Raw genomic sequence first — 62,944 nt, 5'->3', positions numbered from 1 at the left:
GACCCCCAAACCAAACGGAACCGAAATTTGAATCACGAATTTTCGGTTTGGTTCGGTTCCGCCAATTTTGCCACCCCTTACTCATAATCATTGGAAATATTCAGTTTCGGTTCAGTTTGATCCCCAAACCAAACCAAACCAAAATTTGAATCGGAATCGGTTTGTTTTAACCAAACCGAAACCGAATTTTCGGCTCGGTTCCGGTTCGGTTTGGCCAATTTTGCCACCCCTACTTATAGTCCCTTATTTTTCAAAAAGTATTGTATGGACCACATCATAACATGATCCAAACCGTCCATGTGATGGAACACTAGGTTTGTGCCCCAAAAATCGTTTCCATAGGATGATCCTAGTCCTTCGATATATGAGGACTTGCATAGTATGGAAACATCTATAGATTGGAGGGCTAGGACCATCATATTGAAATGATTTTTGCGGCACAACCTATTTACGTTGCCGTACATCACATGGATTGTTTGATCATTCTATGTTGTAGTCTGTACCAAGGTTTTAAATTTCTGTTTCGGTACCAATTTCGGACCCCGTCGAAATCCAAAATTTCAGCGAAATCAGAAATTTGGTATTTCAGTTAGAAATTTCGAACCGAAATTCCGAAATTTGGTAAACGTCGAAATCCAAAATTTCACCAAATTTCTGTTTCGGTCCCCACCGAAATCCGAAATTTAAAACCATGGTCAGTACAATACTTTTTGAAAATAAGGGGGAAATGATATATCCGCCCCTTTTGATTACCATGAACACCCCTGTCAGTGTTTCAATGACTAAAGAGGGGCTGTTGTACTTATGTCAGAAGACAATGCCCCTGATTGCCACAAACACTGACCAGGGGTGTTCCTGGTGATCAAAAGGGGCGGATATATCACTTCCCAAATAAGGGACCATAAGGGCCTACACCATATAAAGGGAAATGTTATCAGCACTATTGTATATTGATGAGGGCACTCCTCACATTATTAAAAGTACGGTATGGCCCGCACCGATGATCCAAACCGTCCATTAGATGGGCCACAGCCTAAATAGGTTGTGCCCCAAAAATCATTTCCATAGGGTGGTCCTAACCCTCCGATCTATAGAGGGTTCAACCCTCTGTAGCAAGCCCAGCTCATCCACCCAGCACATTCGCACCACCCGTTGACACTCCATGTATACTGTATAGATATTTCTCCTTCCCATGTATAGTCACAAGATATTCTTTGTATACGTCAAAGGCATCGAATACAAAAACTCATTATTCTCTCAATGCTCTGTTCTGTTCTTCACATTTATTCACAAGTTATCAAAGCCATTAGGCTCGATCCATCTTGCAACTTCTGCTACTACTTCATCTTTGTCACTCGATCCATCTTTCATTAAACAGCCAATGGGCTTCTGATCATCAGCATTATACTCTTCACTACTTTGTAGCTGCTCTCATTTGGATTCTCTGAAATCTCTTCTCTCGCTGGAAGTCTCTGTCGGATCTATTTCAAACACTCATAGAACTGTTCACCAAGCATCCCAAGTGTCTCTTTGCCGTCGCAATCCGATCGATCCGCCGGAATCCAATACTTGTTTGAAGTCGCCGTTCTCTCTGTTTTTTGCCCGTCTTGACTAGTGATTCTTCTCCCTGGCATTCTTCTCAAAGGCGTGATTGCTGCCGTCCGCTTGTCTCAGATTCTCCACAGGATTCTTCAAGCGTGCTTGCTACAGTAGGTGATCATAGCCGTTTACACTCGGACGAACCAGTTTTTTCAAATTTTCCCTTGGTATAATAAGGGGCCATTTGTATATAATAAGGGGCCAATTGGATACGCGGATTTTAGAACCCGAGATTTCTTCAAAATTGTAGCTAAGAGACAAGAGAAGAGGACCGGCAGTCGATTTTGACATGTTTTTTAATTTCTCGCTCGTTTTTCCGTCAGCAAGAGAGTAGTAGATCCTCCTATATTTCCAGGTTTTAGAAATCATAAGATGCAAGAGAGATTTTTAAAACCTAAATTTCTCACTCAAAATCCAAGAACTTGATCATGAACCCTCTTTTACAATGTTTTCAAACTAAAAACCTAGATTCTAAAATCTCGTTTTTTGACTTCTTGCCCTTCTTTCCATCAGCAAGAGAGTGGTAGATCTTCCCATAATTTCAGGTTTTAGAAATCACAGGATGCGGAAGAGATTATTAGAACCTGAATTTCTCACTTAAAATCCAAGAAACGTTGCCAGGGCAGCATCTTGATCACGAACCCTCTTTTACACTGTTTTCAAACTAAAAACCTGGATTCTAAAATCCACGTATCCAGATGGCCCTAAGTGCTTTTGCTTACCTTTATTTAAGGAGGGAGAGAGAGAGAGAGAGAGATCACACTCCTGAGCATTGTTAACGGCGGATGAGATCATACTCCTGAGCATTGTTAACGGCGGATGATTACATTGTGGCTCAACAAATGAGCGATTTGGATCATCGTATGAAATTGGGTCTAACTGTACCTTTTTGAGAAATACTAGACTTTACACCCATATACCATAAAATCTCTTATTAGGCTACCATGTTTAATTTTGGGAGCTGATAATTCCCCCCCCCCCCCCCGGATGGCTATAGGGCTGCACATTTAACCGCCTAAACCGAACCGAACCGGGCCTTTCGGTTTGGTTCGGTTCGGTTTTTAGTGGCATTGGTTCGGTCACGGTTTCGGTTTTCCATAAACCGTCTGGACCGGTTCGGTCACGGTCTAGGAAAAATTTTAACCGGAAAAACCGAACCGAACCGATGGACCAATGGTAGTTTTGCCATTTTTTTATTTTTTGTTATAAATCATATATATATATATATATATATATACTTGGTACACCCAAATCTAATGTATTTAACTGGAAAGAGAAGAGACCGACCAAAATGGGTGGTTCCAAGTAAATAAATGGGCGGAAATATAACACCAAAGACCAAAAGAATAAAAGTAGCAGCAATCCAACTCAAGGAAATCGGATAAACCGTGAACCGAACCGATCAAGATCGGTTTGACCCCCAAACGGTTCGGTTACGGTTTGGAAATTTTCCAAACCGATGGCATCGGTTCGGTTCAAGAAATCCCCCAAAACCGAACCGGACTGAACCATGTGCAGCCCTAGCTGGCTAACGTTAAACGTTAGGATATGTCACTCTCTCTCTCTCTCTCTCTCTCTCTCCACACAACAGGAACAGTTGGTGGGCCCAACAGAAACCGTTGGTGAAATGGTGGGCCCATCTTTAAACAACGTAGGCCCCGCCCATACCACCGTAGGATAATCCAAACCGTCCATTTGATGGGCCATAAACGTAAATAGGTTGCGTCCCAAAATATCATTTCCATAGGCTGATCCTAGCCCTCCGATCTAAATAGAAACTACATCTTATGCAACCTCTATAGATTGTAGGGTTGTGATCATCCTATGGAAATGATTTTTGGGGCACAACATATTTACATTGTGGCCCATCAAATGAATGGTTTGGATCATTCTATGGAGTTGGTCGTAAAGTAACATTAAGGCCTGTCCACAACATAGGACGATCCAAGCTGTCCATGGTTTGGATAATCCTATGGAGTTGGTCGTACAGTAACATTAAGGCCACATCGTAGGCCCCACCGATTTTTTTCAAATTGAAGCGTACCGTCCACAACATAGGATGATCCAAGCCGTCCATGGTTTGGATCCTCCTATGGTGTGGTTCGTACAGTAACATTAAGGCCCAATTTAGGCCCCACCCATATTTTTGAAAATGAAGTGTACCGTCCAGACTATAGGATGATCCGAGCCGTCCATTTGATGGGCCATAACGTAAATGGGTTGTGCCCCCAAAAGGGTTGGCCCATCAAATGAATGGTTTGGATCATCTTGTGGTCTTACAGTAACATTAAGGCCCGTCCACAACATAGGATGATCCAAGCCGTCCATGGTTTGGATAATCCTATGGAGTTGGTCGTACACTAACATTAAGGCCCAATCGTAGGCCTCACCGATATTTTTCAAATTGAAGCATACTGTCCACAACATAGGATGATCCAAGCCGTCCATGGTTTGGATCATCCTATGGTGTGTTCGTACCAATTTAGGCCCCACCCATATTTTTGAAAATGAAGTGTACCGTCCATACCATAGGATGATCCGAGCCGTCCATTTGATGGGCCACAATGTAAATAGGTTGTGCCCCAAAAATAATTTCCGTAGGATGATCACAACCCTACAATCTATAGAGGTTGCATAAGATGTAGTTTCTATTTAGATCGGAGGGCTAGGATCCGCCTATGGAAAAATATTTTGGGACGCAACCTATTTACGTTTATGGCCCATCAAATGGACGGTTTGGATTATCCTATGGTGTGGTATGGGCGGGGCCTACGTTGTTCAAAGATGGGCCCACCATTCCACCAATGGTTTCTGTTGGGCCCACCAACTGTTCCTGTTGTGTGTGGAGAGAGAGAGAGAGAGAGAGAGAGAGAGAGAGAGAGAGAGAGTGACATATCCTAACGTTTAACGTTAGCCAGCTAGGGCTGCACATGGTTCGGTCCGGTTCGGTTCGGTTTTGGGGGATTTCTTGAACCGAACCGATGCCATCGGTTTGGAAAATTAAGGTGGCAAGGAAAGAGAAAGATCGAGGAAGAGGGAAGTAACAAACCTGTGCCATGAACATTGTTCTTGGAGGAATCTTCATGTAATGACCGAGCTTGAAGTCTGCTAGGAATGTGAGGGCCTGTTCCATGCTAATATACCCATACACCTTGAAGCATATGTTGGCAACGGGGCGCCCCGGGTATAAATACCCTATGATGTACTCAGTAATTATGTTCAATCCCGGTGCCTGTATAATGACAAAATTAATCGGTTTTTGGTTTGTATTATAAATATATAAAAAGGGAAATAATATTTCCACCCCCTTTTGTTTGTTTTCCTCAAAACTAATAAAATGACATGTGAGCTGCCGCAAGATAGCAAAACAATTTCTTTTCCCCAAAGTTCTCAAACCATGTTACATACACATGAAGTTGCAAAGGCATGAGAGAGAGAGAGAGAGTGAGTGAGTGCCGTGGGGGGGGGGGGATAGCCTTAATTTTTTTAGAAGAGTGATAAATTGTTCCAAAGAATCAGCCGGAGGGTGCCCCATTGGACCTACATCATTAAGGTGCATTTATAACAACGCTAAAAACTTTAAAGTAAAAAAACACATTGGATCCAATGGGAAGCCCTTTTTATTATCTCTTTTATTAGAAATCGAAAGCAAGGTAATTTAAATTTAGGGAAATGATATCACCGCTACCGTATTTTGATGATCACACTCCTCACTTTAACAAAAATTACGATATAGCCCGCACCATAGGACGATCCAAACCGTCCATTAGACAGGCGTATCTCTTTTATTAGAAATTGAAAGCAAGGCAATTTAAATTTAGGGAAATGATATCACCACTACCGTATTTTGATGATCACAGTCATCACTTTATTAAAAAGTGCGATATGACCCGCACCATAGGACGATCCAAACCGTCCATTACACAGCCTGTCTAAAGGATGGTTTGGATCGTCCTAGTGCGGGCCATATCGTACTTTTTAATAAAGCAAGGAGTGCAATCATCAAAATACGGTAGTGGTGATATCATTTCCCTAAATTTAAATGGACGAACAATTAAATGTAGAACGCACTTTTATGTAGTGAGTGCCTCATTAGTTGGGACCCAAGTCAGATGTCACGATGTCAACAGGGGTGTATTTTTTTTTTTTTTTTGCTTTTGATCTCTAAAATCTAAAAAATTCGCATTATTGGCTCTTAGGATTGTATGACTGGTAGGATTTGTTCGGTCTAAAATTGCTCGAGCACAGTCACTCAGTGCACCGAGTGTGAGGTGTGTGTGCCACTCTTCTGGGGGGTGAAATCGGAAACTCAAATCAAGGGGCCGATGGCTGAAATGTTTCTGTCCCTTGGGATTGGATTTCGGGAATTGAGAAGAAGAGGTGAACATCACTTCTTTCTTGGGCTCCTCTGCCTTTACATAGATGGAAATGACTTTCTCAGTACAAACGCAACGCCAATTGGGGGATGTCGATATTTTCAGAATGTGAGCAACACATCACAATGCGTAGAATGCGAACAACTCGCGAATGTTCAAAGAATCGATGCACGTAGAACCCAAACGCCGCTGTTGATGCACCCATAATGCAAACGACCCTCAGGGTCAACAGACCGTTCTATGTAAACTAAATGACAGAAAGGCAAAACACCAATGTGAGGAATAGTTGAATTAAGAAGAAAGACTCAACTGGAAGATGAATTCGTTGATTCCTTGATCCGGATAACAGCTAAAGGTATATGGAAAGTAAAGGTACAATACTAGAAAAGCAAAGGATGTGCTAAAACATGAAAAGTTTGGTTCTGTGGCCTCTTTCTAAGGGACAAACGTTTTGTCATATAGCTTCATTCGGGTAACTGTTCATCATTACCTCACATTCTCTTGGAGGGAACTTTTTGGTAACTACCCAGGCTCCCTCATTTGCACGTCGTCCATTCTTTCAGGTGGATATCACCAAACTTCCCTCAAGTGGCAACTAAAGTGTCACTCCATTGACCTAGTTAAACTAGGTAAATATCGAACTGTTCGTTCCTATTTGACTGATCGAATTTTAATTTGATGCGGAAATAAGCCGGGGAGAATCCCTAGTAACTGTCCAGTCTTCTAGGTTCCAATATTTGCATGTTTCCCCACTCTTATCAAGTGTCAGTCTGGCAAGTAACTTCATTAACTCGGTTCACATGAGTCACCACTTGGTAATTCGGTCTCTCATGACTGATCATGCGGTGTAAACAGAGATCCAAAGCAAGGCATACTAGATGGCTGGTTCGGATGAATTGAAGGTGTGCCCACTGCGCCATAGTGGCTGCTTCGTATTGCAATTTCATTACTTTCGTATGTTGAATTTACATGAGAGAATTTTCAAAAAGTCCACTAACAACAGTCCAGTACCGTTTAGGAAAGCATACAAGAAAGCGAACAGATGAAACAACGGTCCGAAAGATAGGTACTAAGAGGACCCATCTAGCTTTTTAAAGAATAAAAATTACTTGACCATTTCGCGGCTGACTTTTGCACGAGAGAACAGCCACACAGACTCACTTTCCCACAGATTTTGCCTTATTCAGCTGAGTGGCTGTTATCTCATGCAAAAGAGAGTAGGCCAACGTATTAAATTGCTAAAACGTTGAATGCATAATTTTAAAAGAAGAGGAAGTCTAAACTGAAGGGAGCCCTTGCAAAAAAGAGGTGAAAGGGCTCCCCCATTGGCTGCACATCACCAATACCATCATGTCTGGAATTCCTCTTAAAAGAATATCATCCTAAGTGACAACTTAATAATATTAAAAATGATAGTTATTCGTTTGTCTTAAAAATACTAAAGCATTTTAAAGAGTTAAATACAATCAAATTAGCTATAGAATATTGGAAAGGGAAGCGATATATTCTCCCCCTTTTCTTCCCCCTGGCCATCCCACTATGACTACTCTTTTCACACTACAACGAGGTGGCCCAGTGAAGAAAGGGGGGTTGAATATATCATTTCCAATGGAAAATTGGAAAGGGAAAAGATATCACCACAACCATATTTTGATATTTTTACAAATCACCTTGTCTTCTAGTATTTAAAGAGCTGTCAAAAGGTTATTGCCCAAAAAGCTCCCAGGAGACAATTAAAGAAGAAAAGACAGGCTGGGTTTGTGCAAATATCAAAATATGGTTGTGCTGATAACATTTCCAAATTGGAAATTGGGGTCAAATTTCAAAGTACTTCCAAGTTCTTTTTTTTTTTTATGGGCAAGCTGGGGTTAGGCAGACCCCTACCAGATATATTAAGAATAAAGCATATTACAATCTTTCATAGAGGGACCCCAAAGAGTCCGAGGACAAGATCTCAACAAGGGAGGGGGACAGAGAATTAGGGGGGAGATTATCACCCTTATAAAAATAATCCTGTTTAGAAAGGATGTTTGCTGCTGCATTTCCTTCTCTCCAAATATGGGAAATTTTCCAAGAGTTTAGATTTCTGAGCTTACTGTGGATCATGGTTAGAGTTTGGAACTTCCTCTAAGGGCAAGCTTGGGTGCCTTCGATCACTTTGACGGCATGGATTGAGTCAGATTCAATCCATAAGCTGCGGATGCTGAGATTCTCTGCTAGATTTAGACCGTGAAGGATGGCTTCGATCTCCGGGTGATGAATAGCTTCAGGGGGGACGATTTCCGAGAACAGGCCAATGAGACAGCTGAGATGGTCTCTAATAAGGCCCCCAACAGATCCAGAGTTGTCCATGAGGGATACTTCCAAGTTCCGACAACTTAATTCCGACCCAGATGAAAAATCAAGAAACGTGACGTTTGACCAAGAAAATCTCTTGCTAAAACTAGAAAGCTGGGACCACAACCTTTTGCTTTCCAGAGAATAGTCTTGCCTCTATTAGTCTATTTTCCATTTTCTAATGTTCTCTTTCACGACTGGGGGGTTAGTTTTTCAAAGTGAAGAAATTGTTTCTTTTGGATGTGACGAACCTTCGAGGAAGCTTACAAAAGATTTTTGATATTTGCAAAAGTCGCAACAGGGAAAGGCTCAAACAGGGGCCGAAGAAATTGGACTTGAAAGAGTAAAGCATCCTCGCATTTTTTTTTGTGTGTAATCAAGCAAAAGAAACTAAGCACAAAAAGGAATGGTCCACTTGTACTCATGACTTGACTTATTGTATTTGTGCGCATTGAGCACTCCAACAACTAATGAGCATTGTGCACTTGTGCCCAAGATGAATAAATTGTCTTTGTAAAAGAATCTAAACCCAATGGACAGAGATTTTTTTGTTTGCCCTTCTTTCTTTCGTTTTAGGAAGTGATATATACGCCCCTTTTGATTATGTTGAGTTCCACGCAAAAGCAAAGAGTCCCACATTGGATAAGTGAAATGGATGGGGATTGGTTATAAGGGAATGGACAGCCTCCCTCTAACGGCTAGCTTTTATGGGTGAGTTCTACCTTGTTAGATTCCCTAAAGATTACTTGGGACACACAGCAGCAGTGTATAAGAAATCAAAAGAGGCCGATATATCACTTCCCTTTTTTGTGTATAAATAGGGAAGAAAAGTATACAACTTCTCAGATATAATAGAATTATATGGTGGTTGTGAGTGCATCTCCTTAGAAACACATTTTCAAAAAAGAGTAGAGTAGGGCTAGGGCCCATCTATTTTACATGAGTGAAATATTCGCTCCCTTTCCTTCCCTCGGCCAGCCCCCTCTAGTGTATTTATGACTCCACTTTTACACATCAAGGTGGGCGTCCCAAAGGAAAGAAAAAGAAGTGAATATATCATTTTCCCTATTTTAATGATCTAAATCATTCCTGTATTGGTCCCCATCATAGACAGGCCAGCCTAGAGTAATCTTCTTTTTCGAATAAATGCCTACCTTTCAATATATTTGGAGTAAAATAGGAGTTTTTTTTATTATAAAAACGACAATGTAGAGACCTCTACTCATCAAAGGGTTATAATCATTCTGAGGAGAATATTTTTATGGCATGATTTATCTACAATGGGGACCAACAGATGAATAGTTCATGGGGAAGTAACATATTTGCCGCCCTTTTTTTTGTTCTCGGGACAGACCCCCTCTGGTGTGTTTATGCCTACAGTTTTACACTAGAGAGGGTTGTCCTAAGTATAAAAAAGGGGGCGAATATATCACTTCCCTAGTTCATATCAACTACATAGGTGGCCCCTAATATACTTGCTTCTATTCATGTATTTTACGTGAAAATACATGACTTAGACTACAAATGAGAAATGTTTAACAAAGAAGCAATGTTTTAAAAATAAGACCAAAGTAACCTGGTTCAACTTAAATTGGTCACTTTTTCAGTTTGATTTTGTTGAAGCTGTAATAGTTTATAAAAAAAAATCAATATAAGTGGTTGATTTATAATTGAAACTTTGTGAACTTGTCCGATCTGGTTTATTATGTACTTAAAATTAGAAGTTAATTAAGATTATCTTTCAAAAAAGCATATATCAATACTAACCTTTACAAAATTACCTTGTTTTGCTTATAAAATAATATGTTAGATGTTAATTAGGATTATCATAATAAAACCTAGTTTCATTAGAGTAAAAGACTTAGAATGAATTTAAACTCAAAATAAATGTGCATAGGAAATTAGGCAAGTCTCTCTCTCTCTCTCTCTCTCTCTCTCTCTCTGCGCGTGCGTTTACGTGTGTGTGGCTTCTAACGGCCGTAAGGTAACAGCTTGGGTCAGGCTTTTCAGGACCCTACCTTGCCTGAAAAATTATCTCATGTTGGGCGTGGTATTTGTTTTTACGTGAAAACCAAGATTCATAAACCCAACCCTATGAAGACAGTTTCTCAAATCAATCAAGCTGGGTTGTGCTTGTAATGTTTTGCTCACTATAGCAATTAATTTCAAAGACTGTAGAAAACAGCAAATCTTCACACCAAAAATCCCTAAGGGCACATTTGTCTACCACTTTTTTTTTCATGACAAATTGGTGTCTCCGAGTGGTGAGAGATGGGTTGGCTGGTGAAGTGGCTAAAAATCAGGAAACAGAAACTAGTCTCCGAAGTGAGTGAGGTGTGGCGGAAACAAGAAACTCTACTCAAAATCAGATCGACTTTTTCCTGCCACTTCTCAGCCTCATCTCAATCACCCCTCTCAAATACCTCTCCTTCACCCGCCCACCCTTCTCCTCTTCCACCACACGCAGACACTAATTTATCATGAAAAGAAATTCCTAGCGGCCAGACATGGCCTAAAATGTAAGTGATCAGGTGGATAAATTTACGAAAGAAACTACTTTTTTACGTCAAAAATGTCACCACCTCAATGAAAACAGTTGTATCAAAATATTGGAAAATAACTTTTCATGTTATTCAATATATAAAACTCATAGTACAACTATAACAGTCGGTTTCGGTTTGAGGTCGAGTTTTTCAACATGAAACTCGACCCAACCGGAGGCCCATGATTTCTAAACCCGACCCATGTTATTTTCAGGTCGTTTCTAACCGGGTTGTGTAAAACCCAACCTTAGTTGCAACCTTAATTACCCTTTTTTTTTTCTTTGTTATGTCCTTATTTATATTTCTCTAATTTCATTGGACAAACCCGGGTTCATTTCCGGTTCTATTACCATCGAGTTGGGTGACTGACTCAGCCGGAGAGGTAAATCCGTAATTAAGATAAGAATCTGAAACTAATTCCGTAATTCGTGTATGAATTCAATTTTGGGTATTGTATGTATTAAAAAGGAGGGACTGCGCAAGGAAGGATCGAGGAAAGCTATAAAAGGCGACCGTTCGGAAGCAGAGAAGCGAATTTCGCGAACAAAAACCCTTCAAAATTCTCAGTCTTACAAACAAATCGAATTTCATTTGCTTTGTCTCCAAGCCATCTTATTATAAATGTACGAAACGTATTCTCTATCTATGTGTCTAAGCACTTTGTTTTTTCTCTTCCTTTAATTTCACTGCTCATCCATTTGCTCTATTTTGCTTCTCAATCTCACTTTTCTTTCTTTCTATCTATTGAAATTAGGGTTTTCTTTAGTGCGACACGACAATCAACAGAGCGCGGTAAAGTTATCTTCTTTTCTTTTTTGATTTTTAGGATTGGGGTTTTGGGTTTTTGTTTTGAAGTACTAGTTGTTTGATTTTAAGTCATCTTTCTTACTTTTTTCTTTTAATTTTCTCTTGGTTTTTTTTTTTTTTGGCTTAGATATTAAGGACAAAGACAATGGAATAGAAATGATTTTTATGTTCTTGTACTCTGTATATTTTTAAGTCTTTAGGCCCTGTTTGGATTGCAGGAATTCTTGTGAAAAGTTTGATTACACATACAAAAAAGTAACTTCAACCACCCCAATTCAAGTTTTAGTTACTATGTTCTTCGATTTATAATGATATCATTCTAAATAAGCCATAATCATATCATAACCCACTTAATTCTGGACAAATTTTTTCTCTAAGAGAAAATTTTTTCTGCAAGAAATGTTTTTCTTTCAATTCAAACAGGGCCTAAATTTCTATCTATCAAAGGAAAATATTTAAGTTGTCTGAATCAGTTTACTAACATTATTTTGACCGGTTATAATTTTCTGAGATTTTGGTTTAGGCTTAAATGGATAGTGGTTCAATTGGGTTATTAGGAAGAAGGGAACATAAAGATGGAGTTTTTTGTGGGGTACTAGTTCAAGAGGGTACCCAGCAAAAAGGGGAAAAGAGATTAAAAAAAAAGTTATTGGGTGTTAAATGATTCAGTCGCTGAAGAAATTTCCTATGGATTTCTCTACTATTCTTTTGGAATTCCTGAATAAGTATATTGCTTGGTATTTGTGATTGGTTTATTGGGATGTGCCTCAATTTCTTGTTACTTTTTATTTTTCAATTTGTGTAGAATAATCATGCTTGCCGTAAATTTGTTTTCCTTTTGAACTTTTGAAGAAGGAATCTAAATTCTAGAATACATCCGGACTATTCGTTTAATAAGTATATTACTTGATATTTGTGATTTGTTTATTTGCGAAGTGCCTCAATTTCTTGTCATTTTGCATTTGACAAATTGTGTAGAATACTCATGCTTGCTGAAAATTTGTTTCTCTTTTGAACTTTTGTATAGGAATCTAAAATACATCCGGGACTATTCGTTTAGATATTGATTTGCATGATTTTGAGCTTCTCTGAAGGAAATCGAATCATTTAATGGAAGAAAATCCATTTCCTGCTTGGTCATGGCCTGTGGAGCAGTGCTTGAAGGAATACAATGTCAAATTAGAAAGAGGCCTGAGCTCATATGATGCCGAGAAACGACATGAAAAGTACGGTTGGAATGAGCTTGAAAAAGAGAAGGGCAAGCCATTGTGGCTCCTTGTCTTGGAACAGTTTGATGACATGCTTGTTAAAATCCTTCTCGGTGCGGCCTTTATCTCCTTTGTTCTCGCTTACTTGGACCGAAAAGGAAATGGAGATACAGGCTTCGCGGCATATGTGGAACCTCTTGTCATTGTCTTGATACTCGTTCTGAATGCCATTGTTGGCGTTTGGCAGGAGAGTAATGCCGAGAGGGCTCTTGAAGCCTTGAAAGAGATGCAATGTGAACACACAAAGGTTCTTAGAGATGGATGCTATGTGCCGGACTTACCAGCACGCGAACTTGTTCCCGGTGATATTGTTGAATTGAGAGTTGGAGATAAGGTACCTGCTGATATGAGAATAGCGTCACTTAAGACGTCGACTTTGAGGTTGGAACAAAGCTCGTTGACTGGAGAGAGCATGCCTGTGATTAAAAGCACGGCCCCCGTATTCATGGATGACTGTGAATTGCAGGCAAAAGAGTGTATGGTTTTTTCTGGTACAACTGTCGTGAATGGGAGTTGTGTTTGTATTGTTGTCAACACTGGAATGCTTACCGAAATTGGGAAAATTCAAACTCAAATACACGAAGCTTCGTTGGAAGAAAATGATACGCCTCTTCAAAAGAAATTGGATGAATTTGGTGGGAGACTAACAACTGCTATTGGGTTTGTTTGCCTTGTTGTATGGATCATCAACTACAAATATTTTCTCACATGGGACCTTGTGGATGGATGGCCCACAAATTTTCGGTTTTCTTTTGAGAAATGCACGTATTATTTCAAGATAGCTGTTGCCCTTGCAGTAGCCGCTATTCCTGAAGGTCTTCCCGCTGTCATTACGACTTGCTTAGCTTTGGGTACCCGAAAAATGGCACAAAAGAATGCAATTGTACGGAAACTTCCGAGTGTTGAGACCTTAGGATGTACGACTGTGATTTGCTCGGATAAGACCGGCACGCTTACAACCAATCAGATGTCTGTTACTGAATTTCTCAGTTTGGGTGGGAAGACGACAACTTCCCGAGTATTTAATGTGGAAGGAACGACATACGATCCCAAGGATGGAGGCATCGTAGACTGGACTTACTACAATCTGGATGCAAATTTACAAGCCTTGGCAGAGATATGTGCACTTTGCAATGATGCGGGGATTGTTTACAATGGTCATCTCTTTCGAGCTACGGGCTTGCCCACTGAGGCAGCTCTCAAGGTATGTGTTGTAACTTTTATTCACTTTTGCCTTTATTCATTGAAATTGAGTATTTAGGTTTCCCACTGTTAATTTAGCAAATTATACATAGTGATCTCTCAGTTTCTATTGGAAGGATTATTGATTTTGAACTTTATCGTTGTATAGGTTCTGGTCGAAAAGATGGGGGTTCCCGATATAAAGGCAAGGAATAGAATCCATGATGCACAACTTGCTGCCGATTATTCAATTGACCGCAGCACAGTGAAATTAGGTTAGTGGAAACATGTCATATTATGTTGGTATTTGTCATACTCATAAACTCCCATCTTATTTATCACTTCCTCATTTAGGCTGTTGCCAGTGGTGGACAAAAAGATCAAAAAGGGTTGCAACATTGGAGTTTGACCGGATTCGCAAGTCCATGAGTGTAATTGTCCGAGAGCCAACTGGGCATAATCGTCTTCTTCTCAAGGTGATGGTTATTGCTGATCTTTTTACTTCTTGTGGTTCTAGGAAGCAACAGTTTTTCTTTTGGTAGGTAAACACAACCATTTCATTTTCAGAGATCAATAAGGGGTGCTATAATTTTTTTTTTCTTTACTAAGATTTAGTTTGTAAATGGTTAACCCTTCTGAATTATATGCGAAAAGTTTGTCTTTTACTTCTGTCAAATCTGTGTTTAAAAAAGTGGATATGGACCAAAAACCCGGGAGAGGTAAAACCAAATCAACTTAGTCGAATCAATGATTGAGACTGTTAGTTTTTCATTAACTTGGCGTGTCAAAGGAGTTTTTGATTGACCTAGTCGGGCCAAAACTGAGTTGACTCGGGCGAGTCAGTGATTGAGTCATTGAGTTTTTAAAGAGTGTGTCAAATGCTTCTCTTACATATTCTCTCGTCATTTATTTATTGAAGCGTCAACTCCTGTTGGTTGAAAAAAAAGGAACATTATTAATAAAACTCTCAATCTTTGACTCACACAGTCAACCAGGTTTTACCTTGGTCGAGTTCTTGCTCATTCAATTTGCCATGTTAATGCAAAATTGATGATGTCAATTATTAAATTGATATTACCTTGTCCTAGTTCTTGTTTGAGCCTGAGTTTTTATCAGAGTTATTCTTGATTGACTGCTATCACATTAAAGTGTTCTTATATGGTCGATGCACAAGGCATAATATGAGCAGAAAAAAGTACAGGTAGGAAACTCTTGCTCAGTGATCCAAACCATTTATATCCTAGGCCTTGCTATGGACGGGCCATGGACGAAATCCACCCCCAATGGACGATTCTAAATCTCTGGGAGAGGACTTCTTGATGAATACAGACTGCTGCTTATTTATTTTCACGCCATCCATCTTGTGGCCACAAATTGGTCGGTTAGAATTGTCCAGTAGAGGTGGATTTTTCTCAATGGCCCACCTATATCAAGGCCTAGGAAATAAATGGCTGGGATCATTGAGCAAGTGGCTGCCACATGTACTTTTACCTGCTCTAGTTTTAGGACTACCATGGTGGGTTGTCCATGATTTTTGGTTTCTTTGTTTTCATAGGTTGGTTTTGAAAACCGAAGCATCTGTGTTGACATTTCACCACTGTGTGCAATATTTGTAACAGTAATTCTGATTACTAATTTGATTTGGAACTTTAATATACTGAGAGAAATGATGTGGACATTGAATTTTCAGGGTGCTGTTGAGAGTGTACTGGAACGGAGTTCACATGTGCAGCTCGCAGATGGATCGGCTGTTCCAATGGATGAGCCATGCAGGCAATTATTAGTGGCGAAACTTCTCGAGATGAGTTCAAAGGGCTTGCGGTGCCTTGGATTTGCATATAAAGATGACTTAGGAGAGCTTTCAGATTATTATGCTGAGACTCATCCTGCTCACAAGAAGTTGCTTGATCCATCTAACTATTCTGCTATTGAGAGTAATCTAGTTTTTGTTGGGGTTGTTGGTCTGAGGGTAAATGCTTATGTTCCAGCTCTTTTACATTTATATCCTATTCTTCTTGTTTTTTTGAAACTATTTTTTCAAGTCCAAATTTACTTTTTTGGTCGAACGCTTGATATAATCATAGTTTTAAATTTTGGCCGAAATCCGAAATTTGGCCGAAATATTTCAGTTTCGGTCACCAAAAGTACATTAAATCAGTCTTTTACGGAATTTCGCTGAAATCCGAAATTTCGCTGAAATTTACAAGATTTCCTCCAAAATTTCAAGATTTCCACTGAAATTGCCCCAATCACCGAAATTTCCAGTGAAATTCTGTAAAATACCGAAATTGTTTTTCGGAATTTTACCCGGCATTTAGATCCTTGGATGTAATTCGTGTTGTAAATAAAACAGGACCCACCTCGCGGTGAAGTTCATACTGCAATTGAAGATTGCAGAGAAGCTGGCATAAAAGTTATGGTGATAACTGGTGATAATAAGTCCACGGCAGAGGCTGTCTGTCGGGAAATCAAGTTATTTTCTGATCATGAAGATCTTAGAGGGAGAAGTTTTACGGGTAAAGATTTTATGGCTCTTCCTTCCAGCCAACAGATTGAAATTCTTTCAAAGCCTGGAGGATTAGTTTTTTCCCGTGCGGAGCCTAAACACAAGCAAGATATAGTGAGGATGCTGAAAGAAAACGGTGAGATTGTGGCAATGACCGGAGATGGTGTAAATGATGCACCGGCATTGAAACTTGCTGACATTGGAATTGCCATGGGTATCACTGGAACTGAGGTAACTGGACAATTCTTGTTGTGATTGTTACATTGTGTTTCTTACGTTGAAAGTTTTCTTGAGTATTAAGGGTCCTTTTCCTTTGAGGCTGACTCAGGCACCCCTGCTATAGGCAGTAGCTTACTTTGACTAGGTTCTTGAAAGACCAACTTGTCAAATATTTCTTCTTCTTATTTTTTTCCCGATAATCCAATAGTACTCATTGTTTAATCATTCAAAAAAAAAAGGGAAAATTACATTTACACCCCCTCTAGTTTCTGACACATTCAACTCTAACCCTGACTTTCAAAACATGACAAGTACACCCCCTGAGGTTTTTTTAACATGACGGAGTAGACAGCGAGGCGGAAATGACCAAAATGCCCTTGTCTTCCCCAACTGAAAATTAGGCTTTTCTTACTTAAAAACTGAAAATTAGGGTTTGATTCAAACCCTTGTTTATTTATCAACATAAACCTCGATTTAGGAGTTTTATTTGTTTTCATTCACATCATTATTATGATTTGCACAAAAATCCTAATATTTTAGGATTTTTTGTTTTGTTTTTATCAATGTTTTTTTTCTTGAAATGTGGGTTTGATGTAGCTATGGGGTGGGGGTTTATTGTTTGTGGTGGAGGTGACGGCGGTGGCCGGAGACAGGGACGGCGGCGGTGGCCGAAGGTGGTGACGGCAGCCGTGGCCGGAGGTGCGACGGCGGCGGTGGGAAATGGCGTAACCCTAATCCCTCTGCAAATGAGGGTATTTCTGTCCTCAAAATATTAACCATGGTTAGTTTCAGTCTTAGTTGTAAATTTCGTTTCGTTTCGTCCGAAATGGACGAAATGTTTCGTTTTGGGCCAAAATCCGAAACGAAATGACGAAAAATATCGTTTTGTTCCGGATTTCAGTCCATTCCAGAAATTTCGGCCGAAATCGGAATGAAATGAACGAACGAAATTTCGTTTCGGTCACCAAAACGAAATGGTGACCGAAACGAAATTTACAAATAAGGTTTCAGTCTTTCCTAACCTGACGGACCGTTGACGGAGGGGTCTAACTTATACAAATTGAAACCTCGGGGGATGTACTTGTCATGTTTTGAAAGTCAGGGTTAGAGTTGAATGTGTCAGAAACTAGAGGGGATGTACATGTAATTTTCCCCAAAAAAAAAAAATAGTAGTCATTGTTTAGCTTTTATCATGTCTATTTGTGCTTTTGGATCTGTTATTTGAAAAAAAAAATGTTTAATTTGACACCTAAAGTATAGCAGTTTCTGAACTTGTCATTTTGGTGATGAGTCTTTCTGATTGCGATGCTATATCATTAGTTCATTTGAATAATCTGACTACTTTTGTTTTCCATTTAACAATTTATGGGTCTTTAGAAGTACTTTGCCCCAGATGTATTTCGAAACAGATACTATCCTTCAATGCTTATTTGTTTTTGTTTTGTTGAAGTGTTGTAGTTTTTTTTTCATCTGTCCACTGTTTAATGCTTAAGGTGGCAAAGGAAGCATCAGACATGGTTCTCGCAGATGATAATTTTAGCACTATTGTATCCGCTGTTGCAGAAGGACGCTCTATTTATGACAACATGAAAGCTTTCATCAGGTATTGCTCTAAACAACTTGTGTTTCTTTTCTTCTTTGAATAAATTATGGAAACCTCTATAGATCGGAGGGCTAGGATCATTCAATGGAAATGATTTTTGGGCACAACATATTTACACTGTGGCCCATCAAATGGATGGTTTGGATCATCCTATGGTGTGGTGTGGGCCATACAGTACTTTTTGAAAATTACTGGACTCAACGGGTGTAAGCTCGTAAGTCCAGTATTTTTCAAAGGTACTATACGGCAAACACACCACAAGATGATCAAAACACAAAATATCATTTCCATAGGATTATCCTAGCCCTCCGATCACAACATATTTACGTTGTGGCCCATCAAATGGACGGCTTGGATCATCCTATGTTGTGTGCCGTATAGTACTTTTTGAAAAATACTGGACTATACGAGTGTTTTCTTCTTTGATTAAATTACACACTTGGGTTTCTCACCATGCAGATACATGATATCATCTAATGTGGGGGAGGTGATCTCTATCTTTTTGACTGCGGCCCTTGGCATACCAGAGTGCTTGATACCAGTTCAGCTTCTTTGGGTCAATTTAGTCACTGATGGTCCACCTGCGACCGCTCTTGGTTTTAACCCTGCTGATGTTGATATCATGCAGAAACCACCCCGCAAGAGCAATGATCCATTAATTAATTCTTGGGTTCTCTTCCGTTACATGGTGAGGATTCACTGATACACTTTTATCAAAATTTTTGTTTCCCGAACTGCTGCCATGGAAATTTTGGTATGCTTTTGTGGTTCGTTAAATGCATTTTGGTTTCATTAGAATTTAAAGTGTAAAACTTCTGTGTTTATTCCACTCCTTGGAAACTCTAGGCATCTCATTCTTCACCCGGTAAGTTTCACATAACAGTTTTTAATTGTTTGCTCGTAGTTTTTTTTTTTGGGTTTCTAGACAATGACAAAATTCTGAAATTTTACAGAGATTCTGAAAAATCATCATTTAGATATCTTCGTAGTTTATTTTTTACTGCGAAAATGTCATGATTAATTCACGATAATATTTGTTGTCCTAATTTTGTTCTTAAATTTTATTTAATTATATATCTTAAATATTTTATTTTCCATTTTTTTCTTGATATAAACCCAAAAATAGCAAACTTTTAAAATATCCCAAGATACTCCGTTCCTGAAAAATTCCAGAGACAAATGTTTGTGGCTTTTATCCCGGCTACTTGTCATTTCTAGTTTACGAAAATGTTATAGAACAAAAAATGACTGGGCAGCTATTAGTCTTGATTTGCACAGATTATCGGCAGTGCTTGCTTAGTACGATGATCTTTTTTCTTTCTTTCCCCTCTTATAGTAATAGTCTGGTTGCGACCGTGCATAAATTGCAGGCATCCTCATTATGCAAAGAAATAACTGAGAAAAGCCCCAAATTTTCAACCCTTTGATGTTCCTTGAAGTCAGGAAACTAGGGGTGCAACTTGATTCTGGTCGGGTTGAACTTTTGCTAGAAAACGAATTGGAAGCAACCTGAACCGAATCCCATTTTATGGTAAAAGCTCAACTCGAATTCTCAAAATTCAACCCGAGTTGCACCGCTACATGAAACTGTCGTTAAATTTAAGACCTTTCGAGACGGTTAAAATACTCAACAAGTGCAAGACCCACTTGAAAGAGGGAAGTGTATGTATCTCCTCTTTGTTTGAAGAATTTTCTGTTCAGCTATGTTATATCAGAGGTCACATTGTGTTCAGGCTTCTGCCTTTGGGGTGTGTGTGTTGCATGTTTAGAAAGTTGTCATTCAGACCATTCAAAAAAAAAAAAAAGAAGAAGAAGAAGAAGAAAGTTGTCATTCAAATTCAATGTTAGTGCGGATTTTGATTAAGCTAATTCTCACTGCTGTGTTATAATTCCCAATTATACCTTTCCAGGTGATCGGTTCATATGTAGGCATCGCAACTGTTGGCATCTTTATTCTGTGGTACACACAAGCCTCCTTCATGGGTATTGATCTTGCAAGTGATGGCCACACATTAGTGACTTTATCTCAGCTCCGCACGTGGGGAAAGTGCCCCACATGGACAAATTTCTCCGCCACTCCATTCTCAGCCGGCAATCGTGTCATAACTTTTTCAAATCCCTGTGACTATTTCTCCCTTGGAAAAGTGAAGGCAATGACATTATCATTGTCTGTGTTGGTCACGATTGAGATGTTCAATTCCCTCAATGCTCTGTCTGAAGACAACAGCTTAGTTAGAATGCCGCCGTGGAGAAATCCTTGGCTTTTGGTCGCAATGTCGGTGTCATTTGGGCTCCATTTTCTTATACTCTATGTTCCATATCTGGCAGATGTGTTCGGTATTGTTCCACTGAGTTTGAATGAGTGGATTCTGGTTATTTTGGTTTCTGCTCCGGTGGTGCTTATCGATGAGGTTCTCAAATTTATTGGGAGGAGGCGAAGACAGAGAAGCCAGAAGAAGAAGAAGAAGACAGCATAAGACTCTTAAGAGTTAGTGACAGATCAACCATTAGAGTTGTCGTGCCGCATCTCTTGGACTCCGACCTTTCGTACTGTATCAAAGGGTTGGCTCTCTGGCTGTTGGTAAGCCAGTTCGGAGGGAAAAGAAGCAAGCGAAGAAAATTACTGGAACTTGTGAGATTTCTTTTAATTTATCTCTCCTGTTGAGAGGAGCTACAATTGTTTGTTCTTGAAAAAGAGAAAAATATGAAAGTTGTTTTTGTTGTGTTGTTCTTTTGACAGGTTTTTTGATTGCTTTCCATTGTAGCAGATACTTTGAAAAATCCGTTGGCTTCAATTTGAATGAAACAGCAACATTCTGATATCAACGTATACAATTTAAGGGATAAGGATTCATATAAATTCCTTTTTAATGTTGCATACCCTACCAGTTTATTAATGAAAATAAGTGAGCATTACATTCAAGAGTACTCTCTCTGTTTGATTGTCACCAAGAATCCAGCAGAGCTCAATACAAAAATTATAATTAGGAATATCATCATGAGCTAAGTAGAGATTAGGATTTGGAAGTTCAAATCATCATGCACCTTGGCTTTAGTTGTTTCATTATTTCTTTTCCTTTTATGAAGAATCCATTCAACTTCTTTTTCTATTTATCTTCTCAAACCCAGATATATGTTGTGGAAGCTAATTTAAGATGAGTAGTAACTTGTTTTTCTCCCTTGTCTTGTTTTAATTTTGTCCCTATCTTATGGAGAATCTGTGAATGGATGTGCTTCATACGACTATTCTTACTATGAATGGGCCAGCACCCAAAAATCTCACAAAACAGAGGATCTTATTCACCCAGTTAGGCCATGTTTGGATTGCAGAATTTTCTGGGAAATTTTGGAAAGAAGTACTTTTCCAAAATTTCTTGCTTTTCCACTGTGTAATTACACATGAAAAAAGTAACTTGAACGGCAGTTCAATTTTTACCCATAGAGAGACCTTCAATATATAAATAACATCCCTCTAAAAAGCCATAGCCATAGCTCCGAGTGTGGCTTTGCAATGAATAATTAGCCAATCTCCCTTATCTTTGTGTTGATTTCTTTGCCTTTAGATTGATCCAAATAGTTGAGATTGATCAAAGTGATGCGGGATAAATAGTAGACCAAATTTATGTTTTCTCCGTTGCAAAAAGGGGAGATCGCCCTTTGGGAGAGGCAATTGACCACTTGAGAGGGCAACCACCTTTCCAGAGCACAAGAAATGACAATTAATTTTATGAAGCTCGTGGAGTGACATTAAAAATCCTCAAGAAATTCAACCTTGAATTTTGAAATTGAATAATTCCATGGAAAAGGTAGTTTCACTCTTTGGCTGGGAGAACAGGGAAGGGCATCTTAGTTCAATTGGGCCTAACTAAGGCGAATGATAAGAAGCCAGAGAAGATGCATTATGCATTATTTCAAAAGAGCATACTGAGTTGAGTGCGGTCAACACGATTCGATTTTGTCTTGAAAATAACATTATATTCAACGTTAGGAAGGAGGAATCAACACCTAAATTTATGTGATAAGTTAGAGAAGCTCATGTATATATCTAAAGTACTAGCTGTATGGACTGGAGATAAAAAATGAAAAGAATCTTCTGAAATATATGTTTATGCTTACCTAGATTGTGGATCAACTCCACAAGGTTGATTTCTTTGGAGGGTACACACATGCTGGAAGAATCTACAACCTTTCTCTTACCTAACAAGATTAGGAGGAAATCCAATCTTGAGGGTGATCAAGACCATTGATTGATTGCTAATGGGGAGAATAAGATAAGAATGTAATCATTGAAGAAATTTGTCTGCTTCAAATGAAATTGCCTAAAACGTACTAATAATCAGAATATTGCTCATTATTTGTTGTGAACGAAGTCATTCACGAAGGACAGCAGGAAGTCGATCTCAATGAGCAAAGTCATTCATGAAGACTAGAGTTGTGCTATACTACTTATTGGCTTTAGAGCTAATCCGAGCAAGATAGATGGGAACGATAGGGAATCGAGGAAAAGAAGAACACAAATAAATGAAGAAACGTGTGATAGTAACAAAAACAACTTCTGAGATTTAAGGGCTTTATGTTGCCGGCGGACGGCTAGACCGGCGGATAGAACGCAAGTGCTTTTGTTGTGGTCAGCGCAAGGTCGATGACTCTGATACCATGATAAAATTAGGAATTTCACTAATCTTGGATACATTACAAAGAGCCCGAAGAGTGTTTATATAGTACACTCGTAGGGATAAACATAGAAAGAGATAGTTATAAGAAGGGAAAGAGATAATCCTAATCTAGTTCACTTGCCTAATCTAATCCAGCTACTCAATATAGCCTAATCAAATAAAATCTGAGGAGACTTGATCTTAATCTGATTTTATTCTCTAATAGATTTGTCATTCCCAACAAGGTAACACTTCTATCTCTTTAGTTTCTTGTATTTCCTCAAGTTTTGGGTGAAAACATGAGAGAGCCGTTGTATTACCCATTTTGATTTGTGGATCGTCAGATTTGCCCGGTGGTTTTTCCCTCTTCATTGGGAGAGTTTTCCACATAAATCTTATTGTGTTATCTCGTGTGATTGTTCTCTTGGTGCTTGATTCTTTAATCCACATATATATTTGCTTCAGAAATTTTAATGGTTTACCTTCGGCACATAACCCTACATCATGCAATAAAATTCTACCCCATCTTTTTATACAGCTGAAATCTAAAAATATGAAACAATATACATCCATAGGAAAGCCTCAACTAATCAAAAGTTTAGGGCATAGTTGGCAACCATGGAAAAAAATCATGGAATATTTGTTTAAATAATGTAAGGGAGGCAAAAAGGTGGGAGAGAAATAGAGAGATTTTGGAGGGGTGGTGAGTGAGGAGAACATGAGATAGGGTAGGAAAATTGGGAAAACAAAAAATCCTATTTGAAACAGGGAGTTTTTCTTCTTCTTTGTTTATCAACCCTATCACATGCTCTCTCACTCACGGCCCTTTCAAGTCTCTCTCTCACAGGCCTTCTCTACCTTTCTCTTACCTTGCATACACAAATATATTTCATGAATTTTATTTTCATTGTTTCCAAACATTCCCTAGTGTCGGAAAATTTTGGGGTATGGTAAAGCCTTGCAGAAAATTAAATTTATCACAAAACAAGTGGCCTTCACACGTACGTTTACCTAAGGTGTCAAGGATCACTTTAGATCGGATTCACCTGTGTCTTGGTCAAGAAATACAAGGGTTTTGCTAACGAGTGCTATCTCCTACAAAAAGGGATCCACTTCAGATTGGCATGGATTCTCCTTTTATAGACTTACTATCTTCTACATCGGCTTTAAAAGTGAATTGATATCTTCAATTCCTTGTTTCAGTAATGACACTCCTCTCCTCATTCTGTTATAATCATAATTTGCAAATATTCATATTCAACTTCGAAACCATTTGCATATGAGACAATATAGAAATCACTTTTAGATGTCTTTATGGTTATTTCATTCCTTCTTCCCTATACTCACATTCCTGCATATCCTTTTAAAACACAATAAATCTTTCACTGATTTACAGTTAAAACCAAATTCAACTATGGATTGAAATAGAGATTTAAACACTCCTTATTTTCTTTTGCATTCCTGATTTTATTTTCATACAGGCATGAAATCCAGTGAACTTACCAGCTATCCAGGCTTACAAAGCTGGGCACCCATGGACCATGATACCTTTCGCAGTAGGGCATGAAGCCAAGGGGCATCCATCCAAATTTTCTCCCCACCAATTGAGGCTCACTTTCTTGGACCCCAAGCACATATACAAGAGAGCTCCCATGAAGGCCAGACCTGCTTCCAACGCACCGGAGAGCACGTAGTTGTGGCGCTGCCACCAATTACGACGATACCTGTTGGAGTACTATAACTCATTAAAAACACAACCATAAGTGCTTAAGCTTTTCGATTAATTGGTTGTTTCACATGGTAACAGATCCCAGTGCACGAGCCTCCCGCCATTGCGGGGTCTGGGGAGGGCTAGATGCAAATTCAAACTATGTTAGAACATTAATTCAAACTATGATGAGGGTCCCACTTAAATTAGTCTTTATCTTTTTAGTCTTCTAGAAGATGTGTTTGAAGTTTGAACATGTTGCCAATTGTGGTTAGTTATTCTTATCTTATTTGGGTGAGATTTGAGAACTGTTTTATAGGGGGTAGAGGTTATCTAAATAAAGTTGCACGCGTTGGTGGGAATACGGAATAGTGTGGTATAGTAGAGTTGCTTCAAGGTGTGTAATTGCTTTCCTTAAGACAAATTTCGCCCCCACCAGTTATGTGCAAAGGGGACCGCGAATTGCCTCCAAGATACAATGAAGTCTTGTAGGAAGATCCTACAAATGTTTGATGACGCTTTGCACAAGCAGAATCAAACCCAAAACGCCCTTTTAGAACTTCAAGACTTAGAGAAATTTCTAAAATGATTACACTAGAATGACATGATGTTATTTTCTGAAACAAAACGATGATGCCTTCTCTATCTTCAAACAATACAAAGCTCTTGTTGAAAACCAAAGTGGTCATTCTATTATTATTCTTCGTACTGACAATGATGGTGTATTTATTTCTAAAGAATTTTAGGATTTCAATAATGAAAGTGGAATCAAAAGTCAGTTGACAACGAGTTATACCACACAACAAAATGGAGTTGCAGAGCGGAAAAAAAGAACCATTGCTTAGGCAGCAAGGGGCATGCTAAAAGACAATGGGCTGCCTGATGATTAATGGGCCGAAGAATTAGCTATGACGGTATGCCTAAGCAATCGCTCTCCTACAAAAGCAGTCTAAGGAAAAACTCTATGAGGCTCGAAGTGGAAGAAAACCCAATGTGAGTCATTTAAAAAACAATTGTTCTATAGTCTATGCTTTTGTTTCATCTGAAAAAAAAGAAAAAAGTTAGATGATAAAAGCAAAAAGTGTATTTTTATTAGCAATAGTGTGGAGATAAAAGGGCACCGGCTCTATGTTACTATTTAAAAAAAAAATGATCATAAGCCGTGATGCTATATTTAATGAAAGAGATGCATGGAGTTGGAAAAATGATGAGAAAGCTCATTTATGCGTTCTATATGAAAACACACCATGTGAAGCACCTACCCTTGAGATTTGTTTACTAAATTCTAATGAGTATCCAAGTTTATCTTGTGATTCCACTCATATGAGAATGAGAAGTCTTGCTAATATATATATATATATATATATATATATATATATATATATATATATATATATATATATATATATATATATATATATATATATATATATATATATATAGAGAGAGAGAGAGAGAGAGAGAGAGAGAAGGGTTGTTGCTAACGTTAGCAGCTAGCTTAGCTACTAACATTAGCATAAAACATGGGTGGGGTGATCCTACGCATTCATTTGAAAAGCCCCATCATGGATGGGGTGTGTACTAAAAATCAGCTTCTTTGGATCATCATAGGATGTCCATTTGTGGGGTGAAAATGGATAGATGCTGTTTGTCCCCTAATTTGCCCATTTTTTCACCCCACAAATGGACACCCTAAGATGATCCAATGGAGCTGATTTTTTGCGGACACCCTATCCATGAAAGGGCCTTCCAAATGAATGCTTTGGATCCCCTGACCAATGTGAGCCCGACCTTGTTTTATGCTAATGTTAGCAGGTAGCTTAGCTGTTGATGTCAGTAGCAATCCTTTCCTCCTATATATATATATATATATATATATATATATATATATATATATATATATATATATATATATATATATATATATAGGGGCGAGGTTTCTGAGGTATAAAAACCTTTTCCCTTATATATATGAGTAAAGGGTTCCTGAGCTCGAGCGCAGATAAGCTGGGTGGGCCCACATTGTTGGGGGGATCCAAAGCATTCATTTGGAATGCCCTTTCATGGATAGGGTGTCCACCAAAAATCAGCTCCATTGGATCATCTTAGGGTGCCCATTTGTGGGATGAAAAAAATGGGCAGATTAGTGGACAAACAGTATCTGTCCTTTTTCACCCCAAAAAAATGGACACCCTATAATGATCCAATGGAAATGATTTTTGGTACACACACCATCCATGATGGGGCCTTTCAAATGAATGCTTAGGATCACCCCAACAATGTGGCCCCACCCTCGTTTCCTGCACTCGAGCGCAAGAACCCCTCTCTCTCTCTCTCTCTCTCTCTATATATATATATATATATATATATATATATATATATATATATATATATACACACACACACACACACTAGTAAAAAACCCCGTGCGATGCACGGGCCGACAAAGAACTGTAGAAACCACATCATAGGTTGATCCAAACCGTCCATGTGATGGAACACAACATCAATAGGTTGTGCCCATAAAATCATTTCCATAGGCTGATCCTAGCCCTCCAATCTATAGAGGTTTCCATAATATGTTTTTCCTCTTAAGGTGCTTGGAATTCGTAAATATTTTTAAAGTGTGCCAAATTCATAATATCCTAAAAAAAGTAATAAGGAAAAGTAATTTTTTTGTAATTGTCATATTCCAATACCTCTTCTTTGTAGTTTTGTCCGTAATTGTCATATACAGGTACCCATTGTCCATAATTTCCCTCCAAAACTTTAGTAAGTAATGATTATTATTGTTAGCTTCTTTCAATACTTATTATTGCTAGCCACCTTTCAAGAAATAGTATTTCCGTGCGTCTAATAAGACAAATCTCTGAACGCAAACCATTGCAAAGGATGGGCGAGACATAGCCTTTGGAGAAGGTGGCTAGCAAATCATGAAACCTTTTCTCTTCTTTACAGGGGTAGGACTGAAATTAAATAGTTTACAGGGGTGTATTTTGTGAGAAAAGCAAAGAAAGCTAATATGTTAAATCCACAGATTTTTCAGGAAATTGGAAAAAATTCTTCATTTTCTCTTTTGCTATATATATACGGAAAAGTGTTGCTACTCGGTCTTGTAGCAAAGCTTATCTACTCGGTCGTGTTAAATACAGTGGGCCCACATTGTTTGGGTGATCCAAACCATTCATTTGAAAGTCCCTTACTAAGATAGGGTGTCCACAAAAAGTCAGACCCATAGGATGATCCTAACCCATCCAACAGTGGAGGGAAAAATGGGCAGATTTGTGGACAAATTTTGTCTGTCCATTTTTTCCCAATTTTCCCTCCACTGTTGGATGGGTTAGGATCATCCTATGGGTCTGATTTTTTGTGGACACCCTATCTAGGTAAGGGACTTTCAAATGAATGGTTTGGATCACCCAAACAATGTGGACCCCTACTGTATTTTACCCGATCGAGTAGATAAGCTTAGCTACAAGACCGAGTAGCAACACTTTTCTGATATTGTAGACACCCCATTTTGACTGAACCCTAAACCCTTACTTTTGTTAAAAAATCCTTTAAATAGGTGAATTTGATGTCCCAAAATCAGTCCTAACACAGGTTAGGGTCCCACCAAGGTCCCTGCAAAATTTCAGCCTGATCCGAGCAAAATTACCAAATAAGACGAAGCAAGTAAGATGTGCAGTGCAATAGGGGGTGAGCCAATCAAATTTAGGTGTACACCTAAAAATCCATGAATTTGGAGGATAGTCCTTATCAAATTAATGTTATAGGTGCCCATAGATACATTTTTCAACAGATTAGGACCCCAGGAGTCTCTCTGCAAAATTTCAGAAAATTCCGATGAAAAATTGCACTAAGGATAGAGCAAGTTTGTGCTGATATCAAAGGTGGGGGTGCATTATCTAGGCAAAATAGCGCGTTTGTACGCCCATCAAAATGGAGTGCCGATATTAACTTCCCAAAAAGCCTATAAATACGAGTCTAACCCTCAATTTCACTGATCTAGGGTTTTCTTCTAATATCCAGAGAGAGAGAGAGAGAGAGAGAGAGAGAGAGAGAGAGAGTACGAGCAGAGAGAGAAAAAGAAGAGAGATTTTTGCTAACCCTAGCTTCTTCTTCCCCATTTTCCAGCCATTTTTTCCGATGAAATCACCGGAGCTCCGATCATTCTCTGGCGAGCTCAAACTCTAGCAAATTACTAAAATCACCTTGTGCTTTGGTTTAAACCTAGTTTGTCATTTACTTGTAACCCTAACTCAATCTCTTCTTAGATCCCTAACCTAGATCCATCCTTTAAAAGCTCAAATTTGAGCATCGGAAGCACAAATTTCGATTGTATTCTTTAGAAGCCTCATCTGAATCTGAGCTATTTCGCTGGTTTTGTGTAATTTTTTTTCTCTCTCTCAAATCTAGAGGATTTGAGGTTGAGAGCAAGGAGAACAATAAAGAGCTGAGCAGAAGAAAGCTGAAAGGGGAGATTTCTGCAAGATCTTACTGTTTTCTGTTTGTCAAGCTTATGTATCAATAGTATTAGGTAATTCTCCACTTTATTCTTGGTAATAAATTGAAAGATCTGCTAAATTCTTCATATTTGAAAAATTTTCATGTTTTTATAGTGAAATGATTTGTTTCTTATAATTTTCTATAATAGATGATCTATTGGATTCTTTTTTTTTTTATATATCAATTGTATGATTTCTTATTTCTACATGAATTTTCTGATGATTCTGTGATCTGATCTAATGAAAAGGAGCTAGAGGTTTAACCTTGTTGTGCTACAATTATCTATACTGAGTTCTCAAAAATGATGATATTTCTCTTTCTTTTTTACTTCCCTTCCTTGTCATGTCATGACAGTTGTATTATGAGAGCTTTCTTTTGGATGTGCACTTTGGTTATGTCACGTGACATATTTCCTTATAGTAGATTTCAGTGGAACAGGTACGTGGGAGAAGGTAGTTCTATATGTTAGGGGCAAGATAGAATGTGATTATATGCAATTTTCTTAAAATAAGAAACTAGAAGGTCTAATAGTGTGGTTATTTGAATTAGCACGTGATTGTGTGAGCTGAAATGAACATAGAGCAGTTAAGCCATCTTTAATCTTTAGGAGCTTGATCCTATGTTAGCATGATGGGATCCAAATCCATCAACTGTTAGTAAAGAGTTTAGATAATGATTACCCCCTTTCATGTTCTTAAAGTTGAATGGAATTTGTTCTGGTAATTAGTCCTTGATGTTTGAAAAATTATTGACAAGAGGTATTTTAGCAGTTAGAATAAGTAGCCTGTAAACCTGCAACTAGTTATTTTTCATAAGGGTATAGCCATGGCGTTGACTGCAGAGCTTATTGCAACCTGACTTGCTTCATTAGAGTATTAATAAGTATACATCATTATTTTGGTTTGTGAAAGCAATTTAGTGTTGCTTTGTGTTTTTGTGCGGTGTTGGTATGATAATGCCGAATCATTTCCTCATCATTTATTAGATCTGAAGACAGTTGGATCCTTGCGCATTCTACACAGATTTTGTTCTCTTTTACGTTCAACTCATATATATACATAGAATGAGCTGTCCTATTTACCCTGGTCATTTATTGCTAATGGTAGAAATATTGACTTTTTTTTTTATCTTTCATGGTCACTTTATAGGTTTATGGTAAGATGATAATGTAATTATTGGAGATAGCATATTTTTCTTATATATGACTCTTGCTATGGGATTTTGAGAAAACTTTGTTTTCAAAAGCCATTTTATAATTGAGTTTATGTTTCTAGTAATTGATATTTCCATAGAAGATTTTGCTCCAAGCTTGTGTTCAAATGACTGTCAAGATTTTAATTTCTATTAAATTACTTTCCTCTGTTATCTCAGCTTCAGTTTTTCTTGTTAAGATACTATTAATTTAATACCCTAATTACTGGTTTCAATATTAGAGTTACGATTTTTTTAAGATAATGTATGCTTCATTATCTGAGGTTAGCATTTAAATTTTAAATATGTTTTTTTAATTTCTTAATTCCTTATTATGGTACCTTAATTTTGTATGCTTGTAATTTAAATTTCCATCATATTGAATTTTTTTTATGATGAAGAAATGGGGTTATGACTGCTGTCTAATTTTGATCTCTTTAGATATGAGTGGAATGAAATCTTAGTCATTAATAAGGAAGACATTTAGATAGTACATACTTTTAAATGTTTATACATTTTTTTTATTGCTGGTATTTATAAGTTACAGAACTCTTATTTTTCAGCTATATTCATTCCTTTGATATTAAGAGAAGAGAAAGAAAGTTAAACTAGTTTTATTATTTGTGTTTTTTTCTATTATATATTGCACATTGAAATTCAAGTTCTTATTGGGCTGATTGAATTTTTTTTATGCATCATGATCGTAAAATAATTGTGAATGAATAATTTCTTTTATTTATGTAGCTAAATCATTTTAGGCTTTTTAGTTTTATGATTATGTACATGAGTAGTACTGCTTGGGTTTTCCAATAGAAAATAGGGTGTGATTCATGAAAAATATTGTGATTTTAGTCAATTAATTACATATGAAAAATAAGAATAGTATATTTAGTATTTTAAAATGGCTGTGTTTCTTATAAATTGTTACAAGGTTCCTAGCATAGAATTTTAGATGGAACCAATGTTAATTGTTATTCGTTGGAGTTTTCTCTATTTTAGATTATGAAGATATGTATGCGAATTCAAAAGTTCATTGTAAGGGCGATGAAGGAGTTATCCTAAGCCCCTCTTTTAGGAGAACTTGTTTAAGTCCTGTAGCATCCATTTCTCTTCATTTTAGAAGACTTTCCAAGTCTTTTGGATATTCCCTTTAGACATGTTTTATCTGATTGGTGTTTCATTTGTTTGTGATCATGCTAGTTTACTTGTTTGTGACCACTTTGGTGTACCTGTTTGTGAGCACGCTAGTTTACTTGTTTGTGAATCACACATGTTTACTTGTTTAGCATCTTCATCTCGGAATATGTTCCGAACTAGGTTGGCTTGATCCTCTCACACGAGGTACGTAGTGCAGCTTGGGATCTTTATCCCAAGTCCAGCCAAACTTTGTAAATCTTTAAAAAACTTATTTTTCCAAAAAGCTCTTCCTCTAGAGTTAGGAGTATGTCCTAGGTAGAGTGTTTTGGTGGTTGTGTATTTGCTTTAGAGTTAGGAGTTTGTCCTAGAGTTATAGGAACGCCTCCGTCCGGTCAGTTGGCGATCCACATCGCCGACTGATGACTAGAATATGATGCGCTAGTCCGCCTATTGTTTTCCTTATGACACACAGTCTAGTTACACATAGGTTGTAGGAATCACCTGCATTAGCTTAGGGCCAACCTGCATTTAATTAGGGCATATAGGGTATCCTAAAATCCACAATTCATTAGAATTCAAATAATTGCACAAGAAGTTTTAATAACTAGTTTGGTCTTTTAGGTTGTGTCTAGAATAGAGGTCTAGATGTCTTAGGCATCTTAGTTTAGAATAGGTGTGAAGAACTACGTCACTCTGATTCTTGTGGAGGCGGGGATACGTAGGCTGCTTGGATGAATATCAGACCATCCAAAAGTCGAGGACAATTTTAGAACCTTAGGATTTGTTGTTAATATTTCTTTTTAGAGTTTTGTATTTGTGGTTATCTTTTTTCTTGTGTGTTTTCTTTCAGATCGAGATTATTTTCTTATTTGATCATTCACATGCTTAGCTGTAGATCTTTGCTATTTACCAGTCTATTACTTCTTGATTATATGCTTAGCCATAACTCTTTACTTATTTTGTTTATTATTTCTTGCTTATATGCTTAGCTATATTTCTTTTATTGCTTTATCGCTTTTACTGCTTATTATATCTCATTTACTTGCTTATTTGATTATCCTGCTTATTCTACTTATCATATTTGTTATATCTTGTTCAGACCTTATACCTTTAGCTGTAGTATGCATGTGTTTGTCCACCAGAACTTAGACACCCATTATGTATGTCACTCATAATCTAGCTGTGCTTAGGTGATACACTCCTTTCATTTATTTTGTGTGTATTTATTATTTCTATTCTCAGAAAATGCATGTTTAGGTAGACGATTTATGAGGATTGTTCCCATTTCATATGGTTTCGCTCAAAACTTTTCAAAGTTAATAATAAATGGCATAAGAGACCAAGTGTCCGCACTCGGGCGAATTGAGGGTGCTCTTCAGACCTTCTCCATTCGTAATCAGGCACGAACCCATTCATTTCTGGTTATCCACGGTATACATAGCATATTTGTTTAAGGATCCATGGTCGTATACCATGGATGGTGACTCTGAGTTTGTTTAGGTACGTTTCGAATCCGGACTTGTTCCCGAATCGAGAGGTATCTCTTTTATATCGCCACTCGTGCTATGCTATGAGGGTGGCACCATTTCGAGAGTTCCTTGGTAGAAGTCTCCTTCACGCGTGGATGATCCTAGAGGCCGCTGGGAGCTCGTCCCCCACCTCTCTCTTGGATCGGGGTCCACAAATATATATAGAGGAAATGAGGTTTGTGAGTAGCTACTCAGATAAGCTTATCTGAGCAGAGCTCACAAACCATTGAGGGGGCCACATTTTTTGGCGGATCCAAAGCATTCATTTGGAAGGCCATTCCATGGATAGGGTGTGTACCAAAAATCAGATCAATAGGATCATCTTAACCCAATCAAAGGTGGAGGGGGAAATGGACAGACACTGTCCATGTTTATGCCCATTGTTTCCTCCACAAATGGCAGGGCTAGGATGATCCTATAGGGCTGATTTTTGGTACACACCCTATCCATGTAAGGGCATTCCAAATGAATGTTTTGGACCCCCCCCCCCCCCCAAAAAAAAATAAAAAAATAAAATAAAAATGTGGGCCCCCTATGGTTTTTGGTACACACCCTATCCATGTAAGCTCGCAAACCATTTCCTCTCATATATATATATATATATATATATATATATATATATATATATGGAGAGAGAGAGAGAGAGAGAGAGAGAGAGAGAGAGAGAGAAGTATGGGCAGCTGCACAGATAAGCTATCTGTGCATGGCTGCACAAACCATAGTGGGGGCCACATTTTTTGGGAGATCCAAAGCATTCATTTGGAAGGCCCTTCCATAGATAGGGTGTGTATAAAAAATCAGCCCTTTAGGTTCATCCTAACCATGGCAGTTGTGGAGGGAAAAAATGGGCAGAAACAATGTCTGTCCATTTTCCCCTCCAACTTTGATTGGGTTAGGATGATTCTATATAGGGCTGATTTTTGGTACACACCCTATCCATGGAAGGGCCTTCCAAATGAATGCTTTGGATCCCCCAAAAAATGTGGCCCCCACTATGGTTTGTGAGCCATGCACATATAGCTTATCTGTGCAACTGCACATACTTCATTTCCTCTCTCTCTCTCTCTATATATATATATATATATATATATATATATATATACATATATATATACACATGTGAAGTTGGTTGTTTTGCCATGGAGCATACTTGTTTTAGCGATGTAAGACAAAGAAGCAAGCAATGATATGAAGCAATGAACAAAGAGAAGTGTTTCAGAAGATGAGAAGTGTTTCATTACCCAAACAACTCCTTGATATTAAAAATCCACGGCTAACCCAAAAAAGAGGGGCCACACTTGAGGGGAGTGTCGAAGTATTAATGATTATAAGGGATTTACTAGGGACCACCGCAGAAGGAATTTCACGGGCAGGCTGTTGCATGAGAGAGCAGCCACATAGGACGGATTAAATGAATAAGACAAAAGTGAGCCTAGCTAGGGAGGGCACCTCTAGGGCGGGATTGGAAATCTTTGATGTTCATCCCCTTTGAGTCTTTGACAGAACTATGTAGGGCTGCAACAGGGTCGGGTTTTTCAAAACCCTAGCAGGGCCGAAAAACCTCAATCCATTGCCCGCCCTACAGGGCTAAGTGCTGGCCCTGGCCAGCCCTAATTGGCCCTAATTGGGCAGGGCCGGGCCGGGCCTAATTGACCCTAGTGCAAATACCTGTTAAGAGTGCAAAAAATAAAGCAACCACTTATCATATAGAATAAAATGATCAATAAACAGAGAAAGGGAACAAAATAAGACTATGAATTCAACAACATGACGGGCAACATAGACAATTAATAATAATAATCTAAAGAAACATCAATCCAAGATAATAGAAAACATCAGCAAAAGAAATATGCACAGATGGTTCAATTCTATAATAGAAAACTTAGGGTCGGGCTGGGTCAGGGTACCTGAGGCATTAACCCAGAACCCGACCTGACCTGAGTCAGGGTCTAAAAAAATGAACCCTGACCCACCCTCAGGGTTGGAAAATCCAGCCCTGACCCTGTTCGGGCTCAGGGTGGGTCAGGGCTGACAGGGCCAAATTGCACCCCTAGAACTATGTATTGTGTTGTTTCTTTTTGTACCTTTTTTACTTGTTCTATTTTATTGATCATCTCGATCATCCGGGGAGGGCTTCCCCCTTTTCTTCTATCATTAATTGAATTCTTTGACATTCAAAAGAAAAATGTGGCTGCTCTCTCATGCAAGAGCCTGTCCGCGAAATGCCTTGTGCGATGGTCCCTAGCAATTCCCTAATTATAAATAACACCAGCTCTAGCAGCTTAAAATTTTTGAGTAATTGGTTGTTTCACAATACCTGTATACGACAAAGCTAGAAAAGAATCCAACAATAATCCAATTTGTAAAGTTGACAGCCCTGGCGTAGGGCATCATTCCTGTGGAACCTAGAAGGATAGGCACGTTGATGAGACGGATCCATTCATGGCGAGGGAAGACCTTGTGGGCAATCCAGACAAGAAGAGGAGCAATTGCACCGGCAAGAAAGAACCAGTTGACGTTGGAGTAGGTGCCGAGATCACCAAAGATTCTGCGTGGACCAATTAATCCCCAGACAACGGAGGCACTGTAGAAAAGATGGTCACTGGGGCAGGTCCATGGGCTGTCTGAGGGGAGAAGAGCAGTCTCACAAATGTTGGGGACAGTTTCTACGAGCCACCATGCAGTTCCCAAGTACACCAATGCTGATAATACAGTCCCCACTACCTGTATATATGTGTTTATATATAACTACAATCATCCCTTGTATGAACTATACACTTAGACTTGCCTTAGATAATCTCTACCTGGGATCTTTGAATATTTTTTTTGGTTGGTAAATGAATGTTCTAGCATTTGGGTAACTTCTTTTTCATAAAAATATGTTTCCAAGACAATTTTCTTATATCCAAGCACCCTTCTATTTTTCCAAGATAATTTCCTTATCACTATAGCTTATATGAGCTAGAGTGCCACAAAAACATGGGTCCCACATTTTTTGGGGTGATCCAAAGTAAAATAATGGATGAATTTTTATATGATGAGAGGCCTTAGAGTTCATTATTTTTCAAAAAGTATCGTATGGCCCACACCATAGGATGATCCAAACTGTCCATAAGATGGGAGACAACCTAAATAGGTTGTACCCCAAAAATCATTTCCATAGGTTGATCCTAACTATCTGATCTGTCAAGGGACTGCCTATTTGAGGGTTGATCTACATATCAGATGGTTAGGATCAACCTATGGAAATGATTTTTGGGGCACAACCTATTTAGGTTGTGTACCATCTTATGGACGGTTTGGATCATCCTATGGTGTGGGCAGTACGGTACTTTTTGAAAAATAATGGACTCTGCAGTATTTAGTGGGTTGCTCAGAGCGATACCTCAGAAACCTTTTTCATATATATATATATATGAGAAAACGGTTCCTACACATATGTGTAGAGAGTTCTCTACACACTAGCTTAAAATACAGTGGGGGCCCACATTGTTTGGGTGATCCAAGCCATCAATTTTAAAGGCCCTCACATAGATAGGGTGTCTACAAAAATTCAGATCCATAGGATCATCCCAACCCTACGATTTGTGGATGTAAAATGGATGTCTTTAAACCTTCACAAATTAGTCCATCTTTTGCCTCCACAGTTCGAATGGTTAGGATGATCGGATCTGATTTTTTGTGGACACCCTATCTATGTGAGGGCCTTAAAAATGAATGGTTTGGATCACCCAAACAATGTGGGCCCCCATTGTATTTTAAGCTAGTGTGTAGATAAATTATCTACACATGTGTGTAGATAACTTATCTACACATGTGTGTAGGAACCGTTTTCTCTATATTTATTCACATAGATAGGGTGTCCACAAAAAATCAGATCCATAGGATCATTCCAACCCTACGATTTGTGGAGGTAAAATGGATGTCTTTAAACCTTCACAAATTAGTCCATTTTTTGTCTCCACAGTTCGAATGGTTAAGATGATCCTATGGTTCTGATTTTTTGTGGACACACTATCTATGTGAGGGCCTTAAAAATGAATGGTTTGGATCACCCAAATAATGTGGCCCCCACTGTATTTTATGCTAGTGTGTAGATAACTTATCTACACATATGTGCAGGAACCGTTTTCTCATATATATATATATATAGGAAGTCTAGCCCCAAGCGGCTAATAGCCACTAGCCGCTCGAAGCTGTTCGGGACTCTATTGGCCAAAAAACGCCCTCGGCATTCCTTTCTATAACTAAGATTAATACATGGGCAAAAAAAATCGCCCATATCCTCTTGACGCTAAAAATGACAGGTTGGCATTGATTTAGAAATAAAATCCTTCTCTTAAAATAAGGTATAGAATCCCTAAATAATCGCCATTTTCCTCTTAATATTGCCTTGAGAGACGTCCTTCCGGAGAGAGAGATTACATGGTGGCCGGCCACGTATGCCCAGGAAAAGACCGGTCACCTCACAGAACATAGAGGTGATATGACTCAGTGCAGTTCATTGTTTTATAATTGGCAACCAAACAAGAGGGTAACACTGATGTGGCACCCCGCAACTAAACATACGTAGCACTAGTTTGAGTGTCATGTTTCACAAATTACAGAAGGCGTCGTGGAAGAAAGATAGAGAAGTTCTGGAACAAACCTGTGCCATGAACATTGTTCGGGGAGGAATCTTCATGTAATGACCAAGCTTGAAGTCACTTAGGAATGTGATGGCCTGTAGCACACTACTAGATCCATACACCTTGAAGCAAATGTTGGCAATGGGGCGGCCTGGGTATAAATACCCGATAATATACTCAGAAATTATGTTCAATGCTGGTATCTGTATATAACGACAAAATTAATCAGTTTTTGGGGTGTATCTATCTATCTAAATATATGCTAAACATGTTTCTTTTCTGTTGTCATTAGTCTTTTTTCTAAGAATTTTTTTTTGGAAAATTTTTTCCCATGCGGAAACAATTTGCCATATTAATTTGTGTTTGCCGCCCTTACACAATTGAATTTGAAGCAATTAATTTGGTTTCAAATCCTCTACAAAATCGACACTATCAATACGATTTTGCCATCAAAATAGATTGCTGCAATAATTTCGAATTTTACCTACTAAAATGCCTTTGGTATTTTTCCTTAACTAACTTTCAATTCGCACCACTGCTAAATCAGTTTCAAAAACTAATTATACGTTTTCCCCCTTTTTAGGCAACTAAATCCTTTTTGCAGCATCTAATTTGGGTTTCGTTTCAAATTAAAATTGACAGTACTAATTTGATTGGCTACTATCTCTTCCTCACATCTCTCCCTCTCTACCGATTAAATGTCTCCCATCTCTTCCTTAATAGTCTATTAACATGTAGGAGTCTTTTAATTTCACCTATAAATAAATCCCATAAAAAAGATTCAACTCAGGTAAATCTCTCTCTCTCTTTCTCTCTCCACCTTTTCTTCTCCTAGACGTTGGCAGCAGCAAAAGGAATGCCATCTTCTTCTTCTTCTTCTCCTCCTCTGTAGCAGATTAGACTTCGAACTTTCCCATTTTGTATTGTAGATCATAGAGGCTATGCAAGAGAACCACTTCCTTTAAGATGGAGGTCTTGGATGACAGGCCACCACTTGCAACGGTATTTTGAGAATTTTTAGAATTTCGGACTTTTTACATGATCCAGTCAAAATCGATATTTGATAATCCTGACTTTCTAATTGTTGATGATGATTTGGAACAACACTTTCTTTTTCTGACACTTCTTCTCTGTCGTCTAGGTGGGTTTGGATTTGATATCAATTCTCAAATCCAAAACTAAATAGAGCCCAAGTGAGCCCAAAAGTTAAGCTTTTCATGTTTTTCTCATATTAAAACTGAAAGATCCCATATCGGAAAGGGGGGGAAAAGTTACTTGGCTATATATGTGAATTTCTCCTCTCCCGACGCGTTTTCTGCAGGCAAACAAAACCGGGGAGGGCTGCGACCCAGAACTGGACAATATCTATATAGCGGGGCAGGGGCGTGACATAATGGTGTGGACATTCCATTTTGACCGACCCTCTATTCGCTTTGTTTGACCAAAAATCCTAGTAAACTACTGAACTAGGGTCCCAATTTGTGCTTTAGGGTAAGTTAGGGTTCTAAGTAGGTCCCTTTAAAATTTCATCAAATTCCGTCAACGTTTGCCTAGTAACATAGTATAGTGTAGTAGAGAAAGAAGTGGAGTTTTCTATCCAGTTTGGGGTGTGGTTTAGTTAAAGTAATTACAACAGGGAGATGTTCTTCGGTAACTAAAGGGGGTGCAAATTTATCTTTTTTAGTTTCCATTGGGTTTTTCCTCTAGGCCACCTATTACAAAACAAAACAAGCTAAATATACACACAAGGGGGTGTCTTGAGGAAGTTAAAGGGGTGGAAAATTATGGGGGATTTCTATAAATAGAGGTTAGCCCTCTCATATGCAAACTAATTATAGTTTATTAGATATTTTTAGAGAGAGAAAGAGAATATGCAAACTAATTAGAGTTTATTAGATATTTTTAGAGAGAGAAAATATATCTCGTCTTCAAACCCTAACATTTCTAGCGAATTTCTCACCTCCGGCGGACTTCCGGTCGATTTCTGGCCATTCGATTTGAATTCCGATCAACTTCTAATATCTTCTATTTCATTTTTTACTTAATTTCTAGATCAGATCTTTTCCAAATCTTAGATTTTAGCTCTAAATCCTTAGATTAGAACTTCAAACCCTAGCTTCAACAAGATTCGTTCCTTTTCTTTATTCCTCCAGCAAAATCCGTAATTGTGATCTATAGGAGGGCGAGTGATTTGTAAAAATCAAGAAAAAAAAAACCAGAAATTGAGGAGGAGTTGTAAAGAGGAGGGAGAAGTGGAAAAATTGCAAGGAAGGAAGAAAGAGGAAAAGTGAGGAGTTGCAGAAATTTGAGAAGAAGAAGAAGAAGGTAACATTTTCTTTATATTGCTCTTCTCTGTTGCAATTTAGTTTTTTATTATTAATTGCATGATGTGATGATCGTTATTCTTTGAGATGAATGTTTCTCGTTATAAGATCAACTTCCTTCTTATATGCTGTTTATAGGTTTTTATGAGAAAATAAGGTTATGAGAAAAACGATTATTTTTAAGATGTTTCAGACTTTCATAAGAGTGATGTGCCCTGTCCAGAGGATTGAGGAGAATAGCTGAATCCTTATGCCTGGAATGAATGTTTTATATCATTATGTTTTTGCTTTTGTTCTAAAAAAAAAAAAAACTTAATTTCAGCATTGAGTAATGTAGGAGTTTCTTTATATTGCTTTTGTTTCTGTTTCTGTTTCAGTTTCAGCTTCAGATTCCGTTTTAGTATATGATTTAAGCATGACTTCTTCTGGATTATACAGAGTCTAGATTCTTGATCGTTTATACCATTATGTTATTGAATTATCTTGGATACCATTTCCATTCCATTCTTATCTTTATTCCTTTGGCATGCTTAGACCTTGCTAGAGTAGTACCTTATTACTTCATTGGGTGTTAGCTCACATGTGGTTTACAATTTCAAATATTGAAGTTTGACTCATACACGGATTTGGAGAAGCGTGAGCGTAATTCTTTTGGTTCATGTTAACTTACCAACTTCTCCAAAAGCTTAAGCTATTAGAGAAAGGCGTTATTTATCTTTTATACTTTAACACTCCCCCGCACGTGTGGCCCACTTGGCAAACACGTGGCCCATGCGGTCCCACTTTGGGCTGACCATCGCATGTGGATTTTTGCTATCCGGGAGGTTTGAACTCGAGACCTTTGGCTATGATACCAGGTTAACTTACCAACTTCTCCAAAAGCTTAAGCTATTAGAGAAAGGTGTTATTTATCTTTTATACTTTAACAAAGACATTTTTACAATTTCTGATTTTCATTGAGTGAGCATTGGATTTAGGCTATGATACATGCTATTGATGTTTTAAACTTATTTTGAGATGGGGGTGAGATTGTGGCATTTATTTTATTCTTCAATTGAGATTGGGCCTTAGAACTTTAAATAATGTTAAGCATGGTTGTGAATAGTACTTGCTTAGCCTTGCATGCTTGTAGAGTATACTTTGAAAGTGTGTGGCGTTGTCGCATACCGGGTCGTGGTGTCAAGTCAGGGCGTGACAGAAAAGTGGCATCAGAGCCCGGGCTTTAAAATTTGAGAGTGGTAACTAGAGACTTAGACACGGAGCGAATTAGGGAGAACCAAGGAATCCTTGTGTACTGGGACGGCTGGATAGCACATGGGTTAGTGGTGTGACCATGGACTCTGTTACGAGCTCGCATGCACTTGGTGCTGCTTGGGAGGTATAGGAGTTTGTGAGAGGGAAGAGAAAAGAATGGTTAGATATTAGCTCCAGGGGATATTATTTTATTGTGATTCTTATACTTTTTATGTAATTACTATAACTTAGATATTCTCATTGATTATCAGAATGGCGCCAAGAAATATTTGCACTCTAGCTGTTAGCCAAATATTGTCTAACAATCAGAATAGAGCCCCTAAAGGCCAAACCGACAAAGGACAATAGAAGCGGAGGGACCATACTCATGGTACAACCCCTAATCCTCAGTCGATGACTTCGACGGTCCCTCCAATAGCCCTCAGGCAGTTCCTCCACCACCCGTCGCCCCTCAGCAAAGGCACCACGCGATGATATTAGGGAAGAGTATGCTGAGATCCAAGATCTGATCCGAGAGTGGTAGCCCAAGGGTTCCTCCATGGGTTCAACTAATTAGCTTATGTTCTTGTTTTGATGATTAACAAACACAAATTGATTAGCTTTTATGGACTAATGAGTTGCCTTGTAGTGTTGTGCTATTCAATCCAACCTAGCACATTAACAGACTACACCATGCTTGAGGATCAACATGCACAAATGATGAAAGGAGCTTGAACACATTGGAGGCATAATCCTTGAAAGATGTGTAAGCAAAGAGCTCGAGTTTAAGATCCCACAAGCAATCCTTCTACCTAAAGGAAGATCAAATAAAGATTGGCTTTCAAAGGTTGGAAAGAAGTTCAAGAGAGTGAGTGTATATGGTAGAATGTATTTCCTTTGTCTTGTGTGTTTTTCTCTTGATCAAGGTACTCTTAAAAGATTCTAAAAAGTATTCAAAACATGGGACATGTCCTCAGATCAGGGCATGCATGACACACAATCTTAAAAAATGAATTTACCTTTGGTAGCTACCATGGCGCACGCCAAGAATGAACTAGAGAATTAAGAACGAAAAAAATAGTATTACAAGGGTTTATCTGGAGAAGATACCTGGTTTGTTGTAGCGGCAATGATTCCGATGGGGAGGGTGAAGAAAAAGGCCATGGTGCACGCTAGCAAAATGCCCCACCATCGCAACTGAAGCTGGTCATTGTAGTACTCACAAATGAATATGGTGGCTGCAATGGTTGTGCAGAGGATACACACAAACCACGACCCTGGGACTTGCATATACTTGCTCATAAGCCTCATGTGAACATCCATGTTCCTCTCTTGGAAAGCTAATTTGTTCAACTTCCATATTTCACTGTGAAAATGAGAGTGGATTTTAAAAAGAAAATCTAAGCAAGGACCGTGCAATGATTAAAACATGGTTGTGCTGATATCATTTCCTTTTGGGGAAAAACTTGAGAAGAATGACATTGTATCCCTATCATTTCTTTTAGAGGATTTCTCTCGGAGTAGTCTCATGGTTTTTCAATTCACGTTGGAGGTTTTTCCATGTTAAATCTATTGCGGTCTTGTTTGTGTTCGGTGATTTGCTTTGTGGTTTCCTTTCTTGGTTGTTTCTTCATTCACAGACATCAGGGGAAAGTTTATTTGCTGCGGTTCGACCGTGTTTTGCCCCAACAATGATTAGGGCTCGATCTCCTTCAACTACCAATAAAGCTAGCACGACCCATACAAAAAATTGTTTAATTAAAGAGAGGAGGGCGATAATCATATCAATGAAAAGAAGATTCCCCTTTCCACCCTGCTTTCCAGTACTTTTTTGTGTTTCATAACTCACATGATGTTAGAGCATGAAGAACTTTGTTGGCCATGTTTGGCAGCTAGAAAAGTTCTTTCCATAGAATATTTGTTTATCAAGTGGTGGGAGAGGAACAACGAGGGTGGAAGAGAGAGAGAATTGAGAGGGCTTGAATGAGCGATAGGGTGACAGGTGGCTGAAGAACGGGGAAAAGAAAAACTCCATTTAAAATAGTTCCCCCCCACCCCCCCCAAAAAAAAAAAAATTTCAGCCACTTCCCACCATATCCCCATCCATACCGTCTCCAATATCTCCCCCTCCCGCTCTCTCAACACATGGTAAGCTAATATTCCACGAAAAAAAAATTCATGGTTGCAAAACATAGCAGCAGTATGAGTTTTGAATCATATATACCTTCCATGGAAGAGGAGGACATGGACGATTGTGGCGGCGACCATGGCGAAGCCGATGCCATAAACCGTTGCAAAGACGGTGCTAAGATATAGGGGTCCGACGCTCTCGTAGGCATCAACGTCGAGGTTGAAATTAGAGTCCATAATTCTTGAAATGTTGTAACTATCTCCCGAAGATGTGTAGAGGTCACTGGAGAATATAGGAAAGGCCTTCGCCTTGTATACATTGAGCCAATAAGTGATTGGTGTTAAGATATACATGACGAAGACAAATCCTACTGCAATATTGGCAGTGGCGAACCACGGGCTAGCGAGCGGACTTCCGAGGAAGGAGGCGGTAGTGGACCAATCGAGGCCCACGGCCCCGAGCCCGAGCCCACTGAGTCCTGACCCAAGTTGTTGGGCCAGGATAGAGTGGGGGAGGATCCAACATACCCATGAGAGGGATGTTAGCATGGGAAAGAGGTAGCCAGGGAAGACATAGTAGGCAAAACTGCAGATGAATGCAATGAGGAAGAATTGGTTTCTTGTTATTCCACCCTTTTGTCTTCGTTCCTTCTCGTGTAATAACCTGCAATTCTTATATAAGTCAGTATATTAACAAAAAACGGATCAACTAAACATAAAGAACAAGGATTTGCTAGGGACCATCATAGAAGTCATTTCGAGGACGGTCTGTTGCATGAGAGAGCAGCCACCTCATGAAAAAGACAAAATCTGTTGAAAAGTGAGCCTTTGTGGCTGCTCTCTCATCCAACAGACCATCCATGAAAAGCCTTCTGCGGTGGTCCCTAGCAAATCGCTAAAGAACATTCTTATTTTGTAAGGACTCTTTTTGGATGGCACCAAAATAAGTTCTTATTTAATATAACATTATTTTAATTTAATGTTTATTTAATAGCAAATGGGACATTAAGCCTCTTTGAAAGCCACTAGCTATATCATTTCTAGAGCTACAATAACTACTATTTGCAAATAATTATGTCTCAAAGTAACGTCTTCTAGCATCAGAGAGAGAGAGAGAGAGAGAGAGAGAGAGAGAGAGAGAGAGAGAGAGAGAGAGAGAGAGAGAGATCATTCAGGTACTGAAACAATTGAAAATTTATGATAATCATCTTGTTCTTATTCATAGTAAATCTCTCACGACTCGCTCATGGATGTGGGCATTTTGATGCATAGCATCCCTTGGGATTTATCACCATCAGCCTAGAATTGCTCACTAGCATAGGATTTCTTGCTTTGATGCATAAGTCTAGTGATAGTTTGGTTATTTTCATAGTCTACATGTCTTAATTGTAATTTGCATAAGTATGGGTAGTTAATTTGGCCATGATTGAGTTCTATCATGTCCTTTTAGTCTTTTAGCTAAGTGGGGATAATTTAGTCATTTTACATTGCAAGGGCACTATATAAGTGCATCTCCCTCTAATTTTCATTGCAGCTTTTGAATTATTATTTTGAAACTTAGAGAGATTGGGAATTAGAGACTTCGGAGAGAAGTTCTCCTTTTGGAGAATTTTTTTTGAAGATTTCACTAAAGGGCAAGAGATTGCAAACTTGTTCCCCATATTTCCTCCTGTCCTTCATCTCCTAGCCCTACTTAAATCAAGGTGTTTGTTGATCATGTTAGGAAAGCTGCCATATTTCCCATGTGCAGTGGGAGGCAAATTTGGAAACAAACTTATTTTAGGTTTTAGGAGACCTAAGTAGAAAAAAAAAGAAAAAAAAAGAAGAGAAAGTAGAAGGCCTTTCTCACTTGACCAGTTGGGGGTGCTCGATCACAAAAGGGCTTGAATGAAAACTAGGGGTGTCAATTTGGGCTCGGCTCGGCTCGTAAACCAAAAAACAAAAGCAAAATACACCAAATGGGGTTGTCATGGAGGAAAAAGAGGGGAGCAAATATTCCATTTTCCTTTTCTTCAAGATAGTCACCCCCTATTCTTACCCAGGCCACCCCTCTAGAGTAAAAATAATGGTAAAAAAATATATTACATGGGGGGTTGTCCAAGGAAGAAAAGGGGAGTGAAAATATATTACCACCATTAACGAGCTCAGTAAGGCTCGCGAGCCGAGCCCGAGCTAAGGTATTGAGCTTAACGAGCCGAGCCAGGCCCGGCCCGGCTCGGCTCGGCTCGTTTACATCCCTAGTGAAAATGAGAGAGGGAGGGAGAGAAAGAGAGAAATGTAGAGAAAGATAGAAGGGAGAGAGAAATCGAGGGAGGGACAAAGAGGGTTTCTTGGGTTCCTCTCAGGGTTTTCTCTTAGGTTTTTCTTGGGGTTTCTTTCTCTCGGGTTACTCTCGGTGTACGGTCTTGGGTGAGAGGGCAAGGAAAGGGTTGTGGGTTCGTGGGTTTTGGGTTTAATCCATTATAATCCTTGTATATTATTTTCTCATAGTGAAGATCATTCTTCTCTCCTGTGAATGTAGGCTTGGCTAAACCACATAAATCTTTGTGTTCATCTTGTGGCTTGTGTTTATCTTTACTTTTACATTAATTTGTGAACGATCGGATCGGATCTACCTGCGGACGTTCTCAACAGGTGGTATCAGAGCTCAGGTTGGAACGATCGTCACGGCCGGGTAGAGTGATCGTGGGGTGTTGTGGTTGGATTACATTAGAGTGATCTTTGGGAGTAGAAAGATTGTCCAAGAAAGTTTCTCGTTTGAGGTGGAACGATATACCGAGAAGTGCGGAGTAACTGTGATGGTCGTAAAATCCAGTTCTACCCAGTTTAACATCGACAAGTTTGATGGAAAGGGCAGTTTCACCCTATGGCAGATGAGGGTGAAGGACATCTTAGTTCAACAGGCCCTGGCTAAGGTGTTGAAAGAACAGGATGGGAAGACGAAGAAGCTGACAGATGCCTAGTGGGAAGACATGGAGTCAAAGGCAGTCATCAGGATACGACTATGTATGGCAGATAACGTTATGTTGAACGTTATGGATGAAAAAGAAGAGCTTAAGTTATGGGAGAAGTTGGAAAAGTCTTACTTGTCAAAAAGCTTGCCCAATTGATTATATCTGAAGTGGCAATTATACCGGCTAAAGATGCAAAAAGGTGAGAATCTTCTGGAACAAGTTACAGTGTACAACGAGCTTGTGGATGAACTCCACATGGTTGATGAAAAATTGAAGGAAGATGACAGGGCTTTATTACTTCCTACTTCACTTCCTAATTCGTATGACAACCTAGTAACAACTTCATTGTATGCAAAGGATACAGTGAGGTAAGAGGATGTCACAGTGTCGCTCTTATCAAATGAGATGCATAAGAAACATGTTCTTGATGGGAGTCATGATCAAGGATTGATTGTTCATGGTGGGACTCAAAGAGGAAGGTCATCTGACAGGGGATCAGGAAAAGGCGGGTCAAGATCAAGGGTCAACAGAAAGGGCGTACAATCTTATCGTTGCAAGGAATACGGTCGCATCAAGCGGGATTGTCTGAAGCGAGCATTGGTGCTACAACTACAGTGGTGTTGATAATGGATGAGCCTTAGATACATTCTCACAATCTCCACAAGTAATCACAGTTCTCCTCATGATGAGTGGATCTTAGATCCAGGGTGCTCTGTTCATGTATGCTTCAGGAGGGAATATTTTGGTACGTTCTAGGAGACAAATGAAGGTGTAGTGTCCTTAGGTGACGGGTCCATAAAGGAGCCATTTGGATTGCCGGATTCTGGAATCAATTTTGGTATCGATTCTTTCTCTCCTGATTCTGCCGTTTAGCTTGATTAAAAGTTCGAAAAGGGAGACCTCGAGCAGAAAAAAAACTCCGAAATTTTCGGCAGAACCCATAACCCACGAGAGAGGTGGTATTTGGGGATTTTTCTTCTCTCTCTCTCTAATCCACGATTCTCTTCCTAAAATCCTTCTCCCAAATCTCTCTCTCTCTCTCTCTCTCTCTCTCTCCATTTGGACTAATCGCAATTGACACTCCCTCCCCAAACACCAGAATTGGTATCAACGTTCCTTGACCACATGAATTGGAATAAAATTGGTTGCGCCAAAGATCTTACCATTTCCAAAGGAACTGGAGCTACATCTCATTTCAATTTCCATTCGAGAGTTCTTATGTGTTTCGGGGGAGAGGAAGGTGCAATGATCATGGGGTCATGTTCGTTACTAGTCTCGGGAAAATGCGGTTTGGGGCAATTAGTCGGTCAAGGATCGGAGGAGATCTTTGTGCATATCTTTCGGGCATCACCTATATGAGGTCCTATCCCTAGATCATTTTTGAAAACATCTTAGGAAACCCATTCTCTGCATGTTTTCCTTGTTGTAGAGGCCTTTGCTCTATATGCTTCTTCCTCTTTCCAGGGGATCAAAAATGAAATTGATTCTTTATATATATATATATATAAATAATAATAAATCTTCTGCCGAGAATAAGGATAAAAGACGCTTCCAAGTTGTTCACATAGCCAGAAAGCTTGCTCAAGAAAGAGATTGTGTACCAGCAGTTGGAAATACAAGCATGCACCAGGTTACACCAATGAGGAGAGAAAGCAAAAAAATTTCATAACATCCATAATCAATTCCTATGCCATTCTAGCCTGTCGTAGACTTTGGGGTTGGTTTGGCCACTTATGCACATTAGCCCCAAAATGAATCTTCCACAGTGAAACTCTCCGAAAGCCGTGGCGAATGTACTGGTATAAGGGTTCTATATCTCGTCCGGAGCAAGCAAGAATCTCTTATTAGTTCCCTGATGAACCCAATCTTTTGGTGCATCGTGGAGGGCACGGCTCTGATGGCATAAGGAGTAGTAGACTAGTAGTAGAGTATAGGCCTTTGTTCCTTTGATAAACACCCTAATTACAAACTCAACTAATAAAAAGGATCTAACTCTACACTAATGCTTGTACTACCTTATAGCCCATAGTAAGCAAAAGGCTACCCCCAACTCCCTATAAAGCCTCCAAATCTGTTTATCAAAGTGCTTCTCCGATTGCTCAAGACATCTCTTTTCAACCGAGGAACAAAACAAGATCATTTCGTTCCATTTTGATGTCCATACCGATTCCTGATTCCCGCAATGCAAACAGGCCTAGAGAGAAGGATTGGGTGGAATAAAGAAGAAGAAGTACTTCCTCCTTTCTCTTGCTCTTTTGGGAGGCCTTTGGATGATCAATAAAAGGGTAGGGCCTTTATTCTTTGTTGGAGAGGTAGGAAAAAGGGCAAGGGTTTTAATAAAGGAAAGTAGGGCTCTTCTGGAAGAAGATGATTTTAAAAAAAAAGATGATTTTAAAAGGGTATCTCTGTCTTGATTTTGAGAAGAGAGAGAAATCAGAGAGAAAACTTTCTCTGAAAAGAGAACAATGATTTCATCAAGAGGGGATGTCTTAGATGATTAAAGGGGCCAGGTATCTCTTTCTTGTTTTGGCCATGGTTTTGCATTCAGTGGATCCAGAATCATGTAGCTCCAAATGAGGATAAGAAAGTGATGCTCGCCCCTACAGTTTCACTATCGGACCTTGTATTACCATCTGCATCCTCTGTCAAGAGTCAGGTAACGTCCTCTTTAATTTGCGGTTAGTATAGAAACCATGTGGAATCATGTTAGTTTAGGATGTATAAATTTCTCTCAGAGCTTATTATTTAAATTGCTTAACATCATCAGATTATTCATGAGTTTTATGAGGGTAAACTAAGAAGCTGGGTCATGCCCGTGATCCAACTTCGTAGGTTCCCTTCATAAATAATTAAAGAAACCCCTTTCTCTACTCCATTTCATCCCTTCATAAATAATTAAAGAAACCCCTTTCTCTACTCCATTTCATGCCTTTAACCGAGAAGGGATGAGAAGAGACATGAAATCCAAAAATGGATTGCGCGGGGCTTGCGACCGAAATTCTCGGATGGACATTGCAAGCTCTGAGGCTTGAAGTCGCAAGATACAGACAATTCAATTGCAGGTTCCTAAATAAAAGAGCAAATAAGATGATCCCCATTAATATTTAACGAAAATAAGGCCCAAGGACAGAAGACTAGTCGTTATCAAGCAGGGACGGAGCCTAACACCTTCCGTCTCCGTAATCAGGCAACAACCATGATCAAAAGGGGATGTAGACAGGATCACAAAGTCACTCGTGGGTCCCAGGCCCTCTCCTATGTGGGGACTAGTCAATCCCCATAAAACCCAGGTTCAGGCTTAGGTCTTTCCGGAGGAAAAAGGGTGGTTCATCCATCGGTCACAACCAATGAAAGAATTGCCTCAGTAAGAGCAAAAAACAATTATTAAGCCAAAAAATATGCATAAATCAGACGGATGTCCATAGTGGATATCCACAATAGTGAAGGATACATTTAGCCTCAACCATACCGAGTAGATGATTTTATTGAAAGCATGATTTCCAATCGAATCAAGTCTGGCCTCCTACCCACTCATGCCAGAGTAATTTTCCAGTGGAAATACTTGATCCGGCGGAAAGGACTTCAATTCAAAGTCAGAGCGAGACATACATCAGTTGTGACCACCCCGGTTTGTACTCTCCATGCTGACATCAACCTTCTTCATGGAGGAGAACCAGACAAACTCAAGGACGAGTTTCATTCAAGTGTGTGTGTGTGTGGGGGGGGGGTGGGCGCTGATGTTCAACACTATTTGCAATTTCCTTTTGATTTATTAGTTTTTTTTGTTGAATATCAGGACCACTAGATGAATTACAATGATTTTTGTAGAGTAAAAGATATTCTGTGTGAGGTGGGTGTGGACGTGGGTGAGCTATATCAACTTGGGGCACGAAGATATAAGAACATACCTTTTATTTTTGTGTCGTTTGGGAGGCGTGACTAGCTAAGAAAACAGCTCTATCATGAGACATTTACCTACGTGCCTTGCCTTATTTCCTTCACGTAAGGCATTAGTACTTAAACGCTGACAGATCTGTATATGCATGCAAGCAATAGGTCTTTGCTTTCCTTTTGCGTTAATACCTATCTTCCATCCCTCCCCACTACCTACCTGGAAAGCAAGGACTGCAGAAGGCAGCTAACATCCACCAGCGTACGCTTGCAACGGAATTTCCTTTAAAATTCTGGTTATTTTTCCTAGATTTTTTAATGAAAAATCTTTGTCCTAGGAGGGTTTCCTGATTTTTACCGCACCGCTTTTTAGTAGAGGAGAAGACGAATTGAAGATAGAATGAGAGCTCAACAAGGATGTGTTAGTGATATCATTGTCTATTGCTATGTATTGTAATATAGTCTGCCTTTTTGAGATCCATAAGGTGTTGATTGATGGGGCTGAGTGCTTGCCATCCGGCGACAACCAAGATTCTTGGTATAAACCCCGCATCCTTAGAGCCCGTCGGAGATTTTAGTGCGTGCTTAAGATGACGCGTCATTCATTGCAACATGGTGCTCGTGAATGAGATCGAGTCGATTTGCAGTTAGATCTAGTCGAAAACTTTTGCCTAAAAAAGTGGGTTACCAAACCTCTAAAAAATTTAAGGAATTTTTTCCAATGTTATCAGGCTCAAGCATGCCCTTCATAAAAAATGGGGGGCCACCAATATCAGCTTCCTTACTAATAGAGTTTTATTTTTCTGCCACTTTGCATCGTCTCTTCACTCATTTCTCTCCCTTTTCCACTCTCCCCTACCTCACTGTCAACACTTGGTAAACTTTATATTCCATGAAAAAAAAAATTCATGGTTGCCAAACATGGCCAGACATACCTGAAGATCGAAACCTGAACGAGATTGCTTGGCCACCACATAGATGCCGGCTCCACCAGATAACGCCGGAAGATCCCAGCCCATCCAAATCCCAACACCTACACTTTCAAAGAAGAAATCAAATAAACATACAATAAGGCTCCGTTTCTTTGGATGGACGTAAAATTTGTTTTTATGTTCATTTTTATAACATAACAAATTTTACATCCATTTTTACGTCGAAAGAAACTGAGCTTAATTGAATAATTTTATCATAAGAGAAACAAAATCTCACCTGAGTCGTTAGCACCACAAATAGTGCAACAAAAAATGTGAGCTTCTTCTGGTAAAAGACCTTAACCGTGGAGACCATGTGAATGGAATAAACTGAGTTAGCTCCAGAATTTGCAAAGATGGTGATCAAGACATGTTCTTTGATATTGAATGGTCCAGGATTGAGCGTAAATTCCCATAGCTTTCCCTTGAAAAAGATCCGATCGGTGATCACCCATGCCATGAGGTTTCCGATGGGCACCACAGCAATCTGCACTGAGATTGAGGTGATCGAAAGAGACTCCCTTCGATACCAAAAGAATTGGTTGAGGAAAGATAGAAGGACACATGAGAGAGTTCCCAAGAACCACATTCGAAATGTGAGCACCGAGAGGGTCGGTTCATCAGTGATCGGCACAGTCAATTCAACCTGCTCGATCGAAGAGTTATTCTCAGCCATTGATAATGGTTGCTGTTTTGAGCTGCATTTTGCTGAAAATGTTAGGGAAAACGGTGCAAAGAGAATAAAATAACAGACATTAATTAACGTGGGTTTGGTCTTAGGCTAACATCAACAAATTATGGGCGAATACAATTTCCTTAACGTATGTTTGTATCCTAGTAGAGTAGCGACGGTTGATTTTAACTGACGCCAGATGTTTTTCTTTTGTGGGGATGATTAATAATTAACCATCGTTGTATAGAATCAAATAAATATATTTAACACTTTTTTCTGATACATAGTAGCAATGGATGCAATTCCGCCATATTTGCATTTAGGGAGACGCCGTTATTAATTAAATTTCGTGTCGGATATTAACCGCCGCGAATAAAGATTTCGACTTTAGCGCCAAAAGTTACCTGATGTGCTCAACGAAAGATCGATTGTCTTCCCCTAGAAAATAAGGTGAATTCACGAACCCTGTAACCCCTAGGGTACGGGTAGTCGTAATCATACCAATCAAGGTACGGTTTCTTGTACAGCGGTCTAAATATTGGACCGAGCTATTATTGTATCATTTCCATGACCTGGTCCCTATTATGAACAATGTTCTTCGGGGTGTATTTCCTAGAATGAATAGTTGACTGACCATAGGATCGGCCAATACTGGTTACCCTCGACTCCGCTTGTGATTGGAACACCCATAACGAATTGAGGGTTCAGAGGTGGTGTATGAGGTTAGTTTTAGTTCTGGTTATTGTTACCTAATACACAAATCCCATTGCCATTTTATACACCACCACTAGGGTCAGCCACACCCTCGTTTGGTCTAATAGTTCCTGGATTTGGTTGATCTGTCACGGAAGACCTCGCGTGTTGTGGAGGCATTATAGAGGGATAGTCATTAACATTGATCCCGTTGTGTGGCAGAGTATACCATGGTGCCGAATTTAGCTTGATTCTCTCAGAGCAAATACAGAGGGGCCACTAAGAGGGCCCCCTAGAGCAAGGTTCAGCCTAGTTAAAAGCCGAAACTGGCTGATCCAGATTCCATCCTCTGACTGGACAGTAGCAGCAGAAATACGAATCAATTGTATGGTAGCTACTAGACCGCTCTAGTATATGGTAGCTGCTGGACCAACTTATTATCCTGCGAGTGGCAGTTGTTCTATCGTTGCTGTCGCCATTCTGTCGGTTAGTAAACCAAACAGTCTATCTACCTGCTTGGAAAAATTCTCAATAGAGTGGAAGGGCCTTATCACTTCAAAAATCTGGCAAGCAGCCATCAGAGACAACTCATGGGAATTCTCAACCAAGTGTTGTCTAAACATAGCAACCACATCCTGGAGTGATAAGGGCATGTCCAAGTTCCGACCCTGTGGGGAAGTTTGACCACTTGGTGAAACTAGAATAGGATTCTCCCCTACCGAAGGATTTTTCCGATTAGAAGTCCTTCTATTACGTGTTTCAGTGCTCTCAAAAACATTAGTCACTAGCATTTCTAGGAGCACCAAGGTATATAGTTTTTCTTCGTGTATTATGAGCCATTTAACACCACGTAATGCACTGCGTCCCACTGGGCATGCCAAAAGGATGGTGTTCAGTCTAAAAGCTACTCTAGCGAGGTTGGTCGGTGTGGCTGTGTGTGTATGATGAGTGGAGTGGAGCATGTGTGTCTGTGCAAGAGAGGGGGGGGGGGGTCTCTCTAGAGGTAAGAAATGGGAAACTCAAATCGAGGGTTTTGACGACCGAAACGATTTCATCCTTTGGATTGGATTTCAGGTGATTAAGAAGAAGAGGAGAACGACACTTCTTCCTTGGGCACATCTGCCTTAACACAAATGGAATGGACTTTTTAGATGAAGACGAGATGCTAAAAGTAGGGAAGTTGACACAAGCAGAACGTGAACGACTCTCAATTGGTCGATGCTAGTAAAATACAAACGACTCTCAAGGTCGACAGACCATCCGATTCAAGCTAAACGACAAAACGACATAAACAAAACTCCAGAATGAGGGATAGCTAAATTAAAGAGAAAGACTCACCTGGGAAGATGAATTCATTAATTCCTTAATCCAGAGAGAAGCTAAAGGTACGAATAGTAAAAGTACAATGCTGAAAAGTAAAAATAAAATGCTAATACATATTTGGATTTGGTTCTGAGACGTCTTCCTTGGAGACAAACGCCTCCTTATATAGCTTTTTTAGGTAACCATTCCTCATTACCCCACGTCTTCTTGGAGGGAACTTTTTTGTAACTGCCCATGCAGGGCTTCCTTATTCTCACGTCCTCCATTTTTTAGGCGGTTCTCATCCACCTTCTCACCAATGGCAACTGTAGTGCCACATCTTTGAATCAGTCTAATCAGATGGTGTCTTGATAACTCGTCCCACTCAACCGATTGCCTTTAAAGATGAACATGTTTGATGGGAAAACCCTTGATAATTGCCCATCCTTCTAGGCTCCAATATATGTAGACCTGGCAAAACCGACCCGTGCCCACGGGTCGACCCTACCCACCCTCAAATTTGCGGGGTATGGGTTTATTTTTTGTGACCCGTGAAAATCAACCCGCGGGTCACCCAACCCGCCAAAACATGGGTCGGGTCGGGTCGGGTTAACCCGCTGGTTTTGTGGATTTTTTTTAATACTTTTATTCTTATTTAAAAAGAGAAAAAACCAAGGGTTAAGATCATATAATCAAAAGCCAAAACAAAAGGGGTTTTGTTCTTTTTACTCTTTTATACTTTTATCTTTACACTTACATAAATAAATTTGTTACTATCACTAATTTGTTACTTTGCAAAAGTGGGCTTTATCGACTCAAGACCTCATCCCAGCTTCCAGTAGCTCATGGGCATTACTATGCATGAGTACACCTCCTATTTTTCAAAATGGACGATTGGACGGTACATCCCACACCATAGGATGATCCAAACCGTGCATTTGATGGGCCATTGTGTAAATAGGTCGTACCCAAAAAATCATTAGCAGAGGATGATTCTAACCCTCCGATCTAAAGAGGGACTCGCAATATGGAAACTTCTATAGATCGGAAGGTTGGGATCATCCTATGGCAATGATTTTTGGGCCACAATCTATTTACGTTGTGGCCCATCAAATGGACGGTTTGGATCATCCTATGGTGTAGGCTGTAACGTACATTTTGAAAATTAGGTGAATTCATACATAGAAGGGGGTTAATTTATCACCGCCCCAAAAAAAACACTGTTTTGGAAGAAAAAAATGCGGGTAACCCGCGGGTCGACCCGACCCACCCGCACCGGGTACAGGTTACCTGGTTGCTGACCCGTAGGAGCATGACCTGCAGGTAACCCGACCCGACCCACCCGTTTGTCAGGTCTAAATATATGCACGTTCCTCCATACATCCATTAACGCCGGCATGGCACGTAGTTTTGTTGACCCATTCCAAATGAACTGGTGCGTGCTTGACAATTCGGTCTTTTATGACAGACTAAACCCAAAAATGGTGTAAAAAAAAACCGTGTTGGCAAGAGAAAGGAAGATGATTTTGCCGGATTTTCTAGTTTTTCATCTCCCATCTCCTGCGTTTGTCCGGACTTGAAAATTTTCATCTCTGTTGAGATTGTAGTATCTACTCTCTTCCCTTTCAGCTTTGCTCGTGTGACCTAGGAGCCGGTGGTTGCCGACTATAGAATGGAGAATAAGGAGGGAGATGGAAGAAAAGCTTAGAACAGACATCGATCCTACATATAGGCTCTCAACTCTTGACTGGAGAACTGCTTTTATTGGCATCGTTTTGCCTTGATCGACTTATCGCGCCCAAACATAAGCAATAGCGATGGGTTCTTTAGTTGGCCACCATCGGCCATTCACTAGGCCATAGTCCCATGCCCAAGTGAGAATGTTACCTTAAACATATAGCCTAAAAACTTGGAACTGTGAAACATTTTATAACACCCATTGCTTTTATCAAGGGGCTAGGAAATTTGGTCATAATGGTACATAGGATGTTGTGGAGGTCCCCAGATCAACGGTTCTGATCCAGGGACCTGGTCCCCTACCCCGTTTGGATTTATGGATTATACAATGTCATCCGGAAAGTAGTTATAAGCAGCTAGAGAAAGATTTTGTTAGGCACCTAACCAATATGCCAAAAGCTTGAGAGCTGATGGAACACATTAGGGTAGGCCCCTTAAACATGTCCCATACCAGGTTGGGTCCACCTGGTTCCATACCTAGGCGGGCTCCCACTCAGTGTCGTAACATTCCATCAGGCTTCCGCATCCGCATCCGCCGTCCTCAGCAGCCTACTTGTGATGGCTTTCACTCTGGCTTTTTCTTTTTTTCCCAAGTAGCCCTTTCCACATATCGTCCCTTTCTCAGAAGCCCACTCTGTGGCAACTTTCACTCTGGCTTTTTTACTAGGTAGCTCTTTCCAAGTAGTCGTCATCACAAGTCGGCCCTTTCGTTATTCAAAACACGAGACGTGGTGGGTTCTCCGATACCAAATGTTAGATATCTAACCAATACGCTAAAAGCTCAAGAGCAAGTGGAACGTATTAGTCTAGGCCCTTTAAACATGTCCCATAGCAGGCTAGGTCCCACCAAGTCTCATACCTAGGCGGGCCCCCACTGAGGACTGTAACAAATTCACAACTGTTGAAGATCAGAAAATGATATTGTCATACCTAAGGATTCTTGCAACGTAATTCGTTAGACCATAGTTGCCGGAAACTCCTTGGTGGGTGGGAAACCCGTTTCCCCTAAAACGCATTTCTCGCGAGTGGGAAACTTGTTTCCCCTAAAACAAGGGAAACACGTTTCAGAAACGTTTCCAAAATATGATACAAAATTGGAGAAATGTTTCTGAAACACATGGGAAACATGTGGAAAACTTATGTAAATAATGTGTAAACACGTGATAAATGTATGCAACACTCGTAGAAAACACATATGAAACGTGTAGGAAACATGTGTGGAACTAACAAAATTCATTTTGGAAAAAACACATAATTTCCTAAGGCATTTCTTGTACGATTTTCTATTGTTTCTCGTTTCTCGTTTCCCCTATATTTTTTTTTCATGCGTTTCCCGTTTCCATTTCACGTTTCGTTTCCCAAATTCTTTTCCCACCCTGGTAACTATGCGTTAGACTAATCAAGTCCTTGCATGCATTCTGCCTTCCTTCTCTTGTAGGCTTCATCAACACTGCTAGCAAATTACAGTGTTAAATAAGCATGGCGGAATAATATATAACAAAAAAGAAAAAGAGTGTTAAAAATGGAAAAAATTAACCACACCTTAACCATCAAACATTGAACAGAAGAACCATTTTAATCTCCCTTTTCGAACCCATACACAAAAAAAAAAAAAAAAAACTGACCTTGGCAGCAAAGAAGGTGACGAACAGATGGAAGAAAAAGAAGTTGGCGGAGTGTTCTTAATGAGCAGAGATAGAGAGAGAGAGAGAGAGAGAGAGAGAGAGAGAGAGAGATATTGAGATGATTATGGAGCGAGGGAGAGGGAGGCATTTCAATTCCTTCCTCGATTTTATAAGCCTCTGTACAGGTGGGGGGACATTGACAGTAAACGTTAAGTCAAGGTCTTCATCAAGTACGCCAAATTCAATTTAAGAGATGAGTGGAAAGTACCCAAAGAAGATATTTCTTCAATTAGGGCCCATTTGGATACACCTTGGATTTAGAGTTGAATTTGGATTTTGAAAATCCGTGGATTTGAAATCCAGAATTTTAAAATGAATAATGATATGTAGACCTGGCAAACGGGTGGGTCGGGCCGGGTCAACCCGCGGGTGATGCAGGTGCAGGTCACACGGGTCGGGTCAGGAGATGACCCGCATTTTTGCGGGTCAGAATTTAGGTGACCCGCGCGGCCCGCGGGTGGGCCGGGTCAACCCGCGGGTCACCCGCAAATTCAAACAGTTGTTTATTTTTGAAAATGTTATCACTAGATTTTAATGAGGGGGGTATGGCCGGCACCGTGGGATGATCCAAACCGTCCATTAGATGGCCCACAGCCTAAATAGGTTGTGCCCCAAAAATCATTTCAATAGGTTGATCCTAACCCTCCGATCTATAGAGGGTTAGGATCAAGTGATCAACCCTCTAACATTCAAATCGGAGGGTTGGGATCAACCTATGGTGCTAGCCACAACCTATTTATATTCTATGGTGCCAGCCATAACCTATTCAGGCATCAAACCCTTAAAAAATAGATTAGCATGACAAAATCACCATCCTTTGCATTAGAAAAAAAGCCATCTAACTAGATTAGCATAACAAAATCACCACCCTTAAAAAAGCCAAATGACTTGCGGGTGCCCGCGGGCTGACCCGACCCAACCCGTGTTTTTGCGGGTTGGGTCACCCACGGGTTAGTTTTGACGGGTCACTAAAACTCTGACCTGTGCCCGCAAATTTGCGGGTGGGTCGGGTCGACCCGCGGGCAAGGGTCGCTTTTGCCAGGTCTAATGATATGGGAACCGAGAGTGGTACCGAACAAATAGCCTTTTTCCCACATTAGTAGGACTGTCAATCGGGCCGAGCTTGGACAGGCCTGAGGTGCTCAAGCTCAACCCATGTCTATACAACGGGCTTCGGGCCGAGTTCGGGCCTGACTAAATTAGAAAATTTGAAACTCCACAACGAGCTACGGGCCGAGTTCGGGCTTGCCCGTCGCCTCTTATTTTCTGCACGAGAAAAGTCTAAGCTAAGCACAGAAAAGTCAATTTCATAGAAAGCTATTAAACTTGTTGGCTTTGGCATGTGAGAAAAGCCACACCGATTGATTTTTTGCTAGATTTTGTCTTATGCATTTAAGAAATCTGAGGTCGAACTGTAGCCTATAGGATATGATGATCCAAACCGTTCATATGGAGTGGGGTGAAGAGGGGCAACATAAAGAAAGAAAAAAAAAACGTATTTAATGTCGAACTAGCCTATAGGATATTAATGTTTAAGTAACCTATTTAATTAATATCTACTGATTTTTAAGGGCATAAAAAATCTTGAAAAATTATATAGTAAATATATTATCGGGCCCGGGCCTATAACGGGTTGGACGACCCCTAATCAAGCTCAGCCCAAATTAGAGTTCGGGCTTCAACTTTTGACCAAGCTTGGTTTGGCTTGTTCTCATTTTAATTATGGGCGAGCTTTTAGCGGGCCGAATGGGCGGGTTTCGAGCTTGCCCATCCCGATTGACAGTCCTACACATCAGCAATCATCTCCTTCTTTTTTGGCTTTTTATTTCCTTAAAATGGCAAAACTACTCCTCCTATGCCATGTGGTGTGGGAGGATTTTTTGGGTTCCTCTCTCGTCCACTCTCGGTTTCCTTGGCAGCACTCTTTTAAAATTCACAAATTTATAAGTAGTGCCGTTAGGATGACCATGCAAAGATTTGGATTTCAAGTCTAAATTTAAAAAATCTCTTGTTTGGAAGCTCTTTGAATTTGGATTTGAAATCTTACAAAACCAAAATGCCCTAAAATACCCCAATGACATTAAAAATGATCAAAATGTTCCGTATTGGGTAAAAAAAGATAAGAATACCCCTCATTATGGTAAAATGACTGAAAAAACCTATATCCGGTGAAAATGACCAAAATACCCATGAGTCGTGGAAAATGTCTAAAATACCCTTATGACATAAAAATGATTAAAATACCCCCATATAGGGTAAAAATAATTAAAATACACCCATGTAGGATAAAAATGACTAGAATATCCCCGGGTCATTGAAAATAACTGAAATGGGATTTGTTAACGTCCATCACAGAAGGCATTTCTCGGATGGCTTGTTGCATGTGAAAGCAGCCACACATACTCATTTTTCAACAGATTTGTCTTCCTTCACGAGGTGGCTGCTTTCACATGCGACATGCCATTCCCAAAATGCCTTCTATGATGGACGCTAGCAAATCTCAACTGAAATACCTCTATATCGAATAAAAATGACTGAAATACCGTTGAGTCATGGAAAATAAATAAAATACCTACATGATATAAAAATGATCAAAATACCCCATATCGTGTTAAAATGACCAGAATACCCCTTAGTCATGAAAAGTGACTAAAATACCCCAAAGATATGAAAGTACGTCGTATAAGTTAAAAATGATCAGAATATCCTGCGTGATGGAAAAAGACCAAAATATCCCTATATTTGGTTAAAATGACAAATATATCCCTAAGTCGTGGAGATGACTAAAATAACCTTATGACATAAAAACTAATCAAAATAACCCAATATAGGATAAAATGAGATGAATACCATAGGGTAATGGAATATAACTGAAATACCCCTGTCTCAGGTAAAAATGACCAAAATACCATTAAGTCATGGAAAATAAATAAAATACCACCATGATATAAAAATGATTAAAATACCCCACATAGTTTATAAATGACTAGAACACCCCAAAGTCATAAAATGATCAAAATAACTAATAACGGATAAAAATGACCAGAATTCCCTTTTCTACGACCCAGGGGTATTATGCTCATCTTTACCAGATAAGATGTATTTTGATCATTTTAATGTTATAAGAGAATTTTAGTCATTGTCCACAATTCATGGGTATTTTAGTCATTTTCCATGACTCAGGGGTATTTTGGTCATTTTAACCTTATGTATGGTATTTTGATCATTTTTATATCATTGGGGTATTTTAGTTATTTTCCATGATAGGGCCCATTTTGGTCATTTTTAACGACTCAATGTTATTCTAGTCATTTTTACCCTCAGCAGGGGTGTTTTGATTATTTTTATGTCCTAAGGGTATTTTAGTCATTTTCCATGACTCAGGGGTATTTTGGTCATTTTCATATGATATATGGGTATTTCATTCATTTTCCATAACGCATGGGCATTCTGGCCATTTTACCCGATACAATGGATTTTGATTATTTTTTCACATTATGGATATTTTAGTCATTTTCCATGACTTAGGGATATTTTGGTTAGTTTTACCCCTATAGGTTGGATTTAGATTTATAAATAACCTCTCTCAAAATGAATTTATAAATCTAAGTTTTTATACTATCTCAAGACTTTGGAATTTATGACCTCTCGAGAGGGCGAGGCAAGCCTTGGCGCAACGGTAAGGTTGTTCCATTGTGACCTTGTGGTCACAGGTTCAAGTCACATAAATAGCTCTCTGCAAAATAAAGACAAGGATGCATACATCTAGCCCTCCCTAGACCTTGAAATGACAGGGAGCCTCGTGCACTAGGCCGCCCTTCAAGAATTTGGAATTAACTTGGATTTTGCTCAAATCCAAATCCAAACATAAAAAATGTTTACCAAACACCTGATTTGAATTTAAAAATCTAAATTCAACTCCAAATCCTAATCCAAGGTGTATTATACGGTTAATTTTCTTAGAACCAAGCTCAAAAAATGCAAAGCACTGTGAGCTGTTACTTTGTTTCCTTGGTTTTCTGATGAATGTGAATGAATGTCTGCAAAAAGTTCACTTCAAACCTACTGGTAAAAATTATGAAAGGGTTAAGAATACTTTGGGATTTTATGGGTGAAAAATGGGAAACGGATGAAAGATACACGTTTGCAGATTCCTGAAATTTTTGAGGTGACTGTTATGTCATGGAAAAGTCAGCCTCCTTGCGAAACTCACCGACAAGTGGCCAAAAGCAAGGCATTTTCTTTTCACTAGTTTTTACTTTTTAGGGGGAAAGGAAAACATAAGACCAATTGTAAATAGGTATTTTCTTTTCACTAGTGTTTAGGGATTGGGATTTGTCGCAGTCTAGCATAAGGCATTTCGCGGATGGGCTATTCCATGTGAGAGCAGCCACACGGTTCACTTTTCAGCAGATTTCGTCTTCATTCATGAGGTGGCTGCTCTGACATACAACAGCCCATCAGCGAAATGCCTTCTGCGATGGACGCTAGCAAATCCCTTAATGATCTCTTCTCCCTCCACCCAATTTCAGAAGGGGTACATATATCACTTCCCTCTCTTAGAACGAGATTTTGTAACCCCGAAGTTATTATCTAGGAAGCAAATGGTTACGGTTCTTCATGTCTTACTGTCCTAGACCGCAAAAGCCAGCTTGCTAATATTGACCAAGGGCTACAATAGTCATGATTGATTGACCATAGCGTCTAGAATCCGTTCTCCGTATTCTTTATAGTGAATAGGATCCATCGGACTCAAATACTCAATGCTAACAATGAAATCTTGGGTCCCACACTTGACTTTATATGTGAAAACCAATTTTGGGTCCCACACTTGAATTTATATGTGGAAACATTTGAGCTCGTAGAACATCACGAGAGAGCCCACATGGACTTTGGTCTCTCGTTTCCCACGGTCGTTGGAAGGCAAAATTTGAAACTAGTTTTTCTTAGCTTTTGGGAAAATCCTTGATATGAAAAAGTCTTCAATACTCTTTCTGTGAAAAGAGTTACAGCAGCAAGATAAGAGGCTTGGGCTTGGGAGAGAGTTAAAGAGAAAGAGGGAGTGGGTTTCTTCCAACCTCTCGGCTTGCTGGTGGGCTGACTTGGCAACCTAATGAAAGTCGATTGCAATTCCTCCGAATCGAAGGATTCTGCAGAGAAGATTCCTAGAATATTAACTTGAAGTGACACATTTCTGCCTACTTTTCCACGTGTCTCCTTTTCAAGCAAGCTCCCTTACAATATTAACTTGAAGTGACACATTTCTTCTTCCCAAACGACTTTTAATTTTCTAGCATGCCCCCTCACAATTCCATGGTAACCGAACGACACTTTTACACCTACCGCTCATCTCCCTCTTGACCGCTGTTAGGTCTAAAATTGGTAACAGGTTATGGTAGGGCCGGAAGGGTTGATCTAACAAGTCACGGCTGAAGGGCTGGTGGAGTCCTGCGCTGCACAAAGGGCACAGACAAGAAGAAAAAGGGTCAGAGGACCAACCCGGAGTGATGCTCCGGACAGGCGCTTCGACACTCAAGTCAGTATGAGCAGGAGT

The 62,944-nt window shown here is 39.4% G+C and overlaps 2 protein-coding genes and 2 long non-coding RNA genes across 5 annotated transcripts; 3 read left to right on the top strand and 1 right to left on the bottom strand.

The window, feature by feature from the left end:
* The first annotated feature begins 11,322 nt into the window (after positions 1-11,322).
* Positions 11,323-21,262, top strand: LOC143876623 (calcium-transporting ATPase, endoplasmic reticulum-type-like). 2 transcript variants are annotated; one of them, XM_077378325.1, is made up of 10 exons: positions 11,328-11,478; positions 11,610-11,647; positions 12,690-14,134; positions 14,282-14,387; positions 14,467-14,588; positions 15,803-16,081; positions 16,466-16,849; positions 18,331-18,440; positions 18,900-19,128; positions 20,351-21,262. In XM_077378325.1, exons 3-10 carry the CDS (start codon positions 12,773-12,775, stop codon positions 20,915-20,917), a joined length of 3,159 nt encoding a protein of 1,052 aa, XP_077234440.1. In that variant the 5' UTR covers positions 11,328-11,478; positions 11,610-11,647; positions 12,690-12,772; the 3' UTR covers positions 20,918-21,262. The 2 variants fall into 2 exon arrangements, with proteins under 2 accessions (XP_077234433.1, XP_077234440.1); XM_077378318.1 differs by lacking the exon at positions 11,610-11,647 and having other exon boundaries at positions 11,323-11,478.
* Positions 21,263-24,349: 3,087 nt separating this feature from the next.
* Positions 24,350-57,431, bottom strand: LOC143876597 (oligopeptide transporter 7-like). The gene is made up of 8 exons (XM_077378302.1): positions 57,331-57,431; positions 51,539-51,998; positions 51,265-51,362; positions 43,579-44,148; positions 42,465-42,720; positions 37,818-38,000; positions 35,487-35,893; positions 24,350-24,819 (listed from the first exon to the last, which is right to left on the bottom strand). Exons 2-8 carry the CDS (start codon positions 51,974-51,976, stop codon positions 24,612-24,614), a joined length of 2,160 nt encoding a protein of 719 aa, XP_077234417.1. The 5' UTR covers positions 51,977-51,998; positions 57,331-57,431; the 3' UTR covers positions 24,350-24,611.
* On the top strand, positions 28,823-36,030 carry LOC143876607 (uncharacterized). The gene is made up of 2 exons (XR_013250429.1): positions 28,823-29,343; positions 35,538-36,030. It is a non-coding gene; the product is annotated as an uncharacterized LOC143876607 (long non-coding RNA).
* Positions 39,645-43,165, top strand: LOC143876615 (uncharacterized). Its single transcript, XR_013250435.1, has 2 exons — positions 39,645-40,122; positions 41,254-43,165. It is a non-coding gene; the product is annotated as an uncharacterized LOC143876615 (long non-coding RNA).
* Positions 57,432-62,944: the final 5,513 nt, after the last annotated feature.

The sequence above is a fragment of the Tasmannia lanceolata genome, unplaced genomic scaffold, assembly GCF_043159265.1.
Source record: "Tasmannia lanceolata isolate RefF3 unplaced genomic scaffold, GAP_Taslan_0.1 ptg000002l, whole genome shotgun sequence".
NCBI classification, from domain to species: Eukaryota; Viridiplantae; Streptophyta; class Magnoliopsida; order Canellales; family Winteraceae; genus Tasmannia; species Tasmannia lanceolata.
This window is presented reverse-complemented; position numbering and strand designations above follow the sequence as displayed.

What these genes read in the sequence shown, in the direction of transcription:
- LOC143876623 (XM_077378318.1), top strand. Translation starts at nt 12,773, where the DNA reads ATGGAAGAAAATCCATTTCCTGCTTGGTCATGGCCTGTGGAGCAGTGC. An exon ending in CCGCAGCACAGTGAAATTAG is followed by an intron (nt 14,388 to 14,466) that starts GTTAGTGGAAAC and finishes TTCCTCATTTAG; the next exon opens with GCTGTTGCCAGTGGTGGACA. An exon ending in AACATGAAAGCTTTCATCAG is followed by an intron (nt 18,441 to 18,899) that starts GTATTGCTCTAA and finishes CTCACCATGCAG; the next exon opens with ATACATGATATCATCTAATG.
- LOC143876597 (XM_077378302.1), bottom strand. Translation starts at nt 51,976, where the DNA reads ATGGCTGAGAATAACTCTTCGATCGAGCAGGTTGAATTGACTGTGCCG. An exon ending in TTGTGGTGCTAACGACTCAG is followed by an intron (nt 51,363 to 51,538) that starts GTGAGATTTTGT and finishes TTGAAAGTGTAG; the next exon opens with GTGTTGGGATTTGGATGGGC. An exon ending in GTCCTCCTCTTCCATGGAAG is followed by an intron (nt 42,721 to 43,578) that starts GTATATATGATT and finishes TCATTTTCACAG; the next exon opens with TGAAATATGGAAGTTGAACA.